The 59,537-nt window shown below is 36.6% G+C and overlaps 1 protein-coding gene across 2 annotated transcripts; it reads left to right on the top strand.

Moving 5' to 3' along the window:
* The first annotated feature begins 17,318 nt into the window (after positions 1-17,318).
* On the top strand, positions 17,319-56,153 carry eng (endoglin). Of its 2 annotated transcripts, none has more exons than XM_056403424.1 (14): positions 17,319-17,431; positions 18,455-18,657; positions 32,876-33,012; positions 39,041-39,154; positions 42,866-43,043; positions 46,071-46,254; positions 46,341-46,440; positions 46,604-46,799; positions 47,033-47,184; positions 47,475-47,705; positions 47,941-48,007; positions 51,725-51,835; positions 51,933-51,980; positions 52,071-56,153. In XM_056403424.1, the coding sequence occupies exons 2-14, from the start codon at positions 18,600-18,602 to the stop codon at positions 52,190-52,192; spliced, it is 1,698 nt and encodes a 565-aa protein (XP_056259399.1). In that variant the 5' UTR covers positions 17,319-17,431; positions 18,455-18,599; the 3' UTR covers positions 52,193-56,153. The 2 variants fall into 2 exon arrangements, with proteins under 2 accessions (XP_056259399.1, XP_056259400.1); XM_056403425.1 differs by having other exon boundaries at positions 17,322-17,431; positions 18,487-18,657.
* Positions 56,154-59,537: the final 3,384 nt, after the last annotated feature.

Below are 59,537 nucleotides of genomic sequence, written 5' to 3'. Positions count from 1 at the left end.
TCATATTCTAACTACACATTAAAAATACATTTTACCACAAAATAATAATAATAATTATATAGAACAGAGAGGAGCACAACAAAATCACAGAAAAGAACACAAACTGTTGAATCACAGGTTCAAAGGGTTACTTTTGCAGTTTTATGGTTTTAGTTTGAAATGGATTTCAAAGTCACTTCTGTACAACACCAGTGCTCACCCTGTAAGGACTACAATTACTCCTGGGGAACTACTGTGTGAAATCTATGGCCTATAACTGAAACAGATCTGTGAAATGTATTTGTATCTGTTGGAAAATCTTTCTCACAGTATTGCTTTTTTTAGGGGAGCATTTTTTTGTGTGGATTGTAGCAATACAACAATTTTGGACTTTACATCATCACACTCTACATGATGATTAAAAGATATCTACTACAACCTTGATGACAACAATGTGAGGATATTACTAATACTGGATATGTGACTGAAATATTGTTGGAAACAGTCAAATGCCATATGAAACTCTTATGACTCATGAATTGTCATGTCCTTTGTGGTGAAACTCTGGTTATTTTATCCACCCTCTGTCCCAATGTTATTCCACTTTGGAAAGAATCTTCCAAGTTGATAAACAGTTTCACATTCACTGTACAATGTGAATGTAAAACCAGGAGAATTTATTGGGAGAAAAAATTCTCATTATTACAAGATCAGTGGGAGATATTTATGTCACTGAGTAATGTGGACCCGTTTATGATTATGTCAATGTAGTCTGTATTTGTTCACCTTTTGGAAAATGAAGCACCCCGAATTAGCTATTAACAATTAATTTCTTTCATGTATAGACCTACTATTGGACAGCTAACAGTGAATTACTTTGATAAGGAAGAAATCTTAAAAAGCTGATGAATCTCAGGCCAGCTCTGAAGCGTTCCAGTTCCTGTGCCATTAATCTGCATTATCCAAGAGCGTAGGTTTGCATATGGACGGTAGGGACATGTCTCTACCAATGTTTTGGAAGGACAGAATTGTCCCGACCAATATTTTAGTGAAGTCGTTCGCACTATGTTTGGAGTGAAGTCATACTAGATCATTGCAATGTGCCCTCAAAGAAGCTATGTCTCCAAGACAAACGATTAAGGCATGCTAGCGTTTGATTTACTGAAAGGGCGGGGGCTATCTGAAGGCTCACGTCATGTCAGAATATCACAGTAGTGCCTACCTTTACCAGAAAAGTGTCAACTGATGTTATTTAACAATGTGTGCTAGCATTGACTAGCAAGCTAATCCTGGCTTCTGTCTTCTATAGGAGAGCAGTGAGGTTGTTTGCAGGAATAAACATAGAATGGTGGATAGATCAAATTATGATTTGAGTTTTTGTTGAGAAATCCCATGAAAATGTCGCCATTAACACAAGACTTTTTTACGCCTTTTATGAGGTTTTAATGCCTGACTATACTAAAACTTTTTTGATGCGCTGGCTCAGAGAAGCGATGATTAGAATTGTTGCCCCACTGTATCAAGGTTCTGGGTTCCAACTCCAGGCATGTGAATGTTCTCCCTTACAATACTATGAGTTTAGTTTTTATGAATTACTATATTATACTTTTTTTTAAAAAACCTAAATATACTAGAGCATTTTTTTATGTTTTAATGCATTATTATTTTATGAGTTTTTTTTTGCAGTTTTCATGCCTTACTATACTATGACGTTTTTTGCTGTTTTCATGCCTTACTATACTATGATGTTTTTTTTTGACATTTGTATGCCTTCCTATACTATGATGCTGTTTGTCTTTTTTATGCCTTACTATACTATGACGTTTTTAGGACATTTTATGCCTTAATGTACTATGACATCTTTATGCCTTATTATATTATGATGTTTTTTGACAATTTTATATCTTAATATATTATGCCATTTTTTTTCTCACTTTCTAAGCGTTAATATACTATGACATCTGTATAAATGATCATATTATGACGTTTTATGATGTTTTTTTGCCATACTATACTATAGCGTTTTTTTCACATTTTTTTTTTTACTATACTATGTCGTTTTTCTCACTTTTTAGGTTTTAATATACAATGACATCTTTATACCTTAGTATATTATGACGTTTTTTTATGTTTTTATGCCTCATTAGACTATGTCATTTTTTTCACTTTTATGCCATACTATACTGTGTCATTTTTCTGACTTTTTAGGTTTTAATATACAATGAAGTCTTTATCCCTTAGTATATTATGACGTTTTTTGATGTTTTTATGCCTCATTACAATATGCCGTTTTTTCACTTTTTTTCACCATTCTATACTATGTAGTTTTTCTCACTTTATAGGCCTTAATATACAATGACATCTTTATACCTTAGTATATTATGATGTTTTTTTTATGTTTTTATGCCTCATTAGACTATGTAAATTTTTCACTTTTTGCCATACTATACTATTCTGTTTTTTCACTTTTTTTGCCATACTATACTGTGTAATTTTTCTGACGTTTTAGGTTTTAATATACAATGACCTCTTTATCCCTTAGTATATTATGACGTTTTTTGATGTTTTTGTGCCTCATTACACTATGCCACTTTTTCACTTTTTTTGCCATACTATACTATGCCATTTTTTTCACTTTTTTTCACCATTCTATACTATGTAGTTTTTCTCACTTTATAGGCCTTACTATACAATGACATCTTTATCCCTTAGTATATTATGACGTTTTTTTGATGTTTTGATGCCTTAATATAGTCTGCCATTTTTTCATTTTTTTGCCATACCATACTATGTTGTTTTTTCACCTTTTTTGCTATAGTATACTCTGTAGTTTATTTCACTTTTAAGGCCTTACTGTACTATGACATCTTTATCCCTTAGTATATTATGACGTTTTTTGATGTTTTGATGCCTCATTACTCTATGCCATTTTTTCATTATTTTTGCCATACTATACTATGCCGTTTTTTCACTTTTTTTCACCATTTTATACTATGTCATTTTTCTCACTTTATAGGCATTAATATACAATGACATTTGTATAATGTACCATATTATGACGTGTTTTGATGTTTTATGCCTTAATATACTATGTTGTTTTTTCACTTTTTTTTGCCATACCATACTGTCATTTTTCTCACTTTTCAGTTTTTAATATACAATGACATATTTATACCTTAGTATAACATTTTTTTGACGTTTTTATGCCTTATTATAGTATGATGTTTTTTGACTTTTATTGTCTTAATATCACTTTTTTTAAGCACCTTCCTAAACTTTTATGTTCTCATTAATGATTAAAATGTGCACTCCATGGGCCAGCATGGTAGGGCAGTGGTTAATGCCATGGACTCCCAGGGAGAAGATGCTAGGTTCAAACCCAACCTGGGACCTTTCTGCACAGAACTATAATTATTTCCCTTTCCCAATGTGGGTTTTCAGGTATCTCTGGCTTCTATGAATTAGCACACTATGGCTTTTTTATGCCTAAATACACTATGCCATTATTTCATTCTTTTGCCATTTTTTTAAAAATCCCCTCCTTGCTAAACCTTTATATTTTTATGGATCATTGTGATATAGCATTCATTTCGGAGAGCATGGTAGTACAGTGGTTTAAGCTACAGACTCCTGAGGAGAAGGTGCTGGGTTCAAACCCTGCCTGAGACCTTTCTGTATGGAACTTTCATTATTTCCTTGTCCCACTGTGGCTTTTCAGGTATCTCCAGCTTCTATGCCTTATTACACTACCGCGTTTTTATGCCTAAATATACTATGCTATTTTTTCTTTTAATCCACACCTTACTAAACCTTTATGTTTTTATGGATGACTATAATACGCAATTCTTTTTTTGCCATACTATACTATGTAGTTTTTCTATCTTTATAGGCCTTAATATACTATGACATCTTTATACTTTAGTATATTATGATGTTTTTTGATATTTTTATGCATCAATACACTATGTCCTTTTTTCACTTTTTTTTTTTTTTACTATACTATGTCGTTTTTCTCACTTTTTAGGTTTTAATATACAATGACATCTTTATCCCTTAGTATACTATGACGTTTTTTGATGTTTTGATGCCTTAATATAGTCTGCCATTTTTTCATTTTTTTTGCCATACTATACTATGTTGTTTTTTCACCTTTTTTGCTATAGTATACTCTGTAGTTTATTTCACTTTTAAGGCCTTACTGTACTATGACGTCTTCATATTTTAGTATAATATGACGTTTTTCAATGTTTTTATGCCTCATTACTCTATGCCATTTTTTCATTTTTTTTTGCCATACTATACTATGCCGTTTTTTCACATTTTTTCACCATTTTATACTATGTCATTTTTCTCACTTTATAGGCGTCAAAATACTATGACATCTTTATCCCTTACCATATTATGACGTTTTTTGATGTTTTTATGCCTTAATATACTATGCCGTTTTTTCACTTTTTTGCCATACTATACTATGTAATTTTTCTCACTTTTTAGGTTTTAATATACAATGACATCTTTATCCCTTAGTATATTATGACGTTTTTTGATGTTTTGATGCCTTATTATAGTCTACCATTTTTTCATTTTTTTTGCCATACTATACTATGCCGTTTTTTCACTTTTTTGCCATACTATACTGTGTAATTTTTCTCACTTTTTAGGTTTTAATATACAATGACATCTTTATCCCTTAGTATATTATGACGTTTTTTGATGTTTTGATGCCTCATTACTCTATGCCATTTTTTCATTATTTTTGCCATACTATACTATGCCGTTTTTTCACTTTTTATCACCATTTTATACTATGTCATTTTTCTCACTTTATAGGCGTCAAAATACTATGACATCTTTATCCCTTACCATATTATGACGTTTTTTTATGTTTTTATGCCTTAATATACTATGCCATTTTTTCATCTTTTTGCCATACTATACTATGCCGTTTTTTCACTTTTTTGGCATACTATACTGTGTAATTTTTCTCACTTTTTAGGTTTTAATATACAATGACATCTTTATCCCTTAGTATATTGTGACTTTTTTTATGTTTTTATGCCTCATTACACAATGCCATTTTTTCACTTTTTTTTGCCATACTATACTATGCCGTTTTTTTCACTTTTTTTCACCATTCTATACTATGTAGTTTTTCTCACTTTATAGGCCTTAATATACAATGACATCTTTATCCCTTAGTATATTATGACGTTTTTTTAATGTTTTTATGCCTCATTAGACTATGGAATTTTTTCACTTTTTGCCATACCATACTATTCTATTTTTTCACTTTTTTTGCAATACTATACTGTGTAATTTTTCTCACTTTTTAGGTTTTAATATACAATGACATCTTTATCCCTTAGTATATTATGACGTTTTTTGATGCCTTAATATAGTATGCCATTTTTCCTTTTTTTGCCATACTATACTATGCCGTTTTTTCACTTTTTTTCACCATTTTATACTATGTCATTTTTCTCACTTTATAGGCGTCAAAATACTATGACATCTTTATCCCTTACCATATTATGACGTTTTTTGATGTTTTTATGCCTTAATATACTATGCCATTTTTTTATTTTTTTGCCATACTATACTATGCCGTTTTTTCACTTTTTTGGCATACTATACTGTGTAATTTTTCTCACTTTTTAGGTTTTAATATACAATGACATCTTTATCCCTTAGTATATTATGACGTTTTTTGATGTTTTATGCCTCATTACACTATGCCATTTTTTCACTTTTTTTGCCATACTATACTATGCCGTTTTTTTAACTTTTTTTCACCGTTCTATACTATGTAGTTTTTCTCACTTTATAGGCCTTAATATACAATGACATCTTTATCCCTTAGTATATTATGACGTTTTTTGATGTTTTGATGCCTTAATATAGTCTGCCATTTTTTCATTTTTTTGCCATACTATACTATGTTGTTTTTCACCTTTTTTGCTATAGTATACTCTGTAGTTTATTTCACTTTTAAGGCCTTACTGTACTATGACGTCTTCATATTTTAGTATAATATGACGTTTTTCAATGTTTTTATGCCTCATTACTCTATGCCATTTTTTCATTTTTTTTGCCATGCTATACTATGCCGTTTTTTCACTTTTTTTCACCATTTTATACTATGTAGTTTTTCTCACTTTATAGGCCTTAATATACAATGACATTTTTATCCCTTAGTATATTATGACGTTTTTTGATGCCTTAATATAGTATGCCATTTTTCCTTTTTTTGCCTTAATATACTATGTTGTTTTTTCACTTTTTTTTGCCATACCATACTGTCATTTTTCTCACTTTTCAGTTTTTAATATACAATGACATATTTATACCTTAGTATAACATTTTTTTGACGTTTTTATGCCTTATTATAGTATGATGTTTTTTGACTTTTATTGTCTTAATATCACTTTTTTTAAGCACCTTCCTAAACTTTTATGTTCTCATTAATGATTAAAATGTGCCCTCCATGGGCCAGCATGGTAGGGCAGTGGTTAATGCCATGGACTCCCAGGGAGAAGATGCTAGGTTCAAACCCAACCTGGGACCTTTCTGCACAGAACTATAATTATTTCCCTTTCCCAATGTGGGTTTTCAGGTATCTCTGGCTTCTATGAATTAGCACACTATGGCTTTTTTATGCCTAAATACACTATGCCATTATTTCATTCTTTTGCCATTTTTTTTAAAAATCCCCTCCTTGCTAAACCTTTATATTTTTATTTTTATGGATCATTGTGATATAGCATTCATTTCGGAGAGCATGGTAGTACAGTGGTTTAAGCTACAGACTCCTGAGGAGAAGGTGCTGGGTTCAAACCCTGCCTGAGACCTTTCTGTATGGAACTTTCATTATTTCCTTGTCCCACTGTGGCTTTTCAGGTATCTCCAGCTTCTATGCCTTATTACACTACCGCGTTTTTATGCCTAAATATACTATGCTATTTTTTCTTTTAATCCACACCTTACTAAACCTTTATGTTTTTATGGATGACTATAATACGCAATTCTTTTTTTGCCATACTATACTATGTAGTTTTTCTATCTTTATAGGCCTTAATATACTATGACATCTTTATACTTTAGTATATTATGATGTTTTTTGATATTTTTATGCATCAATACACTATGTCCTTTTTTCACTTTTTTTTTTTTTTACTATACTATGTCGTTTTTCTCACTTTTTAGGTTTTAATATACAATGACATCTTTATCCCTTAGTATACTATGACGTTTTTTGATGTTTTGATGCCTTAATATAGTCTGCCATTTTTTCATTTTTTTTGCCATACTATACTATGTTGTTTTTTCACCTTTTTTGCTATAGTATACTCTGTAGTTTATTTCACTTTTAAGGCCTTACTGTACTATGACGTCTTCATATTTTAGTATAATATGACGTTTTTCAATGTTTTTATGCCTCATTACTCTATGCCATTTTTTCATTTTTTTTTGCCATACTATACTATGCCGTTTTTTCACATTTTTTCACCATTTTATACTATGTCATTTTTCTCACTTTATAGGCGTCAAAATACTATGACATCTTTATCCCTTACCATATTATGACGTTTTTTGATGTTTTTATGCCTTAATATACTATGCCGTTTTTTCACTTTTTTGCCATACTATACTATGTAATTTTTCTCACTTTTTAGGTTTTAATATACAATGACATCTTTATCCCTTAGTATATTATGACGTTTTTTGATGTTTTGATGCCTTAATATAGTCTACCATTTTTTCATTTTTTTTGCCATACTATACTATGCCGTTTTTTCACTTTTTTCCATACTATACTGTGTAATTTTTCTCACTTTTTAGGTTTTAATATACAATGACATCTTTATCCCTTAGTATATTATGACGTTTTTTGATGTTTTGATGCCTCATTACTCTATGCCATTTTTTCATTATTTTTGCCATACTATACTATGCCGTTTTTTCACTTTTTTTCACCATTTTATACTATGTCATTTTTCTCACTTTATAGGCGTCAAAATACTATGACATCTTTATCCCTTACCATATTATGACGTTTTTTGATGTTTTTATGCCTCATTACACTGTGCCATTTTTTCACTTTTTTTGCCATACTATACTATGCCGTTTTTTCACTTTTTTGGCATACTATACTGTGTAATTTTTCTCACTTTTTAGGTTTTAATATACAATGACATCTTTATCCCTTAGTATATTGTGACGTTTTTTTATGTTTTTATGCCTCATTACACAATGCCATTTTTTCACTTTTTTTTGCCATACTATACTATGCCGTTTTTTTCACTTTTTTTCACCATTCTATACTATGTAGTTTTTCTCACTTTATAGGCCTTAATATACAATGACATCTTTATCCCTTAGTATATTATGACGTTTTTTTAATGTTTTTATGCCTCATTAGACTATGGAATTTTTTCACTTTTTGCCATACCATACTATTCTATTTTTTCACTTTTTTTGCAATACTATACTGTGTAATTTTTCTCACTTTTTAGGTTTTAATATACAATGACATCTTTATCCCTTAGTATATTATGACGTTTTTTGATGCCTTAATATAGTATGCCATTTTTCCTTTTTTTGCCATACTATACTATGCCGTTTTTTCACTTTTTTTCACCATTTTATACTATGTCATTTTTCTCACTTTATAGGCGTCAAAATACTATGACATCTTTATCCCTTACCATATTATGACGTTTTTTGATGTTTTTATGCCTTAATATACTATGCCATTTTTTCATCTTTTTGCCATACTATACTATGCCGTTTTTTCACTTTTTTGGCATACTATACTGTGTAATTTTTCTCACTTTTTAGGTTTTAATATACAATGACATCTTTATCCCTTAGTATATTATGACGTTTTTTTATGTTTTTATGCCTCATTACACAATGCCATTTTTTCACTTTTTTTTGCCATACTATACTATGCCGTTTTTTTCACTTTTTTTCACCATTCTATACTATGTAGTTTTTCTCACTTTATAGGCCTTAATATACAATGACATCTTTATCCCTTAGTATATTATGACGTTTTTTTAATGTTTTTATGCCTCATTAGACTATGGAATTTTTTCACTTTTTGCCATACCATACTATTCTATTTTTTCACTTTTTTTGCAATACTATACTGTGTAATTTTTCTCACTTTTTAGGTTTTAATATACAATGACATCTTTATCCCTTAGTATATTATGACGTTTTTTGATGCTTTAAAATAGTATGCCATTTTTCCTTTTTTTGCCATACTATACTATGCCGTTTTTACACTTTTTTTCACCATTTTATATTATGTCATTTTTCTCACTTTATAGGCGTCAAAATACTATGACATCTTTATCCCTTACCATATTATGACGTTTTTTGATGTTTTTATGCCTTAATATACTATGCCATTTTTTTGCCATACTATACTATGCCGTTTTTTCACTTTTTTTTCATACTATACTGTGTAATTTTTCTCACTTTTTAGGTTTTTATATACAATGACATCTTTATACCTTAGTATATTATGATGATTTTTCTAATGTTCTTATGCCTCATTACTCTATGCCATTTTTTCATTTTTTTGACCATACTATAATATGCCGTTTTTTTTCACTTTTTTTAACCATTCTATACTATGTAGTTTTTCTCACTTTATAGGCCTTAATATACAATGACATCTTTATCCCTTACCATATTATGACGTTTTTTGATGTTTTGATGCCTTAATATAGTATGCCATTTTTTCATTTTTTTGCCATACTATATCCTTTTTTCACTTTTTTAAAAAACTATACTGTGTCCTTTTTCTCATTTTAGAGGCATTAATATACTATGACATCTGTATACCTTACCATATTATGATGTTTTTTGATGTTTTTATGCCTTAATATAGTATGTAGTTTTTCAGTTTTTTTACCATACCATACTATGTCGCTTTTTTCACTTTTTAGGCCTTAAAATACAATGACATCTTTATCCCTTAGTATATCTAGGCATAAAAACATCAAAAAACATATACTATGCCATTTAAAAAAAATTTTGCCATACTATACTATGCTGTTTTTTCACTTTTTCTTGCCATGGTATACTATGTAGTTTTTCTCATTTTATAGGCCTTAATATACTATGACATCTTTATACCTTAGTATATTATGATGTTTTTTGATGTTTTTATGCCTCAATACACTAAGCCATTTTTTCACTTTTTTTGCCATACTATACTATGTCCTTTTTTCTTAAACTTTAAAAAAAAAAATATTATGATATACTATGTCAATTTTCTCACTTTCTAAGCGTTAATATACTATGACATCGGTATACCTTATCATATTATGACGTTTTATGATGTTTCATTGCCATACTATAGTACTATGCCGTTTTTTTTCACTTTTTTTGCCATACTATACTATGTAATTTTTTCCCACTTTTTAGGCCTTAATACAGTATGCCGTCTTAATGCTTAAATATTTTTTAAATATTTTTAGTTATAATATTCCTTACTAGACTATGACGTTTTTATGCCTTATTATAGTATGATGTTTTTTGACTTTTATTGTCTTAATATCACTTTTTTTAAGCACCTTCCTAAACTTTTATGTTCTCATTAATGATTAAAATGTGCCCTCCATGGGCCAGTGTGGTAGGGCAGTGGTTAAAGCTAGGGACTCCCAGGGAGAAGATGCTAGGTTCAAATCCAACCTGGGACCTTTCTGCACAGAACTATAATTATTTCCCTTTCCCAATGTGGGTTTTCAGGTATCTCTGGCTTCTATGAATTAGTACACTATGGCGTTTTTATGCCTAAATACACTATGCCATTCTTTCATTCTTTTGCCATTTTTTTTTTTAAATCTCCTCCTTGCTAAACCTTTATGTTTTTATGGATCATTGTGACATAGCACTCAGTTAGGACAGCATGGTAGTACAGGGGTTTAAGCTACAGACTTCTGAGGAGAAGGTGCTGGGTTCAAACCCTGCCTGAGACCTTTCTATAGGGAACTTTCATTATTTCCTTGTCCCACTGTGGCTTTTCAGGTATCTCCAGCTTCTATGCCTTAGTACACTACCGCGTTTTTATGCCTAAATATACTATGCTATTTTTTCTTTTAATCCACACCTTGCTAAACTTTTATGTTTTTATGGATGACTATAATACGCAATTCTGATTGGACAGCATGGTAGTACAGTGGTTAAGGCTATGGAACTTTAATAATTTCTCTGTACCTATGTAGGTTTTCAGGTATCTCTGGCTTCTATTCCTCAATACACTATGATGTTTATATGCCTTACTTTAATATGACGTTTTTATGCCTAGACATACGATGCCATTTTTTCATTTTTTTGCCATACTATACTATGCTGTTTTTTCACTTTTTAGTCCTTAATGTATGCTATTTTTTCTTTTAATCCACACCTTACTGAACCTTTATGTTTTTATGGATGACTATAATACGCAATTCTTTTTTTGCCATACTATACTATGTAGTTTTTCTATATTAATAGGCCTTAATATACTATGACATCTTTATACCTTAGTATATTATGATGTTTTTTGATATTTTTATGCATCAATACACTATGTCCTTTTTTCACTTTTTTTTTTTTACTATACTATGTCGTTTTTCTCACTTTTTAGGTTTTAATATACAATGACATCTTTATACCTTAGTATATTATGACGTTTTTTTTGTTACAGACTATGTAATTTTTTCACTTTTTGCCATACTATACTATGCTGTTTTTTCACTTTTTTTTGCCATACTATACTGTGTAATTTTTCTGACGTTTTAGGTTTTAATATACAATGACATCTTTATCCCTTAGTATATTATGACGTTTTTTGATGTTTTTATGCCTCATTACACTATGCCACTTTTTTTGCCATACTATACTATGTTGTTTTTTCACCTTTTTTGCTATAGTATACTCTGTAGTTTATTTCACTTTTAAGGCCTTACTGTACTATGACGTCTTCATATTTTAGTATAATATGACGTTTTTCAATGTTTTTATGCCTCATTACTCTATGCCATTTTTTCATTTTTTTTGCGATACTATACTATGCCGTTTTTTCACTTTTTTTCACCCTTTTATACTATGTAGTTTTTTTCACTTTATAGGCCTTAATATACAATGACATCTTTATGCCTTAGAATATTACTATGTTTTTTGATGTTTTGATGCCTTAATATAGTCTGCCATTTTTTCATTTTTTTTTGCCATACTATACTATGTTGTTTTTTCACCTTTTTTGCTATATTATAATCTGTAGTTTATTTCACTTTTAAGGCCTTACTGTACTATGACGTCTTCATATTTTAGTATAATATGACGTTTTTCAATGTTTTTATGCCTCATTACTCTATGCCATTTTTTCATTTTTTTTGCCATACTATACTATGCCGTTTTTTCACTTTTTTTCACCATTTTATACTATGTCATTTTTCTCACTTTATAGGCCTTAATACACAATGAAATCTTTATCCCTTTGTATATTATGACGTTTTTTTATGCCTTAATATAGTACGCCACTTTTCCTTTTTTTGCCATACTATACTATGCCGTTTTTTTCACTTTTTTTCACCATTTTATACTATGTCATTTTTCTCACTTTATAGGCGTCAAAATACTATGACATCTTTATCCCTTACCATATTATGACGTTTTTTGATGTTTTTATGCCTTAATATACTATGCCATTTTTTCACTTTTTTGCCATACTATACTATGCTGTTTTTTCACTTTTTTGCCATACTATACTGTGTAATTTTTCTCACTTTTTAGGTTTTAATATACAATGACATCTTTATCTCTTGAAAAGTGACTATACAATTTTTAGTTTTCTTTGCCATACTATGTCCTTTTTTCACTTTTTAAAAAAACTATACTATGGTACTACTACTAACTACTAGGTCTTAATATACAATGACATCTTTATCCCTTAGTATCCCTTAGTATATTATGACGTTTTTTGATGTTTCGATGCCTTAATATAGTATGCCATTTTTTAATTTTTTTGCCATACTATACTATGTCATCTTTGTCACTTTATAGGCGTCAATATACTATGACATCTGTATACCTTACCATATTATGACGTTTTTTGATGTTTTTATGCCTTAATATACTATGCCGTTTTTTCACTTTTTTGCCATACTATACTGTGTAATTTTTCTCACTTCTTTTTGCCATATTTAACTTTGTCGTTTTTTTTCACTGTTTAGGTTTTAATATACTATGACGTTGTTATACCTTAATATACTTTGCAGCTTATGATCATTTTATGCCTTAAAGCACTATACAATTTTTTGTTTTTTTTGCCATATTATGTCCTTTTTTCACTTTTTAAAAAAACTATACTATGTCCTTTTTCTCATTTTAAAGGCATTAATATACTATGACATCTGTATACCTTACCATATTATGATGTTTTTTGATGTTTTTATGCCTTAATATAGTATGTAGTTTTTTCAGGTTTTTTTTTACCATACCATACTATGTCGTTTTTTTCACTTTTTAGGCCTTAAAATACTATGACATCTTTATCCCTTAGTATACCTAGGCATAAAAACATCAAAAAACATCATAATATACTTTGCCATTTAAAAATTTTTTTGCCATACTATACTATGCTGTTTTTTCACTTTTTCTTGTCACGCTATACTATGTAGTTTTTCTCATTTTACAGGCCTTAATATACTATGATTTCCTTATACCTTAGTATATTATGACGTTTTTTTATGTTTTTATGCCTCATTAGACTATGTCATTTTTTCACTTTTTTGCCATACTATACTGTGTCATTTTTCTGACTTTTTAGGTTTTAATATACAATGACATCTTTATCCCATAGTATATTATGACGTTTTTTGATGTTTTTATGCCTCATTACACTATACCATTTTTTCACTTTTTTTGCCATACTATACTATGCCATTTTTTAAAAACTTTAAAAAAATATATATTATGATATACTATGTCATTTTTCTCACTTTCTAAGCGTTAATATACTATGACATCGGTATACCTTATCATATTATGACGTTTTATGATGTTTTATTGCCAGACTACGGTTCTATGCCGTTTCTTTCACTTTTTTGCCATACTATACTATGTAGTTTTTTCCCACTTTTTAGGCCTTAATACAGTATGCCGTCTTAATGCCGAAATATTTTTTTAATATTTTTAGTTTTAATATTCCTTACTAGACTATGACGTTTTTATGCCTTATTATAGTATGACGTTTTTTGACTTTTATTGTCGTAATATCACTTTTTTTAAGGACCTTCCTAAACTTTTATGTTCTCATTAATGATTAAAATGTGCCTTCCATGGGCCATTATGGTAGGGCAGTGGTTTGAGCTACATACTCCCGAGGAGAAGTTGCTGGGTTCAAACCCTGCCTTAGACCTTTCTGTATGGAACTTTATTTCCCTGTCCCACTGTGGCTTTTCAGGTATCTCCAGCTTCTATGCCTTAGTACACTACCGCGTTTTTATGCCTAAATATACTATGCTATTTTTTCTTTTAATCCACACCTTACTAAACTTTTATGTTTTTATGGATGACTATAATACGCAATTCTGATTGGACAGCATGGTAGTACAGTGGTTAAGGCTATGGAACTTTAATAATTTCTCTGTACCTATGTAGGTTTTCAGGTATCTCTGGCTTCTATTCCTCAATACACTATGATGTTTATATGCCTTACTTTAATATGACGTTTTTATGCCTAGACATACGATGCCATTTTTTCATTTTTTTGCCATACTATACTATGCTGTTTTTTCACTTTTTAGTCCTTAATATACTATAACGTATTTAGACCTTAATATATTATGACATTTTTTGATGTTTTTATGCCTTAAAGCACTGTATAATTTTTTCACTTTTTTTGACATACTATATTATATGTCGTTTTTCTCACTTTATAAGCCTTAATATACTATGCCGTCTTTATACCTAAATATATTTTGACATTTTCTGATCTTTTTATGCCTTAAAACACTGTGCCATTTTTTCTTTTTTTTGCCATACTATACTATGTCATTTTTTCACTTTTTTGTCCATACTATACTATGTCATTTTTCTCACTTTATAAGCCTTAATATAATATGATGTCTTTATACCTAGATATATTTTGACGTTTTCTGATGTTTTTATGCCTTAAAACACTATGCCATCTTTTCTTTTTTTATGCCATACTATACTAGGTCGTTTTTTCACTTTTTCTGCCATACTATACTTTGTCATTTTTTTCACTTTTTAGGCCTTATATACTATGATGTCTTTATACCTTAGTATATTATGACCGTCTTGACGTTTTTATGCCTAAAAATACTATGCCATTTTTTCATTTTTTTGCCATAGTATACTAAGTTGTTTTTTCACTTTTTTTGCCATACTATACTTCATCGTTTTTTTCACTTTTTTGGCCTTATATACTATGACGTCTTTATACATTAGTATATTATGACATTTTTTTAATGTTTTTATGCCTTAATATACTATGCCATTTTTTCATTTTTTTGCCATACTATACTATGCTGTTTTTTCACTTTTTTTGCCATACTATACTATGTCATTTTTCTCACTTTTTAGGCCTTAATATACTATGACGTCTTTATACCTTAGTATATTATGACGATTTTTGATGTTTTTAGGTCTTAATATACTATGCCATTTTTTCTTTTTTTTTGCCATACTATACTATGTAGTTTTTCTCACTTTATAGGCCTTAATATACTATGACATCTTTATAGCTTAGTATATTATGATGGTTTTTTTGGTTTTTATGTCTCAATACACTATGCCATTTCTTTACATTTTTATGCCTTACTATAGTATGACGGTTTTTGAGGTTTTTAAACCTGTTTTTTATTATTATTATTATTATTTTGTGCCTTACCATACTATGATGTTTTTTGACCATTTTATGACTTACTATCATCTGACGTTTTTATGCCTCATTATACTATGCTATTTTTTATTTTTTTCATGCCTTACTATACTATGTCGGTTTTTGACATTTTAATGCTCTACTAAACTATGATAGTTTTTTACATTTTTATGACTAACTATACTATGAAGTTGTTTGATGATTTTATGCCTTACTCTACTTTGACTTTATTATGGATTACTAATCTACAATATATCTATTAGTAAGCTTTGTGGTGAACTGGTTAGAGTTGTTGCATCCCAATGAAAAGGTCAATAGTTCAAACCCAACTCAAGCTTCCTCCCACATGCCTTACTATAATATGACAAATTTTTGCCTTATTATACTTTAACGTTTTTTGACGCTTTTATGCAATACTATACTATGTCGTTTTTAGACATTTTTACTCCTCACTATGCCATGACATTTTTTTTTACGTTTTATGCCTCACTATGGCTTTTTTGACGTTTTTATGAGATTATATTATTATTTATAGATTTATGTAACACATGTCTACAATATAAACCTATAATATAAACAGACATACAAAAATTCATGTTTCTAATAGCTAGACATATATGTCAATATGTGATAGGGTTCCAATTTTTAACAGGTTTCCCATGTATTTTTTTTTTTTTACATATATAAGCTATTCCGTATATACATATATAATCTTACTTCATATATACATATATTTCAATTATGGAAATTCAACATATGTACACATAGCCTAATCCGTTTGCGTACGGGCATTTCTAAATGCATATTCATAACCATATGTTAATAAACCTTTTAGTTGACTTCATTAAAAGGTCAAAAATCTCTTTCTTTTGGAAGGTTGGCGGGGTTGTTGCGTCCTTTCCAATGCTGAGACTAAACCTACGCCCTTAGCCTTATCTCGTTGTAATGAGTTAGTTCTCTCATTATTATGAGATCGGCATTTTGGTTATTATGCCATCTGAGTTGCAGATCATGTGATTTTCTAGTTATCATAAGACTGTCAGTAATAATTATGAGAAACGATCATAATTACGAGATAGTGTGTCTTCAGATTCGGTGTCTTTTCAGAATGGAGTACGGTTCTTATACCTGTAAGTTTTTGGTGTTGAACTGTTCAGTAACATTTTATTGTTATTTAGTGTAACGTTAGTAAGTTTATATCACCCAGATGCCTGGGGGCTAAAGACGGTTACAGACAGTATCTCTATGATCATAAAGTCGAAACTTCCACAGAAGATGACAGTAAAAGTCTATCACATAGCAGAGTTGAGATTCACTCGTAGCCTATTTTTTGTTTTACCAGATAAGACAATGCTTGACAGGGGCAGCACTTACCAAGAAAAAAAAGGAGGCCGGTGGGAGGGGTACAAAAGTAAATCTGCACCGCCCAGGCAGCACAAAAAGTTTGGAAAGTCCTGACACCGTTAACACTGCTGAGTGCAGCTACATCCTCGCCTGTGGATTATCAAGCCTGCCTCGCTCAAGACAGCCAACCTTTTCTAAAAAGTAAGCTTCGTGATTCATAACTTTGTGTTCACTTTTAAAGTCTATTGCCTCAGGGATGTGTGCTCTATTTTATTTCCCTTGTAGCCTAGAGGGCAGTAAGTTAGACAAACTCTTTCCTCAGTCTGCCAGTCCGTTGTATGTCTGCTATGAAATGCCTAACATTAGCTGACACAAGCTTAAATAACGTTTGTCTGAGCTGTGAAAACAAGGAATTATGACGTCGTCTGTCTAATGAAGTTTATATTTCTCCCTACTAATTTCATCATTATTAGTGTATTAGTTTTATGAATGGACGCAATTGCGTTTCACCTATTAAGTATTTCATTTACTTATAAAAGAAAACCACTGAGGATTTGTGTTGCTAGTTAGAGACATCTCTCTCGCGGGAAACAACGTGACTTTTTTTTTTGTTTTCCTTGGGAAATCCATAAACAGTTTACACAGGCTCTTCCTTTCCCTCTATATGAATCATATAACAAGAGCAAGTCTCCGAAAGTCTTATCTGATCTCGGCATTGTGATATTATTTTAAGAAAACCATGTCGTAGTGTTTCCTGAAACAGTCGGCCAGAAGTTGGTGACCACCAGATAACCCTTAGGTTCTGACCCTCATTGTACACAAGGAAGACGGAGAGAAATATTGTGGGATTGCCTCAGGAAGAAAAACCGTGTCATCCCCCTCAAGGAATTTAAGACATTTAAGCAACATTTCCTTCACTGTCAGGTTGTGCAATGCCCCTTATGTGCTCTTGGCTATTCTGTTGCATTTATTCAAAAAGCTGCACTATTAATATTCATGTTAGTCATCAATAATTATGACCATATGTGTGGTTAATCATCATCAGAGAATATATTTGTGCTATAACCTTTTAATGCCACAGCATTGGATAATAGGAGATAGATTTGCATACAATACTTGTTTTGACAATGGGATTGTCTTGAGTTAGTCACATCCTTGTCAACCATCACATCTCTGCTTCTTTCTTTTTTTTGTATTTTTCCCCTGACCTTTCAACCTTTAAAGACTGGAACTTGTCTGCTCCTCCGCTGCCACAGTCATTGCTGCTCTGCTGCTAGACAAGGACACTTCAACCACTTCTTGAGTATCTTCACACCCCAGAGACCCAGACTCACCTTCTACCAACACCTGAAACTTAAGCTTAGCAGACATGGAGGTTCACGTGGCGCGGTTTGCCCTGCTTCTGTGCATCACTGTTGCAACCTCTGGTAAGCTTCTCAACTGATATTCACTATTTTCAACATTTAGATATTATATAAGTGGATTTTAATGCTATGTTTGCCATGAATTTATATAGAAGTGTATAATCTTAGACAGGTCTCCCGGGGATGTTTTTGTCATCCTAAAGTTCAAACGAAGATATTAATCTTGTCCTTGCTCTCTGTTCTGACGTCACTTCATTCTCACTTCATTATTTGCTCTTGTTTTTTCTTGCACTCTAAATCAGGATTTTACAGCTGGCCTGTACAGAGAGGTTATGTGCAAAATAAATGTGGAGTCCCTTGGCTTGAATGATGGTTTGTCCTTAACACAACTCTTGTAGCATACAATATTTGATTAGAACAAGAGCCAAGTTCAAAACCAGAGTACCTCCAAATAATAGTCAGACTGCTGAACAACCGAATCACTCTGGGAGGCTTTTGTCTGTGTAATCTTTCAGTTCAGTATTAGTGATAAAAGAACATCTTCTATGAGGACAGTCCAGACACAAGAAACAAGAAAACATTGTGGGGAGCTCACAGACTTAATGCGACCCATCTCTGTCGGCCCCCTCCAGAGGCTGCCTGTGACTGTCCATATCAAATTCAAACCTGTAATCCCTACAAGGTAGCTAAGGGATCTGAAACCTTCCCTTTGCCCTCAGGCCATAATCCAGCCTGATGCTCTTACCAGTAGACTGCACTGCTGCTTTGGGGTGTTTCGGTCTCACTTCCCTGCAGCAATCTAGCATTTGGGGTGGCCACATGGATTTCAACTAATAATAAAACAATGCTTATATAGTTTGGGAAAATATCTTTAATAATGATCAAAGTCTATTGATTTGATTAAAAAAAAAAAAAAAATAAATAAAAAATATATATATATATATATATATATATATATGTGTGTGTATATATATATATATATATATATATATATATATATCAAAAGTGCATTGTTTGTCAGTTTTAGTTACAAACATTGTTAATTTAATCTGTTAGACATTAACTGGTCTATTCAGCCTGATGGTCTGGTGGTTTTACTTCTGTAAGTTATAGTTTTAGATGATCTGTGCCCACTGTCTGCGAGAACTAAACTGTAAGATGTAAAAAATTATGAGATAACCTATGCTTTCTGCATTCATTTTTCAATAATTTTCAATGCTGTACTTGAAGGTGAAACAACCACTTCAGAGCCAAATAACCTTTTTTATACACTGGGTCCTTAAACATACACAAGAAAAATAAACCGGTATTTTGAATGTGCTTTTTAAATAAGGCAAAGTGGCCTTGGCAAGCATACATCACCTTTAAGATTATGTGCCAGAAAAACAAGCCTGTTCGCTGAATCTGGCTTCAGCGCTGACCTACTGTATGACAAATCACAATATTGCCACAAGTGCTAAACACCCTCTCAGCAGGGGTGCTGGTGGCAGGGATACAGAGGTATTTTTCGGCCAACTGGCAGACCTGCAGAGAGTTGACCTCATGTAGCTTCCACCGCAGGGGATCAGTCTCGCTGTCTACTGGTGGAGCCTTAATTGCCTCTGTGACACATAGTCCGGTACTTGCATCATTTTTTCATCTCTTGAAAGAGGTTCCAAGAATTTTTATTTTCCATCTTATTTTTGCATCTGCTGCAGCCTCTTTAGGAGAAGGCCCAGAGGGAGCTGTGAGACTGTTCTCAGACAGCAGGCGACTCTGACCCTGTGTGCTGAATGTTGACGCATTAATCAAAACATTGGTGTGACACGTATGAGTTTCGTTTATCTCTTTATTGTTTATTCGTCATCATATAGTCCAGTTTTGTCATATTAATTTGTCATTTTCTCTGACGTTGTCTCCTGGGCTTAGTACCATGCAGTTGTTGAACAAATGAAGCACAGACATCAGGCTGACTAAGGCCGACAGTATACTCTATATGAAATGAGATTTACACATTGCCAGACTGAATATGACTGTGAAAAAAAATACAGAACCCATATTTTCACTGGGATTCGAGGTCTGTTTGTTTTTAATAGCATCCATGCCAGCTGCAAGTCACTGTGTGAGCAGACACAATGTGAAAGTTCCTCAAAAGAAGAAGTAAACACAGAAAAAGTATAAGCAAATCCAAAATAGCCTGCAGCCTACAACAAATCCCATGACACTCTTGGCCCATTGCAGGCATGGTATAATGTGTTTTACTTGAGCTCAGTCTTGCTTTAGCTTCATTTAAACTTTTTACAAGTGACCCTTTATCAGGTCCTGGCTATTGGGATTCTTAAACGATCGTAGATGTCTGAGAATGGTTTGAATGTACAGCAGTTAAAGTAACGCAAACACTCCATGGCCTGCATTCATCTGCAGTATGATGAGTGGCTGATTAATAGATGAAGTGGTGCTTATGTATTTTTTTCTTGAGTCAGTCAGTTAGTCAGATAGGCAGTAATATGACACTTATAGACTGTTGCTTAATTCTAAATGTTTCCACTTCCTTATGAAGGGTAAGAGTAAAACTGTGGTTATCTTGTTAAACCCACCAGACTCCAGTTCTTCAGTTCCAGCACTGACTTTCAGTTTGCCTTTCTTCAGCTGGAGGCAAAAGAACTCCAGACACAACTCTTAATCTTACCCTGAAATTTGACGAACACAGATGCATTCTGTCATGAGATCCTGTTCTCCTCAGATCTGGATTATTTATGAGATCAACCCCTGCGTACGTCTTTCAAACCTAGAAAAGATCATCCCTGCCTTCACCTTTCAGCTTGATTATTAAAATTCCCAATGTGTTGGGATCAGTCAGGCCTCTCTTTCATGTTTGCAGCTCATCCGTAATCTCTGGACAGGCTTCTGTCAGGCTTCAGTAAAACAGACAACATCACACCAGTCTTAGTTTCACTACACTGCCTCCCTGTGTGGTTAATTGTGTTTAAAATTTTGCTGTTTGTTTTGAAGGCCTTGCATGGTCCAGCCTATGGGTTTATCTCTGAGCACCTGTGGTGCCACAATTCATCTAAATCTCTTTAGTCATTTAACTCTGGGTATTTGTTTGTGCCAAGATCATACAGGCTGTGAAGCTTGTGCAATGGTGGAATTTGTTCTTCCTTTGTGTTGGATCAGCTGAGACCTTCATTTTTAATAAAACATGGCAAGGACTTGCCTTTTCTCTCAGGCTTCCAACTGTGTTGCCTTTTTTTCATTTTCTGTTTGGATATCACTCTTTTGTTAATCTTGTTTATTTCACTCTGTTAATGCAATGTTACCTTCAACACTTCTTTTCAGCTGTGTTGTATAGGTATTTAATGAAGATAATTTGGCACCTCTCAATTTGGATGTGATAATGTCTGTCTCAGCCACGACAATGTACGTAACTTACTTATCAATACGTGTTACATGCAGTGGTTCTGCAGTGATTTTGCATGATTCTTCCATAAACCTGGGGTATTGGTAGAAATTGAAGCAAGAGAAGTCATTTTATCCTGACTTTTACTCTATTGTATGGGTAAAGCCCCCCCCCATGCCTACATTTCCCATAATGCAACTCAATAGCACATTTGAGGAAACTTTTTTCACCTGGTAAACGCCCTGGTTTTATAGACGCCAAGCCCTCACTTTGTTACAGAGGCGCTCTGATATAAAGTTGTAGTTTCCAAGCCCAAGCTGAGATAACCTGAGTGACTCCATCAGGGTTATTTTCTCGGATTCGATAGAGCTCCTCCAGAGTCACAAAAGACATTATACAACTGATCTTCATGTATACAGTTTGTGTGGTGCCCCTTTAAGGCTTTTGAATCCTATAATTTTTAGCATATTCATATCTTTCCTAACTAGCATTGGAAGAGTGATTGGCCTTTAAAGCACTCTGTCTCCCAAGCTGCTTATTACGCAGGAAGTACAGTACTTGTATAACACCTCCTTTGGAAAAGAATTTCATTTTTATATTTTTCAGACCACTTTATAATGGCAAGCACAATAACCACTACCACTTAAGCCAACTGCAGCAGTTGGACACATAAATAATTATCTATGTGTCTGACTGAAGTCTTTGTATTTAGTGATTTTATCCACTTCGTGCCCGGCATTTCCTGGCAGGGAAGTAGTGTTGAATATGCCCCCTGCTGCAAGAACTTTCCCAGTGGGAGCCAGGCATCATGATGTTAACTGCCAGACCGCCTGCTGCATTTCTGCCTACCCCAGAGTCTCCCTCCACGGGCTGAAGGAAAAGTACAAAAGTGATTAGCGAGCCGCTGAAGGGGGAGGGAGGGCTGTCAGAAAATGGATCTCAAAGAGGGAAAGAGTGCGAGACAGACAGACAGACAAACAGAGATAACAGAATTCATAAAGACTGATTCATGGAGACAGTGAGGGAGTGGGGGGTCAAATTTTTGTGACTGTCAAAGAGCAGATAAGTGGTTCAGAAGGGAGATGTAGGGAAAGAGAAGTAAATAGGGGATTAAAGAAACAGGGAGATAGGAAAAAGGACAAGACAGATAAAACAAGGGAATTAAATCATAAGATAGACAAAGTGAAAATACAAGACTATGAGTAATTAGAGAAAAAGAAAGTAGTAAAATTATCAAAATATAAAGGCAAAAAAAGAAAAGAGAGGAATCTGTTTGTTGACAGAAATGGGATGTCAAGGATTTACAAAGAAAAGCAAAAGAAATGTAAAGACATGACAAAGATTTTTCAGAAGGCATGCTGTAATAGAATAAGCCAAAAGCAAAAGCAAAAAAAAAGGAAAGAATAAGAAAAAACGTCATGTTAAAAATGGCGTTGAGAGTCAAAACAGTCCACTTCCCCTGTTTTACTGTAGTGAGCCAGCTCTGCCTGCAGTCAGACTGGGTGGCAGGGAGACGCGACCACTTGTCGCTGCCTCAGACCGATTTCAATCTCCTTCAGTGTTATGCCCCTCCCAAATAACAATCCATTTCTGACTGCCTCGCTTTTCCTCTGTTTGACTACAGAATGCAGTGCGAGGGAGCCTCACTAATGTTGTGTTCCTCTCTTCTGTTTGTTCCACATGATTTTCACTGGCTAGCACTTAATGAGTTATCAAGATGGTTTTAGTGTCTAAGTATCATACAAATGATGATATTTGCGGCATGTAATTTTTAGTCTGTTTTCACTTTTTAGTGGAGAATCTCATTCTGTTTTAAATTTTTTTAATAAATCCCTGAACTTATCAGTATTTGTTTTGTATAATATAAACAGGTGAAAATCAGATAAATCGTGCAAGTTTCAGTAGTAGTATTGTTTTATTACTCGGAAGGACTCTTATCTACAGCTTAGTCAGCATCTCTTTTGTGTAATCTCCCCATTTCTTTTCACTTTCTATTACTGGAAAGATATTTTACGCAGTTGTCACCATAAGAGGACCCAGGTCTCTGTACATGGTGTTAAATAAGTGTCCTAATGCAGAAAGAAAATGTATTTTTCGGTGAAAATCTGAAAAGGCTGAAAGCAATAACACTTACATACTGTATATGGTGTTTGGCCCTTACCTATGTGTTACATAACTGGGTCCCTCTTATTGTATACCCTCAATGGCACACCAGCATTGCTTTCCAAAGCAATCATCTAAGTACAGGAAGACTTTAGTTTATCATTACTGTTGATCGTATAGATCTCAAGCTTTTGCCAAATCTTTGACTGAATGTCTACTGAACATCATCACCCTGTGACTCTGAGGTCTTGCGCCGTTTGGCCCAAAGCTTGTCATGATGCATTTGCATGTGCGCTGAATGGCTCATTAGTAGTGGGTGAGATAAACGCCTCGTCAGCATGGCGACCACTTGTGCCCATGTCAACATGCCTGCCGTCTGCGCAGATAAGGCATGGCATTATGTACTCTTATCTTTAGGTCTGTCTGCCTTTGGTTAACTTCGGGATCTGCACAAACACAAGAAATGTACCTGTGTATTAGGAGTGAATTTGGGGGGAAAACTTAAGATGGTGGTCAGCTGACTCACCCATGACTTACAGTCAAAGTAGGGTGAAAGAAACCTCTGGGAGGGCTTCAGATCTCCAGCAAAACAAGAAAGTATGCTACCTCATATGTCTCTATTTTACAAAAACTTTATTCACTAGTGGTTTAATTAATGACAGCACTGTTATGCAGGGCAGTATCTGTCCTTTAATCTTCCTTGGCTGAATACTGGTGAACAAAAGTGTTCCCAGATAAAATATTCTAAAATGCTTCACGACAAAGGAAGAGCCTTTGCTTTGAACTTTTCTCTTAGCATAAAGGAAATTCGAACAAACATCATCATTTGTGGAATGAATATTTACCTCAAATAGCATTTTAGAGAATGTTAATGAAATTTTTTTTTTTTTGGTAATAAGCACTTGGCATTTTTCCTTAAGACAACATATTTTCCGTCTGCATAGACCATGCTGATTTCTAAAGTGGTCAGTGGTGGACAATGTGCTGTGTGCAGCTGACTGTTGTGTAATTGCGGAGCCTCCTGATTCAAGCACTGGGTGGGTAGCTTTCCTGTTGATTCAGGTGCCACACTGGTCAATCTGTATTTAGAGAGCTGAAATCTCTCTGATGTCTGACTGTGTTTGTGTACTCAGTGTGTGTGTGTGTGTGTGTGTGTGTGTGTGTGTGTGTGTGTGTGTGTGTGTGTGTATGTTTGATGTGATGAGCAAATCCTCCTTGGACACTGGGTTTTTCATTTGCTCATATTTCTCTTGTATGTCAGAAAGCAGAATGTGTGACTCAAGGAAAAAGCCTTGAGACAGCCGACAGATTACTTTAATCTGCTCGTATACTGTAACTACAACAAATCCAACAGTCAAATTCGTGATATTTAATAATCTTTTCACAGACGCTGGAGGGAATGAAGTTACACTTGTCAAACAACTCAGACACATCCATTAGTTAAATTGTGGAAATGAAATCATAAACGTGAAGCCGTCTCATAGTTGTCTCTATGAGATGATCCAAAAAAAGTTATGTTCTTAGAGGCTTCGTAAGTTTTTTTGTGATCATACAAATTCAAATGTATCTTAACGCATATAAAGAGAAAATATACATTTTATGCTTCTGTGCTCATCATAATGGAAAATATGCTTCTTTTACTGATGTCAACAAACCTTAACTGCCTCAGGATAGAATATCTGGTTGTTTGGTGTGTGAGTATTAAAAGAGCTGTCAGTCGATTTGGGAGTGATAGGCTCACCAGCCCTGTATATTTTCCCTTTCCTTTACACTTGGATCATGGATTGTACCTTTGACTTCATTCACTTTAAATATGTAAAAAAAAAACAAAAAAAAAAAACTCTAAGCCGTCATTACTATGCCGCCCTCATGTCAGAACACATTAATATTTACTGGCAAAAATCAGTCAAGAAAAACGAGCTAATCTCTGTTGGTTCTACACCAAGCATATGTTGTGCAAAGCTACATCAATCTTGAATGATTGGGAGCAACCACTGTGCAATGAATCTCTAACGCTTAGTCTGCTTTGGGTGCACGCAGTTAGAATGAAACTTGCTAAATTAGTCTGTCCATCCACCAATTAACACTCACATGATTAATTGTGTTTTGCTAGTGTTCTTTCGGTGTATTGAGGGGAAAATCTAACCGCATAAGTGAATGGAAAGGATGCACCGTACCCAGTAACTGATGGTGTCTGGAATATAATAGATCACCTTTGAGTATATATGAGCATCACCATGAAAATTGCAACTGCAGGCATATTTAATGCCTGCAGTTGCGACTTGAGAATGAATAACCACAATCCATGCAATTGAGTTAATCTGCATCAAAGAATATGGGATTGTTAATGACTACGAGCAGACAGGGCATAAAGAGAGTGAGTGAACAACGGAGGAAGTGAGCCATAGACCTTCCATACGCCACTGTTGGACTTGTTTTTCCGCTGGCTTCCGACAACGATGAGACGACGGATGAATGGCTCCCAGAGGTGTAAACAGAGCTAGTGTGAAGACAGGCTGTCTCCAGACCCGCTATCACATCCTCAGTTCCTCTCCAGCAAACACTGGAAGCAGAACTTGGCACACAGGCACACACACACACAAAAAAGTCTTAAGCCATTAAACTGACAAGACTAATCAGCAATTTCTTTTTTTGATAGAATTTCAGGACTTAGGAGAGGGAGGTGAGATGGTCAGGAAGCTTGTGTGTTGTATGGAGTGTGTAATGTGTAGTATGCAGGGGTTAGAGGCCAGGGGACAGTGCAGGCCCCTGCAGAGCACTGATAAGAGCTTGTTTACCTTCCTGTGGATGGTCAGGCCTCAATCTGCAGTTGCGGAAACGCTGGGACAATAGGTGTGTGTATATGTGTGTGTGTGTTTGTGTGTGTGTGTGTGTGTACGTGGAGTCGAAAAGGGGGGCTTGAGCAGGCCTTGAAGCTCCCCTTTCCCTCTCCGACTAATTCTGATAGGGCCGCTGACCCCTCCCTCCCCCTTCCCCATCATGACTCCGTCGCCCGACCCTGGACACAAACAGTTTACTCTTCCCCGAGGGACCGAGGGAGACAGTTGGTCTTGACGTTGTCTGCTGTCAGGGCTTCCCCTCCTCTTTTTTTCTTCTCTCTCTCTCTCTCTCTCTTTGAAATGCAGCCATACTCTCCAGCTCAAAGTTCTGCAGTTCTTCATTGTGCGTCTAAACTCTAGGCAAGGAGCTGATGCTCTTTTCCACAGTGACTGACAATGAGGGAGGGCATGAAAGACGGGGCATGAAATCAAGCCTGCCTGCTTTCTTGCCTGAGGTGAGTGAAAAGGCAGCTAGTTACTGGGCCGCAGGTACTCAATCCCTAGAATCTAAATCAACGTTTAGTTAAGGTGTGATAGCAATTTGAGATTCAAGGGCTCGCCACTGCCTGACGTTACTCGGCACTGCATAGATGCTCAAAGTTGAGGCAACAGTGTTACGAACAGGCAGGCAGCTCTTGAGATCTTTCATTTACTGGCAGAAGTAGCCAAATGACATAAACAGCACTGGCAGTAATACTAACAACAAATCTCAATCTAAAATTGAATGTATCAGAGCTTCACAAATCACTGTATTTATAGAAAAGCACCATAAATATACAAAATATGTCCATAGCAACTCACTGCAAACAATCTTACTTTTTATGAATCTTATCAAAGAAATTCCACTTTTCCACAAAGTAAGTTGTTGGGCGGTTTCCAGTCTTCTCTCTGGTCATTATCCCTATTACCCGAACTCTGTCAAATTTAAATGTAGTTAAGGTTATTTTCATTTCTGCTGACGAATGAGATGCTTTTCTGTCTAAAACAAGAAGTGATAATATCTGATATACAGTAAATGAACAGTGCCTCTATATGTACTTCTGCTTTTTGTGCAGTCGTGGACAACCAGGAGCCACAGTGTACTTCACCATTTCCAGGACACATGAAGCAAGCAAAGCATTTGTACTAAAGTGCACTTTGCTACACAAGCGTGATGACTAGTTAATGTTAGACTGAGGCAGGATGAGAATAATTGGTGAGATATAAACCTTAGAAACTTCCAGAACTAATTTTGTTTTGCTACTTTGCTTCAGAGTATGTCAATGGAGTGGAGCGACAACATTTTCATCTAATCACTTAAGGTGTTCTGTCATCACTCCACTCCCAGCCACTCTAGGTTTGCCACTTCACTTTCTCTCCACTCCCACTAGGAGAACGCTCATTGCAGTTTGCTATATAGAATGGGGTGGAAACACATTTTTTCTTATCACCATAATGTTAAACATAGTGTGGTGAATGCCACCCTGAAGCTGGATTATGGGTTGTTAGCATAATGTAATGCTTGTGGGATGGAGCTCTGAGTGCACTGCTCACATAACCTACAGTGCCTTTTTGGCCTTGCTAATGCCTCCATGGGCGCCCACAATAAATAAAGTAATTTCCTACAGCATTTGTAGTAATATAATGTCATTTGGTCCACCCAACTTTGAAATATACATGTTCTGTTTTGCATTCACAAGCACTGCTTAAAATTTGCAAGGACTGGAGAGTCAGGGAGTTGTCTGTGTTTCACCATTGTTAAAGTTTTTTAGAGAAGTTTTTCTAGCTTTATAGTTCAAACTATTTCGAGGAAAAGAGGAAGAAGACGGAGAAATACAGGATGTCAGCACTGTGTAAGGCTACTTTGATCCCTAATAATGATAAATCACCTCAAGTCTCCAGTAACGCCCAAGCTCAACCACTCAGTTCAGCTATGGAACACATAATTATGTGGGTCCCTCCTGGACAGTGAAACTTCATTTCCTAGGTTCAGGTTGGCATCTTCAATTAATTACATTTTCAATTACATTTTTACTTTAAGTGTTTTAATTTAAACAAATGAATAAAAAAAATTGAGATAACACTCGGATGCACACATTACACTAGGATGGTGTAGGTCAGGCTAGCTGCAGTCTATAAATATTGTAATTGATTTACTCTGTTCAGTACAGGAAAAGAGGGAAAGATTTCAGGATTGGACTGGAAAGAAATTCAGCCTTAGACTTATCCACTGGTATTGGGAAGAGGAGGTGTGGCTTAGGTTGCTCAGGTCAGTGAAGTCAAACTGGATGTTCTCATGCTAATACCATGCCAATAAAAGCTTTTATGATGATCCACTGGCCCACACGCATTTGTCCCGGGAATCCCGATGGCCAGTCCGACCATGAAGGGTTTTGTTGTACCTAGGTAGTGTGGTCGGTGTGAATAAGTATATCTCAATGTCAGCTAGTTAAATCTACCTACTCTCCTCATTTTCTTTTTCTGTTTTTTTTCTCTCTCCCTCTCGCCTTGGCTGGGTGTTGGGCTGTTGCCACATGACTCCACCTCCTGTATTTGTTGTTTCAAATTAAAAGCCCTCTGCAGAGTTGTGTAATTGCGACTTCAGGACATTGCAGCAGCAGAAATCATTTTGAAGTGGCCATCCACTGCTGCAAAATGTGTTTAACAGAAACAGTAGATCAACAGTTAGTTCCTCCCTTTGCTAAAATGATAATGTTAGCATTGTAACTTATTTGCATAAGATACAAAGTTAACCTGAACTGGCCTACCTACAGCTGAAACAGACATTTTAAAGTTAAAGTTGATAAACTTGAACTGACAATGTACAGCAACCTGATGAAATGCAGCATGTTGAGCTAAACTTAACAAAGCAGGCCTATAAACTGATTGAAGCAGAACATTGTTAATGTCAAGCTGATCCTGAGATGTCCTAAAATGGTCTTGGTAGCGGTGCTGGCTTAATGGTACTATGCATAATTGAACACATGCGGAAAGCGGATGTCTGTGATTTGGTCAGCCAGTCTCCTATCTTCTTCTGGAATGCCCTGGAGGTTAGGAAAACCAGAGCAGATGGACCCTGGACGTGTAAAGGGATCAGGTGGTATTTTTTATTCATTTTGTTAGTTGTGGCTTCAGAGTTGTGGCTTCAGGGTGCTGCAGACAACCAGCAGAACTGCCGAGGGCAGTTTTATGCATATGCAAATGCATCATATAGTAGGTTTTTCATTACTCCCAGATATTGGCACAGTCCACAAAAATGTGCTTTCTTCAAAGGCTACTTCACTAATAGCAAATTGGCCATTATCGATTTTGGCTGCATACTCATTGGTTTTAATTTTATAAACATTCGATCAGTTTGCTATAATGTGTTCAATATGTTTCCGGTTGAATTAAAGTGCCTATTAAGTCCCTTTAATGTCGCAATATAGTGATGTTAATATGGTAATTAGTAGTAGTCTAATCATGCATACAAATTTATTTAATAATACCTATTTAATATGACAACAGTAACTACTGACATTGATTTTGCATTAAGAATAAAAGCAAACTATAATATCAAATTTGATTATATGCACTTTTCATGAATTGAGCCTATTTTCTGTCCCCCCTAATTCCCTAATGGTTTCTATTCACATCTCCCCCTCATACCTAACATCTAAATGGAAATCACCAACATCCATAAACATGTCTTCTCATGGAATGGGAAATGGAGGGGATTGATATAAGTAGATAAAGAGGACAGGGAATGGAATGGTTCTTCTATACCTCATTTACCAGCAAACCGCTTAGCGAGGCCATTGGCATTTCCGGGGTCAAGAGGGCAAAATGAATGTTCTTCATATCCTATGGTGACTCGTAAAAAGGAGACTAGTGACACATGCATGTACGCAGACAACCCACACACACACACAGTCTTGCGCAGTCAGTGTGATTTATACCAAGACCTCTCGGTCGACAGTCATGGGCCGTTAACTCTGTCACAGCAGAACAGGAGAGAAATAACTTCATGGATGTGGATATTGAGCAACAGACATTAACACAGAGGGCCAGAATAACAGGAAACCAGCCTTGACCTCCGGGCTGAGGGAGGGAAAGAGGGATGGCAAAGGAGCATGGATGGCTCTCCATCTTGATTTGCAAGAGGCTGCGGTCCAAAGCTGAGAAGACTGAGAAACAGTGAAGATGTTGTTTTCCCCCACTCCACCAAATCTCCTAATTACTTCCAAATGTGTCCTTAAATCCAATGGGCAGTAGTAAGATGTATTTCCATGGAACACAGAGAAAAGACGCATCAGTTCCAACATTTTTCATCAAGGAGCAGCATTAGACAAACTAATTCTAAAAATCACATAACTGTGATAAAACTGCATCACTGATACTGTGGGCCAAAGATGATATGAACAAGTGCATGAATTGATCAAATGACTAAGAGTGCATTATACCAACCCAGTTTCATTGTGGAGACAACAAAAAACAGCAGAAAGAGCTGATTATGTAACCGTAGCTCCCTCTTTCTTTTTTCTTTTTTTTGCTGTCGTTCACTGCATTCATCACTTTCTATCCCATTTTATCTCCATCTCTGTCCATTCTCCTCCACTGCTGGTGATGACATTGCCTCAACCAAGGTCTTTGATTAGTGCCACTTCTAAATAAGGCACATCCTGTTGACCTTCCAAACTTTGTAATTTCCTATTAACCCTTCCGTGCCTGTTCCTCTCTCTGTCTCATCTCACTTGCTTTACTCCACATCTCCTCTCTCTGAGGGATTGTGGCCTTCTGGGTAAACAGACCAAATACATCATAAAAGTCAGTGGAGCGGTATGTCATGCAGCATTTGCTTACTAAATTAGATGTTCCTGTTTTGCTATCACACTTGCTCTCTTATATGCTTCGGTGCCAACTGCTGGGGCTGATCGAGGCATGCACAGTGGATGCCCAGGCATGTATTGCTTATATTCATCTTACTGTAGATGTGCTTATCTAGTGATTGGTCACAGGACAGAGTAGTTCTGACTGATCCTATGAGAGCCTAGTTCATCGTGAAGACAGGTGGCTTCAAGGTTTAAGAGTAAATCCAGATCGGAGACAATGTCAGCCATGATAGTTACCAAAGACTGCAATGCCACAGGACTTTCATAATGCCTCAGTCAGACTCTTCCATCTTTAATCAGCTAAAGGTAGAAGGTGGGCCAGGAAAGAGTGCCCTGATTGAGTTGGAAAAGACATTTGACCTGTCTCCACTGTTCTTCTTCAGGAAAGAGGAAGTTTGCTGGGGAATATTTTGTCCCCGCCAATAACTTCAGGCAGGTTAAAGTGAGCATGTGCACACACATACTCCCTGTAATCTAACTCAATAGAACACACACACACACACACACACACACACACACACACACACACATATAACTTAGACAGGTCAAACAGCAGGCATTTATACCCAACCTCATCCATGACCGCACAGCCTCGGCTCGATTAATTCAGCCTCCTGAGACACGGATCCCCAGGTTAAACAGCAGGCTCATAGCAGAGAGCAGAGTGAGCAGGCTTGATGGATGACTGCAGCCCGCTATCCTGACACGTCTGATAAACGTGAACCAGCAGATCCGTTTTTAAACAATGTAGTCCTACCCACACATTTAACATCCATACTCTGAGAGCAGGGAAAGGAGCTTTCATAATGACTAATAACAAATCTAGCCCCTTTTAGACAAGGAATCTGTAACATAGCTGGGTTCATCTGTCTGTTAAATAATGGCTTTCTGGCTTTCACACATATAGGTCTTCATTCATGTGCTGCTCGTGTCCACATATGGCAAGATTGTTATGGATATAGCCATAATCTTGCACTACTTGGCATTTGACACATAAGACTTGGTAATGCAAGAAGTTCCACATTAATGCTGGAGGCAAGAGATTATTTACTGTGACTTGATTATATGCTGCTGACACTGCTTAACCATTTCTACTTGATTTCTTTTAGCCTCAAGTCAGACATGTGCGCCAAAAAAGGTTAATGACAACCCATGGTTCCACGTGAGAGAGATGCTAAATGGCTGTTGGACCAGCTTCGTCACAGAGGACAACACAGAGGTCCATATCCTGAACTTGGCCGCCATGGTAAGCATGTCAAGGTTATACAAATGAGATGCTGAGCAATCCCTGCTAATTGTGTAAATGTCAATAAGTGAAAAATCCGCTTGACAGGGGATAACACGTACAACACTCTTGCTTGCTTAACTATTTGCAGTAAAATTCAACAGGCAAATTAAATCTTCTCACTAGGTTCCTCTTATATCCCATTTATTTGTCTGCTAATCCTTTCTCAGCTGACAGTACAGCACGCCCCCCAAAAAAAAGAAGAAAGAAGCAGTTTGCCAGTCCAATGCGTTGCACATGTGTTCACATTGTTATGCATTTCACACCTTTCCGTTGATGAAATAATGTCGCTCACAGCTACAAACATGGGGAAGCAGCTTGGAGCATAATGCTGAATTTAATGTTTACTTTTATCTACACAGTTGGAGGCTCTGTCAGATTGCGCCAGAGCATTCAAATGTGGCACAGCCAACGACAGATTACACATCTCTTTAAAAAAAAATTAAGCTTAAGCCTAGTGTGGTCAACTATGGTAAAAACAAGCTGTCTTAATCAGTCAGCATTTTTAAATTTTTGGAAAGAGCCAGACTTACTGTTTCCCTGTGCCTCCAGCCTGCTGCCTGCTGTGGTAAAGCAAATACTGTAGACTGAGGCTAATTGCAAATGAGGAGCAGCTTGGTAGGCAGGTGAGTGGGTCATGTGATGAGCTCAAGCGGGAAACCTAACAAGGAGAAAAATGGCAGATTTGAAATAATGAGAGGTTAGCGTGCACATCGCACACAGATTAGGCAAGAAGGAAGAGCGAAGCAACTGACGTATGAATGTATGTAATATGATTTTGTTGGCATACATTTATCTTTACTTTGGTTTTATGTTGTTGCATAATGCTGTACATTTAAGATTGTTCTACAACCCTGACCTTGAAACAAACACTTAAAAAAATGTAACCACACACTCTCCATGCCCAGCGTTTGTCAGCCAAATAACCAACTAACCATGAACAGATGCCAGACATAACTGAAAGACAGGGTTTCCCAACATTTCTTTTTTGTTTTTTTACACTAATATAACAGCCCAGCACTGCTTTGGCTGTGTGTTCAAAGGATCCTTTTTTTTCAGCTAAACAAACAGCAGTGCATTGGGTCATTTTGATTATAAAACTTTTAGCTTAAGGGGAATGACACCAAAAAGTAACTCCAGAAAACTTTTAATCTGTATGTTGTTATTGCTGCGCCAGACACCATTTTTCACTGTCCAACAGTGTCGGTCAGCTCACATTAGTCATTTCTTTATCAGTATGCTCTGTTTGCTTGCTGCTTCTTTTTTTGTTCTCACTTACAGTTCTTTATGTAGTACTCTCACATAACTCGTGTTAAGCAAGTGCTGTTTTATTGTCTGTTCTTATTTTTCACTCTGTTGGTCGTTCTTCCTCATTTGGTGGTGATTATGAGGAGCAAAGCTGATGTGCTATGTGCACTCTAGCTAAGACCCCGTCACAGGATGGTGCAATACGATGCCTGCCTGAATCCATTACCTCTGTAAAATTAATAAAAGGTTCTTTCCTTAAGTTGCTTAGGAAAGCTTTAGAGAGTCCTGTCAGAATTTTTCTCTTAAGGGAAACCTTCACCAGTAAGCTAAGCTGACTTCTACAGCTTGAGTACTTTTCTTACGGAATAAATTCTTTTGAATTTGATGTTTTAAGATGTTTTAAATTTTATGCTACACAAGGACACATTAACATAACTGAATCTCAGAAGCCCAGGTCTCGAAGAGGTGTGTTTCATTACTTAGTTTTGTTTTAAGTAAGTGCGCTGACATTGTGCAAGCAGATGATTGTCTTTGCCTCAAAGACGGGGCTACTGGCATAAATGTTGCTGGGATCTTTTGCCAAGTCTTTAGTCTCATTTAATGGACTGAAATTTCACAGCATATTTAATGGACTGGAAATCAGAGGAAAAGGCTGTTTGATGACAAAACAGATTTAAAGCATATTAGGAGGGAATTGCTCCTCTCAGTCATCTTATTAGGCCTGAAGAGTGAAACCAGATACATTATGCTGTGGGGGAGTGTAGAAAAAGACACAGTTCAGTGCCAAAAAAAGTTTATAGAAAGAGTGAAAGAAGTTGTCTGACAGATTGGTATAAATTGATGTGGAGTTTGTGGGAGTTCACTAAAGGAATTTGACTTTGGATGTGTGTGATGCAGTGGACATTGTACAGAGTTAGCATATCCTGTTCTCTAGTGGGACGATGAGTAGATGTTTTATCAAATGAAAGAAGAAAGTGGACGTAAGATCTCTTCACACAGACCTCTTATCTGCTCTTGACTGTCTGTGCAGAACAGATTTTTCTTGTAAACACAGAGGAAGGGGAACATCTTAATCCCTTGCCAAACTGCCCAGTCAAATGGGAGCTCTGCCTCCCATGTCTCATTTGTCCTTTGAATTTTCTTATCACCTCCTTCCCCATCCCTTTGTTTTCATACTGATTTACTACCTGCCAGAGACGGTTGACTCTCACAGTTTGACCACACAGAGAATTATAGAGGGAGCATCAAGGGGCTGCACAGGCCAGGAGAATTCATAGGGAGGAGCTGATTGTACACGGCCCACTGATGTCACACACTGGCTTGGGTAGTCAGGGTCTTGGCACAAGGCCGAGACTAGACCAGCGGAGCCAATTCAAGTAAAGGGAGAGAGCCAAAAGAATAACTGGAAACTGCATCAGCAAAGGCCCTTCAAAAAATGCTCCCGAGAAAAAAAAGAAAGTTTGAAAAGGAAAACAATTGTATCTTGAAAGCACAGGAACAAGAGTAGCAAAGGTGAGTGATCAGGGTCAGCAACAGTCATGATGCAGGGTTAAAAATTAAAGAATGAAAGTCACAAGCGGATGAAGGGCGGGAAACTAGACAGAGAGACAATGAAGTTCGTTGGAGGAGTATATAAGGAAAACACCACAGAGTTATCTCTGTATGAAGCATAAAGAATTCCGTCATTCATTTACTGTATGTCCGTGCAACACGATTCAGGTAAAAACAAAGTCAAAGTATTTCTGGGAAGACATTGTGTTTCTACCATTCAAAGACTCTCAGACTCAGCTTGTGATAAGTGGAGACTCATGTCTGTCTCCTGGGAAATCAACCTATATTCTTTTTTTCTTTTTTCAAAGTAAATGTTCTGCACTGAAGATGGAAAGCAAGTATCTTATCAAAGTGTCATTACCTGCGGCTCCTTTTACCACGTCCACACCGTATCACACACATTATACATGCATAGGCACAGACAAATGGAAACATGGACGGTATTGTCTCATATTTCTTGGTCATCTTTCCCAATGTCCCAGACAATTTCAGTCCACCAGTCCATTTGTCTGCACCTTCACCCCCTCTGTCTTTCCAAGCTGTTTTATTTTCTTTAGGATCTGTAACGGAAATTCAAAATAAGAGTCCGTTTTTGCCTCAAACGAGAGAACAGATATGAGTGTTATGTTATTAGGATGGACAGAGTGCAGCAATTAAATATGCAACAGCTTTAGACGTTATATTCCCCTTCGGCTCTCTTGGCAATTATTATTATTTTCATGTTCTGGAACAAATGTCACCATCTTCTCACCTGGGATTGCAGTGCCCCCTTTGGCCAATATTTGAAGAAAAAAAAAAAAGGGACTGAAGACATTTATGAGGTGCCGCAGCCTGTGTGTGTATGTTTGTGTGTGCGTGGTTCAGGTATTGCTCATGTTGAGGGGAAAAAAAAGCCAGTCTCCATAATGTAAATCAGTAAATTTTAAAGTGAAGACATGTTTTAGAGTTAGGCAAGTACATGGTTATGGTTAGAGTAAGTCTCCAGAAAATGAATGTAAGTCCTTTGAAGTCATGGAGACATGACTGTGTGTGTGTGTGTGTGTGATGGCAGATCCCTCTGTCCATTGTACTCTGCATGCGAGAGTCTCTTTCAAATGCATCTGTGCATATGCAATTTGTGGATAGTCTCCTTAGTCCTAATTTGTTCTGTAGGGGTCTGAAAATTTTTCATCGCTCAGGCATGAGCTAATCACAATTCTCTTGGATAACACAACATCAGGAAGCAAGTAAATTAATTTAATATTAGGGATTCACACTGTTTCCCCAGCATGCTCATTGTCTCCCCAACAGGCCCTGCACTGAAAAACAATCTAGCTTCAAATATAATAGAAAAATTATTTGGTGTCAAAAGGCATGATGGATGAAAGCAGAAATTTGTATTTATGAATGTTAAATTTCCACAAAAGTCTCACTCTGGAGATATTTCCAGTTGTTTCTAATGCATTGAGTCACAAAACTGAACAGATTTCAAATCCATGACTCTTCCACTTTTCTAAACCCAATTATCTTGGGGCTATTACAGAAGTAAAAAGTAATTAGAAGTAGGATTTATTGAAATTAAGTCAGTCTTGGGAAAAAAAAGTCTCTAAATTCAGACTTATTATTCTGCTGTGAAAAGGTTTACTCACCACCACTTACATCTATAAAACTCAACCGTGCCAGCTTTACCCCACGCACATGTGGAGCATGGTAATTAAGGCTGATTCATAGAGTGACTGTGGTGGTGATTAGCGAATCTGTTACCCTGAAAATATGGTTAATGAGGTATTACATTATGTGTTAAATGATGTAATTGAGTTTATATATACAGTATATACAGTAAAAACAGTAAGGGTTAGCTATGTATGAGAATACACTAGGTCACAAGTTAAAAAAATGCATAAATTGATCAAAAAAATACTGTATCTCAAATAACACAATAGGTTCCTCCAAATTCCTATTATTACTGTTATTATTTTTCTTAACGTTAGAGCATGGTTATACTTACTCATATTGTAACACTGTTTGCTGCAGTTTTAATGCTACAAAGACAAACAACTTGATTTTTTTTTTTTCAAAAATGCAGCACATTGCACATCAGATAAATAATTAATTTTGATAGCTTTTGACTTGCTTTTGACTTGTTTACCATGTTTTGTGTGCAGCATAGAGATGTAATTATAGAAGCGCGCTGCATTACCTCATTAATGTGTCAAAACTGGAGACAGACTGCAAAGACTAGCTTCCTTCCTGCCTATCTGCGAACCCTCCTTAAATGACTGGCACTGCTTTTTATGGAGAGATGCATGTGTTGACATTTCATAGTTGCAAAAACAAGGATAATTGTCATATCTCCCACTGATATTTTGCAATAGTGTAGCAAAAGGACTCAAACTTGTACAGAATTAAATTGTGGTTGGAACTATTTTTAAACTTGGTGCTGCAAGCAAAATGTCTCTCTACTGCGTCAACTCGACGTCTTCTCATTAATGACGCTCCGTGCCAGATGGGGAGGCTTGCAAATTGGGGAATAACTGTAATTTTGTCAACGCTATATTTGTTTGGGACATATGACTTAGTTTTTCAAAGATCTCACGCGTTTTTGTCACACTTTATCAAATTGCATATTTATGGTGTTTTTAATTTTTAATCTTCGTGGTAACCTATGAATCTCGGCAAAATATTACATTTTAATGGAGCCTGTCATAAAGGCTGTTTCTCTTCACATCACATCATTAGTGGATATTTTTCATCGTCTGCATTTATTGATCCCAAATAGGGATTCATGATAGCTATTATATTCCCAGTTGACACAGACTGCAAGATAAATGTGTCCTTGCCTAGCATACGGTTTTTGTTTTTTGATTTGACTGCTTTGTTAGTATAACACAGCATACACTCAGTGTGGTAAACTTACCAAAAAAAACTCATTATAGGCTGCACAGTAGCTCCCATATGGATGGCTTCATGGTGTAAGTGAATTATTGTGCCGCTTGATTTCTCTGTCTTCCTAATCCCAGTGTTCCACCTGGAGATTTCCACCACTGCCAGACTGTCTCTGCATCCAACACAATCATAAACTCCACAGTATTTCACTTTCATGCAAAAACAGAAGGTGTGAACTTCAGCAGCGCTGAATCTGCAGCTAATTGAGTGAAACTGTAAACACTGTATGTGACAAATGTTTTTCTTTTCTTTTTTTTCTTCTCAGGACGAAAAGATATTCTCTCTTAATTTCACCAACGCCAAGCCAATGAACCTTATCCTCACATCGCCAGAAACACTTTATTGCCTATGCAACATCAACGCCGATGTTAACATATATGTGAGTAAAGTTTCTTTGTTTTCCAATATGAACTTCCACACCTAGTGTTTTTCCAGGGGTGCAGGTTGGGTACATGTTGGGAAGGGAAATAAAATACTGATCATGCAACAAACCACTAACTTCAGCTCATTACTCTGTTTCACATGATTCCATTACTCCATTACATAATGGTTTGCTGTTGATACACGAGGCCGTTTAACAAGCACCAACTAATCATGAAAAATGAACGGGTTGTGGGGACACCATTGTAAGTGGTTATTTTTCAGTAATGTACTTAGCTCCTGTCTAGTGCCAGCTGTTTACATACAGTCAAACTGCCACAGCTGTGCAGCTCTGTGGGCCTGTTTAGAGAAACAGTGAACCATGCTGCTTTTCCATACATATTGGCTGCTCTGTATGAGGCAGTTTGTTTTGTTTTTTTTGTGTGTGTGTGTGTGTGTGTGTGTGTGTGTGTGTGTGTGTGTGTGTGTGTGTGTGTGTGTGTGTTTTTATTATCCACACTATAAAATCTGTAAGAGAAGTTTTATGGTGGCCAGCAACGAGAGGGGCTGATGGCATCGGCTGTAAAATTAATGTTCCAATGAAATTGGAGATTCTGACTTTTACGCACTGTTCTCAGATTATATCTGTGAATTAAATCTAAGGAGGCCACAAAACAACTTTTATTCAGCTGCTTGAGTGTCTAATTAAATAGAAGGAATAATACTGTTATGGGGACAAACTGCTGCGCTGGTTGTCATAGCTTGGTTATTGTGGTGTGTCAAACTATTTCTGTATTTAAATTTTGGTTATGAGCTTAACAAGGTGAATTGAGCACAAAAATATTGTTAATGAAACCAACCACTGAATCCTTCAATTTGATTTTGATAGAAAAGTCGTCTTACAACACGTCAACGAGTCTTTTATCATCAAACTGAATAGCCTGTCTCAAACAGGAAATTATATTAAAAATAACTTATGCTTCCAATAAATGAGATTGCTTAAAACTTAAAAACCGATTAATTCTAAATGTCTTTCTGATGGCTTGAAACTACAGTAGTTGCAGATAAGGAGCCTTATACTGCTGGACTCCAGTTGTTAAATGACTCTGTTGTATCTCAACTACAAATAGGTTACATTATGTTGAGCATTTTTCAAAGCTTAACAGTCCATGAAGTGAGCACTTCCATTCTCTTTTGCTGGTTCCCATGTCAAAGTTTAATGTTTATACAAATGACTGGAGTTTGTTGGTGTTCTCCTGATTGGAGTGTTTTTCTTACCTTCACTGGTGTCACTTCATATCAGTACAGGATGGAGGCTGAAATGAGATTTCTTGAGAAAGGAAGAATCATAGTGAACATTTTATCGTCTTTATTTCTTTCTACAAACTTACATTATCATTGTGCTTTAAAACATTAACTATCTTGAATTGCTTGATAAAGTTGTTAAGGGGCAACTCTTGAGCTTCTATGTTTGAGTTTATAACAAGAAAGTTTAGCAGCTCACATGTCAGAGCTTTCCTCCTGAGCATGAATGCATCACTTGGAAGACTTAAAAGCCTCCCCCTTTTTAACTGCCTTAACACACAAAAATAGTTTCATGTTGACAGTTAACTAAAGATGAATTAATGTTAACTGTGCTGATGACCTACAGTATATGTGTGAGTACTTTCATACTGACACATAATGAATTGAAATATAAAATCAGAGCTGACCAATCATGATGCTGAAATGTTTACAGGAATGTCATCAGTTAGTGCTATGCTGACAGCAGCGAGTGATACCACATCCTGTATCATGTCCTGTCGAGAGCCTGGACAACACTGTCTGTGGACCACAGGATGTTTTCATGGGATGAGCAGTATCACTGGGGGATAATAGTGTTTTAGTGCAGATTGCAGTGTAAGAGGAAGAGCATCTGTTCTGCATCTGAGTAAGTTCGTCACCAGCTCTGACAGCTTGGCTCAGTGTCACAATCACACCACTTGTTGGCCTCCCTCAGCTGACCTCAGTGCACACAGGGTTGTTTTGAAAAACACTTGAGAACAACATGATGTTTGTCCATAAAGTTGTGAGTCTTCACACTTTTTTCAGTACATTATGTATATGTGTATACTTATGATATACTATGAAAGAATCTGATGTTATTGATCAGGTGAAAAGATGAATCCTGGCATCTCAAACTCACACATCTATCCCACGACAGGCTGATGGGAAAGAAGTTATCATCAGAACGCTCTGTAATCTGCAGCAGATAGAGATGCTGTTTTCACTCAAAACATCTTTGAGTTCCTTGAACTTTACTGTAGGTCTGCAGAATATCAAACCATTTTTCCACACAGATTCCACCGAGACCAATAAGAACACAATTCCACTCTAATCGTTAAAATGATTACCATTGTTATTTCCTTTGTTCTTCCCGTCCTGCTTCTCAGGCTTCCCCATGTCTGCTTGGTTCTGTCGTGACTGGTTTCCCTTTTTTTTTTTTTTTTATTTCTGCCGTTTCCCTCCACGCTATTTTTGATCCCGTATCAATCAAATATTCATGTAGAAAGACAGATGACTCCCTCAGGCTTACTTGGCTTTCACTTTGTGACGCAAGGACAAAACACACAAAAATAGTTAAACACACTAGGCAGGTCGGGAGAGTGATTTTCATTATTTAAACACACATTTGATAAACACTAACAGGATGAGAAAAACTGTTTCTTCTAAAATTACTCAGCACACTACCGCCCTACTTATTTTCACAGACAAAGGAAGCTGAATAGTTTGTTGAGTCAGAATCCAGTAAGTATGCATCACACTGTCTCAGAAATAAATCAGTGAAATGATTAAAATAGAAGCACACAAAGAACATTAAAACATGACATAAAATAAATATGGTACTTGATATACATTTTTTTTCAGTTTAAGAGTTCACTTCAAATAAGAGATTTCTTGGAAAAAAATAAATAAAACTCTCTCACCAAAATGAGCTGTTCTTTAGGGTCAGTGTTTACATTATGAAGAGATGCAGCAGTACTTGTACAGCACTTCATTTCCCCCTTCAGCCTCTGGACTGCTGGACAAATCAGAGTAGATTAAAATCCATTGAAGTCTGAGCCCAAAATAAAACAGGAACATTGAATTGTTATTTATTGAGCTACTTTTTTTTTTTTTTTACATGTCTAAATGTCTAGAAACCTGTTCACTCCTCTAATCCTTATTATTCATGCAAAGCAAAATGTAAACTCCATTATTTCCCATTGGCCCAGACGAGGAAACAGCAGTGTCTAGATGTATATATTTATACCTTGTATGGAGCCAGATTCCAGCCGACTGCGGTGACGCACAAAGCTAAAAAAGGTCCCATTTCCTGGCCCCACTCAGGAAGCAAAGGAAAGACCTTGGCTCCAACAGGGTTGTGCAACTGGGCTCGTGGACACTTAACCATAATAAACATTTCTTTTTAACAGGACCCTACTAAGAGAATAGAGGGAGAGTTGGGTGGAGGGTAATAGAGGAGAATGGGAGGGATGGGCAAACAAGTTTGATATGACAGAATGTTGAGCAGACATGAGGTAAATATAAATAAATATAAAGCTTACTCAGTCAATTCTGTGTTATTGTAGCAGTGGGTAACAGAGAGACACGTGCCTTTAAGGACCCCAGGTGATTCTGATTTGTGTTCTTTTGGGAAACTGCCTTTAATAAAAACGAATTGACACTGACTTTCACTCTGTTTTTACAGTTGAGCAACAGCTCAGCAATCACCCTGTATGGTAATCAACATCATAACAATGTCCACAAGCAAGACTTCCCCACCCAAGATGAGGAGCTGGTCAGGTGGGCACAGCAGAAGTTTGGGGGTGTGACGTCGTTCACCACAGTCCGAAATCTGAGCAATATCTCATCAAAAGGAATAGCAGGTGAGAATTGTTTGTGCAGCCTGGCTGATATTTAATTAACAACATTTTTAACATGCCATACATATGAAATGAGGATGCATGTGAGACAGCATTATAGTATTCCATCAGGTCATTGCAAAAACTTTGCAAAGGACTTTCTGGCTGCCTAAAAGTGTTTCAGATTTATCACCCTTGTCACCCATGATGTTTATCTGGAATAGGCTATCTGCATCTTTGTTTGGTCTAAAACAGTATTTCTGGTGCTGAGGAGAGCAAAGTAATTACAGTCGGGAAAACTTACATCTCCAGCTTATATAACTCAACAGCGCGTCTGCAGTACAGTAATCAAGGATGGATGCAGTGTTGTTCCCAGAGCTCTTGATAAAATTCATCACTCACATTATCTTATCTTAAGCGTGTATAAAAATCCTTTCTGATGAAATCACTGAGAAAACACTGTGCTGTGATGAGACCGCGCTGTGTTGAAAATGCCTTTTTTCCAGCGTCTGCACATTCCACCTCACTTCTTTGATTTTTAAATTTTAGTTTTCACAGAACAGATTTCTGTTACTGCAGTTCACCAACACACTGATGTCCAATGTTCTCATCTCAGTTTGTAGGAAAAACAAGCCCAAAGCAAGCGCACTTGTTATGCTTTGATTCCTAATGATATAATTGTGCAACATGGACGGATTTTTTAAAACCACAGATGTGCACATAGAGATAAATAAATGAAAAGAAACCAAATGTGTTGCTTTGAACTGTTTCTTTTAAACCAGAAAACTCACAGTATGTAGGATCAGACGATGAGAATGTGCAGAATCGACTGAGAGAGAGTGGACAACAACACCTGCCCCCAAAAAGCTGCATTACATACAGAACCAGACCCCATGCTGTTTTATTTTTGGAAGCTTCTATGTGTGGGCCACGCTCTGGCTGCTGTATGACCATTCTCCTACAAGACACCTTAAACAAATGAGGGAATATACAGTGTATCAAAATATATCACCCTGCCGCAACTCTGTATACTTCAGGTATTGAATAAAATCCTACAAATCATCTCAATCTTGTCCCAGAGGAAGCAACCCCTAATGACAATAGAAGGTAAACATTGCCTTCTATTTCAGAGATGTCCAGGGTAAAGCTGTGTGTACCTACTAATCCTTTATCATATACAGCAGTGAGCCAAACAACAGCATGGGCAATAACAGCAAGAAAACAGAATTTAAGACTAGAATAATAAGCAGTGCTACTACTGATTTTAAAGCCCAGTAAACCTCCTATGATGCTGAAGTTTGAAACACAAATACCTGTACACTGACTAGCTTTGCCATATGGCAAAATCTCATGTAATCAGTGTAAATCCTTAGCTTGGGTAAGGTAAAGAACTGGGGATTTAGCTTGCATATGCCAAAATATTTGGAAAGGGAAGCTATGGACAAATGGCCAACAATGCTGGAGATGGAGGCACAAAATACGCCATGATTTAAAGTGAGCATTCAAGGCTGAGTAAAGGCTGGACATAAGGATATTATGGGCTGCCTTTGCCAGCAGCAGTAGCAGCAGGATGCTCGACGCAAGCACAATTATTTCCTAACAAAGCCACCTTAAGGCAGTTTGAGCCAAAGCAGAGCTCTGACATGGGTTAGGATAGAAGTGAACGGCAATGATGCTGGAATAGTGATGGCCGCTTTTATGTCCAGTGGCTTTCACAGTGTTTTTGACAAATTTAGTTTTAATCTCTCCTCTTTATGATTGCCTGTCCTTCTCCAAGTCTATCAATTATAAGGATTTACTGTAGGTGATGGTTTAACATCCCTGTCTGTCAGAGGCATACTCCTCTTGTCCCATTTTAATTGTGTTTTGTTTTTCAGCCAGCCACAGTTTAAGCTAGTGCTTTAATTTACTCATAGCCCACCAGGGCATTCGAATTACTCAAGCAGAAGAACAGCTCACATTGCTATTTCGTTGTATCTCTTGGCCTGTGTTGGGGTGTTGGGCGAACTTGTGTAGGCCTTGTCGTAGGCGTTTGAAAAATCTGTGCAATGACTACACAACAGTGTGTTGCCAAGTTGAAGGCTTATTAAGTAGCTGAGTAGAAAATATGTACATGTCCCTCAGGTTTCTTGAATGTCTCAGTGTGATTTGAAATTCATGTCATGCTATTGTTTGTGCCAAAGAGGAGTGTTAATCGGGGTAAAGGCAGCTACTCAAATTCTAGTTGCCCGGCTAAAAGCCAGTCAGGACTTGTAGTAACTAGAAGTAGCTTGAAGTGATACTGCACCCAAAATACTACCCCCCAGTAGGCTTGAAAGACAGTTGCTACAAGCTGGTAGTTCCCTCTGTGCAAAGGGGGGTATAGCAGCGATCAGCTTGACTTCAATGTGGTTACAATATGCTCAAATACGCCTCAAATATTCCCTTGGTTATTTCCCACTGCTTCTCGTATTTTGCCGTTGCTGTGATGAGGCAATACGAGGTGCTGTGGGAAACTTATATCACCCCCATTTCCAGCATAGTGTTATGAAACAAAATGCGCATAGCAATTTGAGCATTGCACCAGGGTGCAGCTGTAAACAATCAATCACCATTATTTGGTCAACGGCTGAGTATAATGTTCTCCCATGAGGCTGCTCCTAGAACAGCTTCCATATACGGAAAGCCAAGGTGCTAATGTGTCAGTCTGGTCTTCTGTTGCAAACTGGACTATGGTTCCCCAGCACTGGTCACCAAGTTAAACACTGTCAACTAAAATGTCTGTTCTGTTACCGGAAGAAGTCTCGAGGAGCATCGCTCTCAGTGAAACTACCCTGTTAGATTGATATAAATAACAGAATATAACAAAAGTATTGGTTATTGCAGCCACTACACTACTGCCAAAGTTAGGTATTAGAACAGAAGTGGTGGCAGTCCATTTTATGGAGCTGGTGTCTACTTAAATAAATGCAGAAATCTTTTTTTTTTACTTGTAAGTTCCACTGGAATCTCATTTTGTGTTACAAACAATGACTTAACACTGACAGAAAATGAATGTTTGTGCTTTTACAGGAACCACCAATACTAGCTCTCATCATTGTGTGCTTAAAAATGAAGATGCATCAGAGAAGCACTTCATGAAGATTGAAAGAACATCTTTGGCTTCACCATTCACATCTTGCTCGCCACAGCAGCAGATCCCCAGTGGTGAAGCGGAGCTTCACATCATAAACATCCCAGAGAATGCCAGCACATGGTAAACCTTAAGATTCAAAAGACATCTATCTCGTGTATTGTTTTTGCCAAACGTTCTCATGTCATTTTTGATTCTGCATATTGCAGCAATGTATCACTTCGCATGGACACAAAGGAGATCCGGGTGTTCCTCCGAGGTCCTCAGGGCACCACATGGATCATCCTCAGTCAACACACCCGGTTTGGTGTAAGCTTACACATACACAGTCTCCAGTAGTTATAGCTGATTTATTGACATACGTTTTCCCATATCTTGTAAAATGAGCTTGTTATTGATTGAGTACATGTACAACACTGTTTCCAAATCATTACTGATTCATCTGAACTCTTCTCGTCCTCTCTTTTTACAGTCTAACAATGACATCCTGCTGCCCGCCCTCGCCCACAGAGTACCGCCTTCATATACAGTGAACAGTGACAATGCAGAGGATGTGCAGAGGAAGGCTTTAGATGTGTTTAAAGTCAGTACTTTCACCAGCTATACTGAACTCAGACCAGTGGGCTCCACAATTATAATGGCTCTTGTAAGAAATGAAAGTCCTGCAGGTAAGGACAATAAAAAGTAAACATTTGTTTTGAGGCATTTTCTACAGAGTAGATGGAGTATGGCAAAAAGCCATTGCCCACACATAATGCATGTTGCACAATACCAGCAGTGAGATGAGAAATCAGGAGGATAATGTCTTCTATAATAATAGTATTTTTTAAGACAAAGAAAGTACATCAACAGTGATAAAATGGATGTAAATAGTTAATTTTGTGTTGATGCTTCTCTACAGAACCATCACCAGAAACAGTACCAGAACCAGTCGCTACAGATATTACCCCTCAACAGATGCCTCTGCTGATGCAGCTGTACACCTCCCATGATTACGTTTCTCCCCTGGACCCCAACACCAGGGTCCAGAGTGACAAGAGAATTTATGCAGAGGTAAGAAATCATTCACCATCTTTCTAGATATAGTGCATATAATATATATAATACATGTATTGGTTAGTCCGTCCCAAACATCTCAAAATCACTTTACTGCGCTTACGGACAATACTGTATGTCTTTTTGACACACAGCTATTAAGATTCAGAGTGCTGTACTCTGTATAGTTTTTATACTCTTTTTTTTATAGCGTGTAATGCTTCACCTCGCTCAGCTGATCTGACAGATTCTTGTGCTTTTTCCATTCCTGCCTCGGTTTATTTTATCCCTCTCTCTGTCTCCTGCAGATTTCTGGGCACACTTTAGGCGATATTATCTTAACCATCAAGGTGATCGGCTGCATTGTGCGCTCCAAGGGCTCGTGCCCTGTTGTGAAAGACCTGCCCTTCATCCCAGAGGCCTGCTCCCCAAATTCTTGTCCCAACAGCACCCGACTCAGCTTCTCTTTAGATCAGCTCCAAGAGCTGACGTCCACCACCTGGGACCTGGAATGTACCGTCAAACTATGCTCCAGTGAGGTAGGGGTTCATCTTAAAAATCTTAAGCAATGTAAACAAGAAGAAATAAGTAAACATAACCTGTGTTAGAATATTCCTTTGGTTAACTACAATATTTGGTATTGATGTGTTGTTGCACAATCAAAACACTGAAGCTTAAATGCAGTTTATAATCTTGTGACGTTGTGACCTTTTGGGTTTTTTGATAAGTTGTGTTCTTGTTGCTGTTGATAAGTTGTTCTTACCACCTCACTAGAAATGTGGAGATGGAGGAAGAGTGAAGAGGAATCTGGAGGTTACTCAGCCGTGTCTGCAACCACCAAGTGAGTTCAGTTTAAACTCCAAAATATGGATCAATACTTTTTCTTAATTATCTCCCTCGAAGCAGATGATACTTTAACCCACAGTTAAACAGTTTTATCAGAGGATTTTTTCATACTGCTATATTTATGATGGTCTACATACAGTTCTTCCTCTTGTCTTCCTCTCTTTTATTATGTTTTTTTGACAAAACAAAAATATTTACTGTGAATTATTCTCAATTACTAAAGCTGACATTTAACAGCAGAAGGCAGCAGGGCATGTGGTAGATTATTTCGTTCAAATTTCCTCGATTTATCTAATTCTTGATTCGTTCTTCCTTTAATATAAATGATATATAATGTATAAATTACCAGTTTAGTAGAGCAAGGAATTTCACAACAGTTAACAGAAATATTTGCAACACTATAATAAATTAATTATTTTAACAAACAAAAAAACTTCATTACTTTCGCATTAATGAAAATGCCCCAAACGCAACAACGCAGAAAGGTCCACTCTCCAAAATGGTCCACATAATGCTATCTTGATGGTGGCCTTACTATGAAGATGAATGTTTCATGGGCGTGTTTAATTCTCTAACAATAAACTCTCTGAACTCTCTGAAGAAGAAAAACAGAAACTTTTTAAATTACCTGTTTCTGCCTTCAGGACTTAAATGCTAATCTGGTGCTCGGTCAGTGCATTGCTGTTTGCTGCTGTAATTTTCAGTCCTATTGTTGCTTTCATTGCACAAAACACGCAGCGCAGACGGTTGTCATAGCAGTGAAGTCAGGATATGCAGTGAAGCCAGTAAGGGGTTGTGGGGCAGGCCCTCGTCCTTTAGGAAGGCCTGCAGGCTGACCTTGTGGCCACAATCAGAAGTAATGGCTCTCAGGGGAGGGAGGTGAAGTCCTTTGTGTTTCCAAGGGGGTATGACTGCGATGCTGTCCAAACAGCCACTGGACCTTGTGCTATTGTCGGACCATTCAACACAGTTGATTCAAACAAGGAAAGATGCCTTTCTCCAAAGAAAAGAGCCTCTAGGCTGATGATTAATTTTCTAGGAAAATTCTGATTCCATTTCTCAGAAAAATGACAGAAGAAAGTAGACACTGATTGAATGGGGGAACACCTGGAGTTTTTCAGACTTCTCTGTAAAACTGATAAAGGATTTGTTTATTTTTTAAACTTCCTTTATCCTCCATTTCCTTTTTTAAAAAGAAATACAAAGGCTGGTGTGTCAGTGTTGCAGCGTATGTGGTGAGGAAGCTGACTTAACTACTCATCCACACTTTCCTGTGTCCTGTTTGTCCTTGTCTTTTCTGTTTTGCTAATTAGAAATGTGTTTTTTTTCCTGGAGCAACTGAAACACAGGAATGGAATTAGTTATGAAGGAACATGCTGGTTTAGAAGGTCTGTTTACGTGGCTCCATTCATTAGCCAGTGTCAGAGTTACAAGGGTTATATCAGCAGGACTAGCAGACTGCATTCTGTCACGAGCCTTCCCTGGGCCGGACTGAGTGCTCCATTCAGCAATCCTTCCTGTTTGCTAGTTTTCATACAGAGTTCTCCAGGGAGTCACAGCTCAGGCCTGCTGCGTGTCTCCTCCTCTCCACCTGCACTGGAGCTTCTGCTTCCTGCTCCTGTTTATTCAGCTTTGCTGTCAAAGCCACGCTCAGACAAACGAACACAGCAACTGATTACAGACAGAAAAAAGTCTCAGGAGAAAGCCTGCTCAAGCTGTTGTGATGTTTCTGGCCCATTCGGGGTCAAGGAATGTTCCTTACTGACAGATCAACAAACTAGGTTGACTGTCTGGGATGCAGTTGGTTCAAATGCCCACAAGATGTCACTATTCAGTGACATGATAATCAGCTAGTATTTGCTTTTGTTTAATCAAATAAGCATAATAGTTAATGTAATCATTTTAATTTTAAAATTAAATCAACCCCTCTGGAGTTACATGTACAATATTACACTTTGTAATTCAATTTTGTCGATACAGTTCAGTTCAAATGTTGAAATGATATTAGCATGAAGTGATTTGATCTAGGCTCAGAGTAGAGGCAGCTGCATTACACACACCAATTATTCAAATGTACATGATGCACAGAGTGGTGGCACGTTTCTACAAAACAATCCCGCTGTCTCCTGTCCTTCATGTCCTTCATGTCCCGCCTGTAATGTACAACAGGGAAGGAGAGCTGTATTGTATGAGGCCCACTATAGTACTTAGCCTAGCATTTTCCACCAGGAGGGAGGAGGCAACAGAGGCAGGTGAGAGAAACTCGTGCAAAGGTGATGATTAGTTTCTTCCAAATGTTGTGGATACATGTGGGAGGATCTCTACAGGTACCAGAAAAAGGGGAGAGTGTTTGCACTCTGTTTTTCTTGATATGCAACACATAGCATGGGGACTTTGGACTGCTTACTTACATGTTCCAGACAAAGTTGTGTGTGTAGCCTCTCAAATTCAGATTTTGGGTACAAAATTGAAGACTGTAAACAATTTAATAGCCAATTTAGCCCAGTCAGATACAAAAAATACTGATGCAGTAAAGGTTTAGATCATAATTGTAACTTGTAAAAACTGATTTTTAAATAATTTTTCAAGGACTTTTAAAAAGAAAAAGATTTAATAACATCTAGCATGTTTTTCTCAGCTTGAAAAGTAGAAGCAGGGATCAATAATTGCCCAGTGAGTAGTTGTAGTTGTACAAACAGATGTCGGAACAGTTTGAGGTGATGTTTGAATGAAGGGGAAAACTGTCAATGATCTATTGTAGACCCCTATTGAAATGACATCTGTCTCAAGGTGATCTGTTCATACCCTTGCCGGACCACAATGAATGAAGCAAAACTGTGGGATGGCCTTGCCAGACTAATACAGTATGTCTGCACTCAGTATTGTATGTCAGAGGCTTGATCAAGTTTTAGTGTTTGCCTGTTCTCTCACTCTTTCAGAGAAAGTGATTTCTTTATTGCTGCTGGCTCCAGGTTTTATGTTTTCTATTAAGTTTGTTAGCAGAGAAGCACGTTGTGTAGGGTAAGCCAACACGCAGCTAGCTCAAAGAACAACACCAATGCCAAACTTGATTGTAAATTGAAAATTGTATCATTAAATTGGTTCGGAGGAAATGATAGACTACAAATTTTTTTCTGAGTGAGGTCACCCTGCAAAATTAATGAGTGTTAACATGTCCTGCATGGGCTTTGCTTGTGTTTGTCACCTCATCTAGGAGAGAGGTGGGAAGCTTGTACAAATCACATGTATTTTACATTACTGTGAAATATTTTTAGAATCTCTACCATAAATCTTTAAATTAACAGGCATATGTTGGTTTCAGCTTGTGCAAGTGAGAAAACCAACCTGTAGAGATGTAAAACTGTTGATCACAGTGAACATTTGGTCGTCTCGTTCATTATTTCATCAAAAATCCATTGTCATTATATAGTTTGACAGTTGAAAACTTGTTTGAATGAACCTGAATGGTTCATTCAAACAAGTTCCTACATCCTGAATTTGAGTTTCAGTTGCCTAAAAATATTGTATTCACTAGAGACATTATTGCTAGTATCGGAATGTGCACTGGGTTTGACAAGCATGAGTCTCTGCAAATTTATTTGCATAGTGTGTTGTCATTAGCAGTAACCATCAGTTTTGACTTGTGGTTGTGACTGTTTGCTGTTGTTTAACTGAAGCTTGTATACATTATTCTTTTATGTGTATGTTTCAGCCCCACCATGCTTTGATTTTGGCTTACCTGGTGTTCTGGGCATTGCATTTGGAGGGTTCCTGATTGGAGTTTTACTTATTGGAGCACTGTGGTTTATCAAAATTAAAACAGGTAAATGTATGACTAACAATGAAGTGTCTGCTGTTGAATATTGATCTGAATTCATATTTGTTCTGTATTTGAAATGGTCTCATTATGTTTAATTCAGGATACCCAACTGGACTGGACATGAGGTCAACTGCAGCAAATCTTCCTGGTAAGATTATTTTTTCCTTTTTCTTTTCATCAGTGTCTTTCTTTGCTATCATGTTCTTATCTGATTTTTTTTATCCTCATGTTTCTTAAGGATGTCCTTGCTCAGGAGCAAAACGACAACCAGTTTCTACCAACCCTTCCCCCTCTGAGAACAGCAGCGCCAACGCTAGCATTGGAAGCACCCAAAGCACACCGACCAGCAGCATGGCATGAGATTATGGTAATCTCCACCACCAGTAGGGCCACCATCTCCCTTCAAAGTAACCTATATGGGTTTTGTGCTTTTGTTTTTTTTAATAATGCTTAAAAAGCATTCTTCCCCTCCCTGCCCCCCTTTAAATTCTCATTAAAAAAGCACAACCACCGTCTTTGACACACCAAGCCTGAAATGGATGTGATCTGGGAGTTTGTAATGGTGGGGCGGTGGGGGGGTGGGGGTGGGGGGATTCTCGGTGACGGATAACAGAAGTCTAATCAATGGCTTCTGACGCTCACCTCTGTAGCCTCCCTGTAAAGTCAAGCTCCTAGACAGGAAGTTAAAGAGGGCAAGAGAAAAAAAATAAATTGGCTCCCAGCAACAGGAAAAACAAACCATATCCCCCAAGAGCTAACAGGAAATTCACTGCATTCCTTTCAATGAATTGTGCTCGTTTGATGGCAGCACAATAATAGTTAGACAGGAGACAAACCAGTCAAAAGATTGACTTTGAAAAACAGATGAAAAGCTGTTTTGCATTCACATCTAAGCTACAAAAATACGAAGGGCTTTCGGCTCAGTCCAAAAAGTTATCAACAACACCTGGGGGACTGAAAAGCTCAACATGTTAGGATCTCAAACCAGTCAATGAAATGCTCACTTCGAGGGGTATTTGTTCTTAATTGGAGTTCGAGGTCAACGGTTAACAGCTACCTCCTATTATTTAGAAGTCTGGAGCTAAGTTTCAACTTGACACTAGATTTCTCTGGTGAATTGATCTTATTTTTCTGCCTTTATAATTTTTTTAAAATTCTGTGTCACTTTAGGCAAATAGCTGACCTTAGCTTTTTGTGCTATCCAATAGCTGTATCAGGGCCTCCAGATCAAAAGATTTCTTTGCCGGTGCTTATTTGATTTTCTAATTACCCAATAAAAACAATCTAAGATCATGTTTATGGCCCACAGGTATCAATAAATCATGAACCATTAAGAAAAGGGCTTTTATTCATGTGAGCTCAGAAATAATCACTCTTGTAATGTACAGTAGCACATGCAGAGTTGTATGACTGTATTCAGAGCTGAGTAATGTGCCCATGAGGAGGGGTCAGCACCAAAACTCCTTCACATCAGTTTTCAGGCCTCACACTCATATATGGACTTCAGCGCCACTCATACAGCTACGCCCACAGGGTGGAGTTTCCCTAAAATAGTCTGTCTGGAGGTTGAATTCCAGTACTTTTCCTTTACACAATATCCATGTCCATCACCACCGCCTGACTTTATTTTTGTTGCAAAAATAAAATCCATGGTTGTAGTAACAAACACGAACACATACATAAAGAGAGCTTTATGAATCGCAATTAAGTGTTTTGAGGCTGACTTAATTATCACCCTGTACACCAAGATGCAGCTGTTTAATGGTTTATAAACCATTACTCTTCCTTTATTTAAAGATAAGGACTTGACATTAAACTGGACAAAAACTGTCCACCCTGCTTTGCTCATATTCAATGTATTTTCATTCAATATGTAGCCAGCCATGAATGCCCTGCTCTGTCTTGTGATTGGAGATGAGAGCACAGAAGGGGAAGCATTTTTAGACCTCTAATGGATGTTACGGATCACCAATGCATTCAGAGCTTTCCGCTTTGACAAACAAGCCATCATTTCTACAGGTTGAAGAGTTGCCACCTCGATGTGACCAAACTCCTAGAAAAACATAGGTACCAAAAAAAAAAGAAGAAAATAGGCTTATATTATATTATATAATGAATTTGATATTTAATTAGTATTTCCCATGCTGAGGGAAATTAAATCTTTGCAGTTTAAGTTAACTGAGTGTTTTAAATGAATAATCATGGTATATTGGCAAACCTTGTTCCCTAAAAGCTGAACACAGATGAAACCTGGCAAACTCAAAAGATGTGCTGACTGAAAAAAAGCTCCCTCCACTTTTACTTAAACATAAACTACCTGTATAAGTCTTAAGTTTGGACTCAATAGTATAATCATTAGTAACAATAGTATACTACCAAATTTAAGATGTTTTGTCTGCAACAATACATAAGAAAGTAAATTGTGCTTTAACCCTATGAATACTAGTTTAAAACTCCAAATCTAGCTTTATTTTCATCTTATCACAGATCATTTGTAACGATATGGAAACCGTCGTTGGAGAGAAACGACTTTAAATGATTAGTTAAAACGATAAACTTCAGCTTACGACATTTGATCGGCTGCATCAGCCACTGCAGTGCTAATGCTAGACAGAAGCTGCACAGATGCATTATGGGGGGCTTCCACGAGGGCTACAACTGTAGAGTGACGGTTGATCCGTGAACCCACTATTTGTTTTCAGTGTACAGATGTAAATGTATTTTATATTTTTTAATGCCACTCTTTTACCTCTTTAAAAAAAGAAAATATTTCCGTCACGTGTCAAGTATCGTACGTAAGCAGGCAACATTTCAAAATCTACAGTAACCAGCCTCGACTCAAGCACCACAATTGTGATGTTAAAACTTTTCTTTATATGCATTTGATACACTGATTTACTATTAGTGATGCATGTATTTTCACATCCCAAACAGTTACTCACCTTCTTATTTGGATTGCTAAAATAATTCATTTCAAACCTTTCAAATCAACTTCAAACCTAATCTCAAAAATTGTTCTGTGTTTGTCAAACCAACTACGTTTGTAAGATGTATCCTCATTGTTTGAATTTGTGTAGAGACACAACAAAGAGGGCCAGTACAAATTGCCACTTGAGTATTTGTGCAATATGATGAGGTTAACTTGTATGTAATGTCTATATGTATCTTCTTTTTTTTTTTACTATGTTTTTTTGTAAGTGTTGTATGATATTCTGACTTTGAATCATTTTCTTAACCTGCTTCGTTCTTTCATGTATTTGAAGAACTGGGACAATTTCTAATCAAGGCACTTATCAAATGCACAAGATTTTTTTGTATTGTAATCTTTTGTTTCTTGTACTCTCATATAGATTTGAGTTTTTGATTACAGTGTAGTCACAGACGTGACACATCACATGTCACAGGCAGTAAATTTTGGTTTTGTTGGTTTTACCCCTGTTTGACTTTAGCCCTCACTGTAAGATTCCCCTGCAATCCCAAAACACAGCATATCTCTGCTGACACTGACATCCTGACATTGTATTGAGTTCATCGTTCTGTCTGCTGTGGGTGTGATGGGGAAGAGCTTTGTGAATTCTGAAAGACAGAATGTCTCACCACAAAGTAGCATCCCAGTTAAACATGCAACACTCTGACAGGTTTTAGGGAAGATTCAAACTTAAGAAAGTGAAAATGCAGCAAATAGTGAGAACTTTTTCCATTTTATTTTAAAATAATGCCGCATTCTTCGTCTTTTTTTCTAACACATGTATGCCTGTGTTAAACCAGTCCCAGTGATTGTCTCACACCGATGGTAAAATCAGTTAGTTAATTCACTTGTTAACCCTGCAATTCCATTTGTTACCTCTGACCACTTCCTCCTCCTCCGCAGACACTCTGCACATTTAACAAAATATGTGTGTCTGTGTGTGCATATACATAGTATATGCACTGCATTTCTGTGTGTGTGTGTGTGTGTGTGTGTGTGTGTGTGTGTGTGTGTGTGTGAGAGAGTACATGTGTCTATATGTAGGTGTAGAATAGAAACTATGACTACATTTATTTTAAGCTGATTCTTCCTCTAGTCTCTTAACAGTGTCCAAATTCTGAATGCTTACCGAAAAATCTGAAGCCGGAACAACACGTCAGAATGTCTGCTTTGATTTTATAAAGTATAAAATGCAGTGTTATTTTTGTGCTAGAGCGGGGCAGCCTTTTACCATTTAAAATGGGTCCTTTTGTTGAGATAGTATTCAACTGATGTCATGTATTTTTATATTGTCTCTGAAGAAATATCTGTTTTGTCTGGAATTATCTTAATAAAGTGAATATGACAAACCTTTTTCTTTGTGTTTTCTGGTGTCTTTGTTACAGCCTTGTGGCATTGTAGTGGGTCAACCAAGAGCATAATGTAGTTTTGGAAAAAAAACAAACTCCCAGGATACCCAGAATCTCTCAGGACAAGTGGTATCACAGCAGAACGCTGACACAGGATAAAGAGAAAGAGGCAGAAATATGACACACCGCAGAATGGAACTGAAAAAGTAGGAACAATAAAGATTATACCGTGTTTAAGCTGTAAATGCCTGCAGGTTTGATGGAAATATTGTTCAGCATGCTGCAGGTATAGCAAAAAAAAAACACAATCGCTGCAACAACTGCTGTAACTGATGAGCTACTACCACTACAGTAGGTGAGAGCTTCTCTCAACCTTGTTCCTGATTTGATTTGACACTTTTACATTAGCTCTGGCATTGTACAAAGACTTTTCTTAACATTACCAACAGAGAAACATCACTCACTTCAAATTTACTATTCAACCCAACCAGTGGATATGTACAGTTGAACATACTGTATGTACAAATGTACTAAGTATTTTAAGTACTCATACAGAAACATGCCATGCTCAAAATTCCAAATGCCTGAATTATATTATTTGATTATTTCTATTAATAGTGATGCATCAACATTTAAGCATGCTCATATACTGTTGGCTCAATGAACCTATAGCTATGCACTGTATATTATGAGGTCATCATAGGATGCAACTAACTGCAGCTATTGATTCAATGTAACTGAGAAAAAAGTCTAATACTTTAATCTGAAATGTAGCAAACAAGTGTAAAGTCCCATACAAGAAGAAAATACTCAAGTACTTGTTGTTATGCTACCACTGGGTATTTTGAATGTGTTTCCTCATGTCATCTTAATTTTTCTCACAGACTAGTTGCTAAACATTGAACGTGGCACCTGTTCTTTCTTGTGAAATTGTGTTTATTCAAATCCTAAAATGATGCAGAAAATTCTGTCTTATTATGACTTTCATCCGATTCAGCAGAGCTTGACTTATGACTGACTCAAAACACAATAAGCTTAAAGAATTGAAAACGTCCTCCTACATTTATATTATGAGTCACATATAACCTTAATTGTTGGGCGAAATGATGAAAATAATGGTGTTTTTCTCTACTGACGGCTTTTTCCTGAGGATTCAAGTCCTCCTTTTTACATACAAATTCAATCATGTTTTCAGGACTGGAGCCAAGGCACACAATGCATGTTTATGGACAGCCTTCATCTCCAAATATGACCATGGAACCATTTGGCCTTGCAGGATAAAAGCACACACAGGAGGCCACGGGGCTGTTCCTTTGTGCAAAATTGCACATGTTTAAGCGAGTTATCTGTGGATAAAACTAGTCTTCACAGTTCCGTTCTATAAAAAGGAATGACAATGTCATATGTTCTGTATGAGAGAAAAGAAACAGATCTATAAACCAACAACCCTGTTGACTTTAATGAAGGATGGTAATTGTTAGTGGTGTTGGTTAACTTGTAACCTAACCTGATGACGAAAAATTTTAATTGAAATCTCGAAACAAGTAGAGAAAAACTACGACTAAAAGGAAAGCAATTCAAGAGCCTCTTGTAGATAGTAACCAATGAGATAACATTACCTCTTGATGGTCTGCTGCCATTTTTGTAATTCAAACATCATTTGAATTGCCTCTTCACCCCCCATGGATGTTGACAGCATACATACATTTACAGGTTTCATCTTGAACTAACCATACCTCATTTAAAACAGCCACTATTTCAGTGCAGAGAGAATGAGACTGGAGGAAGAAAAGGGAATAATGCGAGCTGAGCTGATGTAAATATTGACTGGAAGGTGAACTGAAACAAGGACGCGGCTTTGTTCCATAATCTTCAACAGAAATAACTTCCTACACAGAAGAAGATGGAGAAAAGGTGACTGATGTCTCTTTTGACAATTTTTATCTTATTTTATTCAACTATTGTTGTTGATTAAAATGAAAGAAATACAGAGATAACAATCGTTTTGCCCCTATTGTTTGGATTTCTATTGATTTGCGGGTTAATTTCCATCTTAAATACCTTGATTGTCATGACATAAGAAAATTCCACTATTAATTATTTAAGATTTAAGATCAGACAAATACATTTCTATGTTTCAACCTTGCATTCACAAGTAAGAACATGGAAATGGGAGAATATGGCAGCCAATATTTTATGAGTTTAACAATGACCCTATGGTTATATAAAGGTCATGTGTTTAATCATATGTCCTGGAGCGCTGCATAAGTACTCAGCAAACTGTCAATTGTGTAGAGTTGACCGGCAACTATGATGAAATTAAAAAGATAAACTATTCCAGTGTAGCTTTCATTATACTGTTATATTTCTTGGTAATACTGCATAATGACTGGCTGCAGGGAAATGTCCCATTACATTTAATTATTCTGATAAATGGATTACTGCTGACCACCACCAGATGGTGCTGTATTTTTTATATTTCTCTGAATGCACCAGACTGTATTGTGCCTATTAAGAGAAGAAGACAATGAGCCTTACTATAATGTAAAGTATTAAGCAAATTTGCTGAGAAATAATTGATGAAATCAGTGGAAAAAAAGGAAGAAGAAGAAAAAAAGTAATATAGCAATGCAGGGTAGAAGCAGAAGACTTGGAATACATTTCTGGCCACCACATGATTACTGTGCTATTGATACGGTCTGATTTGAACTGCACATTTATATCTTTTCAACAAAATCTGCATTTCACAATAGAATATATCTACAGTGTATTTAAATGCCTTTCTTAGAAATAGGTTAACAAATATGTGACTGATGCTGACAGGAAGCCTATAAAGCCTCGAGGGCATGTTGAATTCAGGAAGCTACATATGAGCATAACTGAAGCTACTCGGAGTAAGCCGCCTCTCCCTCAGATTTTCACACCCTGAGGCGCTGTGCAGCAAACAAGGTTGTTTACACGCTCTGAGACGGTATACAGGCTCAGCCTCTCTCCACATCTCTCACCCACACTCAGACATTCACTCTCTCACAAGCACCCATACACTTGCCCAACACCTCACTCAGTATCCACAGCCTGGACTGGGATAATCCTCTAACTTATAGGCAGTGTTGTGTGCTTGAAGCAAATCCCATTCCTTGAAAATGCAGACACCCACCTCTGGAGCTGATGTGTGGCCTAAACACCCCAGAGTTGATACAGCATGGTGTTTTCTTCTTTTATGTTTACTCCTTTCGCTCCCTTCCTTGCTCTCCTGCATCTAAGTAACTCAGACATGTGGCATTTAATAAAACTATCCTTACTGCAATCGCCATAATAACTATTTGACACTTTACACAGGCTGGACATTTTTTGTAATATGGTAACAACACACAGGACCTGTATTACT

The sequence above is a fragment of the Seriola aureovittata genome, chromosome 18, assembly GCF_021018895.1.
Source record: "Seriola aureovittata isolate HTS-2021-v1 ecotype China chromosome 18, ASM2101889v1, whole genome shotgun sequence".
Taxonomy (NCBI): domain Eukaryota; kingdom Metazoa; phylum Chordata; class Actinopteri; order Carangiformes; family Carangidae; genus Seriola; species Seriola aureovittata.
This window is presented reverse-complemented; position numbering and strand designations above follow the sequence as displayed.

What these genes read in the sequence shown, in the direction of transcription:
- eng (XM_056403424.1), top strand. Translation starts at nt 18,600, where the DNA reads ATGGAGGTTCACGTGGCGCGGTTTGCCCTGCTTCTGTGCATCACTGTT. An exon ending in CTCATCAAAAGGAATAGCAG is followed by an intron (nt 43,044 to 46,070) that starts GTGAGAATTGTT and finishes GTGCTTTTACAG; the next exon opens with GAACCACCAATACTAGCTCT. An exon ending in GTCAACACACCCGGTTTGGT is followed by an intron (nt 46,441 to 46,603) that starts GTAAGCTTACAC and finishes CTCTTTTTACAG; the next exon opens with TCTAACAATGACATCCTGCT.